The sequence below is a fragment of the Caretta caretta genome, chromosome 3 (genome assembly GCF_965140235.1).
Source record: "Caretta caretta isolate rCarCar2 chromosome 3, rCarCar1.hap1, whole genome shotgun sequence".
In the NCBI taxonomy this organism is placed as follows: Eukaryota; Metazoa; Chordata; order Testudines; family Cheloniidae; genus Caretta; species Caretta caretta.
In genome coordinates this window covers 143,539,228-143,611,316 of record NC_134208.1, presented here as the reverse complement: position 1 = coordinate 143,611,316, position 72,089 = coordinate 143,539,228, and the positions used below count along the sequence as shown (strand labels likewise).

Genomic DNA, 72,089 nt, shown 5'->3' with positions numbered 1-72,089 from the left:
TTAGGTGTGAGGTTTTTTGCAGGAGTGGTGGGTGAAATTCTGTGGCCTGCGTTGTGCAGGAGGTCAGACTAGATGATCATAATGGTCCCTTCTGACCTAAATATCTATGAATCTATGAGAGAAGGATAGGGATCATTTTGAGAAGCTGACAAGGCAGCTATGGAGTGAATGGGCAAGGAAAAGGACAAACACAAAAAGGATACCAGACATGATGCAGAAGCAAACAAATATGCTAGAGAATACTGTACCCCTCTGCTATTGCTCAGCCCCTCAACATAACTGTGCTGCCCTCCAAATAGAGGCTTTTGTATTACTCAGAGACAGTTTTGTCTCTCCCATCTGGAGCTGTCAGGTACAAATAAAATTTAAAAAGTTTTAAATATTTTAAATCTGTTTTTACACAAGGTCTCTGATCTCCAAATTCCTCATTCAAGCAGCTGACTTACAGGGTGGTCTGCAAGCTCTGCAGTTTCTTTCCCAAGTGGTTTCTAAGCTCCTTAAGTCTTGTTGCAACTCTTCTCTGTTAGCAAGTTCCATGTTAGCCAAAGCTTCCTTTTCTATTTCCCGGAAAACTTTATGGTGTAAGGTGGTCAAGCAGTTGGCCACCTCTTCAGCCCATTTTACCAGACTAAATGGTGTTTCATTTGCAAAGAGTGAGGCTGAATGCTGGTAAACGTGAACAAGTAGAACTTTATTAAATCCTGTGCACTGTTTTGTCTACATAGCTGTTTTGCTCGTTGCTTCCACGCTCCAGCCCAACTTCTCACATTTCCTGTTTTCCTGGTGTCCCACCAATAACATTCCCTGCAGGGTACTTAGGCCGTCTGACTCCAGTTCCACTGATCATGATACATATTCCCTATTTTACAAATATTTTAATATAAACATTGAAAACAAATAATTGATGCCATATCATTTATAATACCTGTGATGGAGTATTCCTATGTGCCAAAAATGCTAACAAAAGGTCTGAACCAGAAGAAACAGCCTTGTGTAACAGTCTCTTCGCTGTTTTCACAGCTGATTCTACCTTACCATTACTCTGTGACTATGCTAGGGAGGAGGTGTGATAATCAAACTCCCATTTGTGTGGAAATTCCTTGAATTCTTCTGAGGCAAACTGGGGTCTGTTGTTGGTGAACACAGTGTCTGGAATGCCATATCTCACAAAGTGGAACTTCAATTTGCCAATCACTGACTTGAGTCTTGTATAAGGCCAGGCACTAACCTCCCAAAAATTTGAACAACAGTCCATTGTAATCATGTATTGATTTTCATTAAAGGTAAATAAGACTGCTTCCACCTTTTCCCATAGTTGGGTGGGCAGCTTATGTGGTCACAGAGTCTTTCTGCTGGTGATTAACACACAACCAGAAGCCATCACACCCTTCTATCAAGGAGTGGAATTGTATATTCATTTCTGGCCTGTGAAGACACGCTCAAGCCTGTCGAAAACTACTGTCAATGTCCAGGTGTGAGGCATGTGTTTTTTGCCTGACATCATTAGGTAATGAGTTGGGGACAATAGGTCTTTAAATATCATTCCAACCTGCACACTCAGCTCACCTTTAATTTGAAAACATAGTTCTTCCCCATACCGGTACTTGGCTTTTATCTTCTAGCTACCCTGCTAGTATCATTCTCCTGAGTTCCTTTAGTCAGATGTCCTTTTCTGTAACCTTGTTGATTTCCATCAGCTTCTCTGTTGAAACTGGGAGGGAGTGCAGCACGTTAAAATAATTCAATATCCTGATCCCCAGTTCACTGATGTTGGGTATATATGCCCTGCTCAGGGTGTCAACTAACACCACTAATTGTCCTGGATCTCCACCTAGCAGAATTATCTAGGATCTTTACCTAATGGAATTATCTGATCTCTACCTAGGAGCACTGAAGGTGCATCAACAGTCCCTGCAATCTCTTTGGAGCACTAAGATGGAGCTTTGCCATGACTGTCTTCAGGGGTTTGTGATCTGATTGCACTGTTACTGGGTGGCCCTATGTGTACTGATAGAATCGCTCCACTCCAAATACCATAATCAAAAGTTCCTTTTCTATCTGGGTGTGCCCGTCTCTGAAAGGGCTCTGCTGGCATGAGCAAACAGATGCTTCTACAAAAGAGCTATACCCTGTCCTTTCTCCGATGCATCACACTGGAGCATCAGTGGCTCTCCTGACTGGTAGTACTTCAGGACAGGGGCATCCATTAACCTTTGTTTCAGCATGTCAGATGCTTGTTGTCAGGGACTTGCCCAGTCTCCCTAGCATCCTCCCTTGTGAACTGACATGTGGGTTCCTCTACTCCAGGCAGGAATGGACAGAACTTGGACAGAAAATTTATAATTAATATGAAGAGCTGTACCCCTTTCACATCCACTGGAGTTGGCATGTCTCTGATTGCCTTGATCTTCTTGAGATCTACTTTCAGTGCTTCTATTGTGAGCAGATGTCCAATATATGTCACCTCACATCGTTTGAGTTGCATTTTTTCTGGGTTAAGTTTTATGCCCCTGCATTGTTGTAGAAAATCTTGTAATTTTTTGTCATGGTCTTGTTCAGCTTCTGTATCATTATGCCCTTCACCCCGGGCAGTCTTTCCAACACTTGGATGAGTCTTCTCTGGAACACTGTGGTGCTGGGCTTATGCCCATTGGCATGCACAGTCACCTGTAGTGGGCAAGTGGTGTTGCAAAGGTTGTCAGCATGCTGGACTCTATCTGGGTTTATGTGCCAAAACCTGTTACTCATATCACAGACCATAAAGATTCTGGGTTTAGAAAGTTCTGGCAAGATGTCATTAATTGTGGGCAGGTGATAGTGGTATCTTTTCAATGCTTGGTTCAGTGGCTTTGGGCTATGCAGATGTGTAATTTGCTTAATGACCTCTTTATGACCACCATCATTCTCCTTCCCCTGAGGCTGCATTGGCCTCTACATATGCTATGATACCCCTTCTTTACAGACATTTAGGCTCCTTCCATAGTGGATTAATTAGTGCCACTGGAATTTTCCTTTGTGTTCAGTAATAGACCCCACAGTGGAACCTACTTCCAGTCGTAGCTTTCCTTCGGGGCACCCGTTGCCTTTGAAAACATTCCCATATGCTTTTAAAATTGCCTCATTTGTCCAGGGGACTCCTTGTGCTTCTTGCACTGCAACTATAAAATTCTCATGCTGCATCCTGATCAGATCCATGGCTTGTATCGCTGTGTTCCCCAAGAGGGGTCGGTGGTGCTTATCATCCACCACCAGCACAAACATCAGAAAAATAAGGCTGTACTAACTGGTTAGCTCCTAGGAGATCACATTTTCCTATGGGCTGCATTATGCTCTCATTCTACATTAGATTGTGCCTACTCTTTGTAATGGGTGTGTTCAAGTCCAGTTCACCCCAAGGAGTCACATTACAGGAGGCCCCCACTACCCAGCTGAAATTGCAAAGGGCATTTCCCTATTACCATTGTTGCATGCACAGAGTTTAGTATTGTCCCTTGTTGCCTGAACCTGATAGCCTCTTGAACCCAAGGAGAGAGTCATGACGTCATCACTGCTGTCTGATGTGCCATTCCCCTCCTGGTAAGTTTAACTGAATCTGTCTGAGAGCTTCCTCTGCTCTTGCACACACTGCTAAAACAGTTCAACTTGACACATTCCTGGCAATCCTGTCTTTGTAGAGTGCTTCTCCTTTATCCACTTATGCTGTCTCCCACACAACATGCATCTCACTATGGATATGGAACCCTGGCCACTTGCTTTCCTTTGCTTTTGTCTCACTGCATGTTAGGGTGACCAGACGGCAAGTGTGAAAAATTGGGACAGGGGATGGGGGTTAATAGGAGCCTATATAAGAAAAAGACCCAAAAATCGGGACTGTCCCTATAAAATTGGGACATCTGGTCACCCTACTGCACGTACTTCTGGAGTTGCTGTGCCGCCTAAGGCTTTCATCCTTTCTCTTGAGGCTTCCGCTGCGTGCCCCATGTCTAAATATGTCTAACTTGAAATCACTTTCCTAGAGCAGCCACTCCCTCAGGTGGTGATCCCAAGTGCTGCAGACTATGCTGTCCCAAATTAGGGAATCTATCAATTCCCCAAAACTTTAAGTAGCAGTCAGTGTGCATAAGGCTGTAACACAGGGGTCTGTCCCCTCCCACTTTGGATTGGCCTCTAGCGAGAAACCTGTGCTGCTCCATAGTTTCTACTTTGGGAAGCAATAAGGGTATGTCTACACTACGGAATAAGGTCGAATTTATAGAAGTCGGTTTTTTAGAAATCGGTTTTATATATTCGAGTGTGTGTGTCCCCACAGAAAATGCTCTAAGTGCATTAAGTGCATTAACTCGGCGGAGCGCTTCCACAGTACCGAGGCTAGAGTCGACTTCCGGAGCATTGCACTGTGGGTAGCTATCCCATAGTTCCCGCAGTCTCCGCTGCCCATTGGAATTCTGGGTTGAGATCCCAATGCCTGATGGGGCTAAAACATTGTCGCGGGTGGTTCTGGGTACATATCATCAGGCCCCCGTTCCCTCCCTCACTCCGTGAAAGCAAGGGCAGACAATCATTTCGCGCCTTTTTTCCTGAGTTACCTGTGCAGACGCCATACCACGGCAAGCATGGAGCCCGCTCAGGTAACCGTCACCCTATGTCTCCTGGGTGCTGGCAGACGCGGTACGGCTTTGCTGCACAGTAGCAGCAACCCATTGCCTTCTGGCAGCAGACGGTGCAATACGACTGGTAGTCGTCCTCGTCGTGTCCCGAGGTGCTCCTGGCCACGTCGGCTGGGAGCGCCTGGGCAGACATGGGCGCAGGGACTAAATTTGGAGTGACTTGACCAGGTCATTCTCTTTAGTCCTGCAGTCAGTCCTATTGAACCGTCTTATGGTGAGCGGGCAGGCGATATGGACTGCTAGCAGTCGTACTGTACCATCTTCTGCCAGGCAGGCAAGAGATGAGGATTGCTAGCAGTCGTATTGCACCATCTTCTGCCATGCAGGCAAGAGATGGGGATGGCTAGCAGTCGTACTGCACCATCTTCTGCCGAGCAGCCATGAGATGTGGATGGCATGCAGTCCTTCTGCACCGTCTGCTGCCAGCCAAAGATGTAAAAGATAGATGGAGTGGGTCAAAACAAGAAATAGACCAGATTTGTTTTGTACTCATTTGCCTCCTCCCCTGTCTAGGGGACTCATTCCTCTAGGTCACACTGCAGTCACTCACAGAGAAGGTGCAGCGAGGTAAATCTAGCCATGTATCAATCAGAGGCCAGGCTAACCTCCTCGTTCCAATAAGAACAATAACTTAGGTGCACCATTTCTTATTGGAACCCTCCGTGAAGTCCTGCCTGAAATACTCCTTGATGTACAGGCACCCCCTTTGTTGATTTTAGCTCCCTGAAGCCAACCCTGTAAGCCGTGTTGTCAGTCGCCCCTCCCTCCGTCAGAGCAACGGCAGACAATCGTTCCGCGCCTTTTTTCTGTGCGGACGCCATACCAAGGCAAGCATGGAGGCCGCTCAGCTCACTTTGGCAATTAGGAGCACATTAAACACCACACGCATTATCCAGCAGTATATGCAGCACCAGAACCTGGCAAAGCGATACCAGGCGAGGAGGCGACGTCAGCGCGGTCACGTGAGTGATCAGGACATGGACACAGATTTCTCTGAAAGCATGGGCCCTGCCAATGCATGCATCATGGTGCTAATGGGGCAGGTTCATGCGGTGGAACGCCGATTCTGGGCTCGGGAAACAAGCACAGACTGGTGGGACCGCATAGTGTTGCAGGTCTGGGACGATTCCCAGTGGCTGCGAAACTTTCGCATGCGTAAGGGCACTTTCATGGAACTTTGTGACTTGCTTTCCCCTGCCCTGAGGCGCATGAATACCAAGATGAGAGCAGCCCTCACAGTTGAGAAGCGAGTGGCGATAGCCCTGTGGAAGCTTGCAACGCCAGACAGCTACCGGTCAGTTGGGAATCAATTTGGAGTGGGCAAATCTACTGTGGGGGCTGCTGTGATGCAAGTAGCCCACGCAATCAAAGATCTGCTGATATCAAGGGTAGTGACCCTGGGAAATGTGCAGGTCATAGTGGATGGCTTTGCTGCAATGGGATTCCCTAACTGTGGTGGGGCTATAGACGGAACCCATATCCCTATCTTGGCACCGGAGCACCAAGCCGCCGAGTACATAAACCGCAAGGGGTACTTTTCGATAGTGCTGCAAGCTCTGGTGGATCACAAGGGACGTTTCACCAACATCAACGTGGGATGGCCGGGAAAGGTGCATGATGCTCGCATCTTCAGGAACTCTGGTCTGTTTCAAAAGCTGCAGGAAGGGACTTTATTCCCAGACCAGAAAATAACTGTTGGGGATGTTGAAATGCCTATATGTATCCTTGGGGACCCAGCCTACCCCTTAATGCCATGGCTCATGAAGCCGTACACAGGCAGCCTGGACAGCAGTCAGGAGCTGTTCAACTACAGGCTGAGCAAGTGCAGAATGGTGGTAGAATGTGCATTTGGACGTTTAAAGGCGCGCTGGCGCAGTTTACTGACTCGCTTAGACCTCAGCGAAACCAATATTCCCACCGTTATTACTGCTTGCTGTGTGCTCCACAATATCTGTGAGAGTAAGGGGGAGACGTTTATGGCGGGGTGGGAGGTTGAGGCAAATCGCCTGGCTGCTGGTTACGCGCAGCCAGACACCAGGGCGGTTAGAAGAGCACAGGAGGGCGCGGTACGCATCAGAGAAGCTTTGAAAACCAGTTTCATGACTGGCCAGGCTACGGTGTGAAAGTTCTGTTTGTTTCTCCTTGATGAAACCCCCCGCCCCTTGGTTCACTCTACTTCCCTGTAAGCTAACCACCCGCCCCTCCTCCCTTCAATCACCGCTTGCAGAGGCAATAAAGTCATTGTTGCTTCACATTCATGCATTCTTTATTCATTCATCACACAAATAGGGGGATGACTACCAAGGTAGCCCAGGAGGGGTGGTGGAGGAGGGAAGGAAAATGCCACACAGCACTTTAAGCACAGCACTTTAAAAGTTTACAACTTTAAAATTTATTGAATGACAGCCTTCTTTTTTTGGGGCAATCCTCTGTGGTGGAGTGGCTGGTTGGCCGGAGGCCCCCCCACCGCGTTCTTGGGCGTCTGGGTGTGGAGGCTATGGAACTTGGGGAGGAGGGTGGTTGGTTACACAGGGGCTGCAGTGGCAGTCTGTGCTCCAGCTGACTTTGCTGCAGCTCAACCATACACTGGAGCATACTGGTTTGGTCCTGCAGCAGCCTCAGCATTGAATCCTGCCTCCTCTCATCACGCTGCCGCCACATTTGAGCTTCAGCCCTGTCTTCAGCCCGCCACTTACTCTCTTCAGCCCGCCACCTCTCCTCCCGGTCATTTTGTGCTTTCCTGCACTCTGACATTATTTGCCTCCACGCATTTGTCTGTGCTCTGTCAGTGTGGGAGGACAGCATGAGCTCGGAGAACATTTCATCGCGAGTGCGTTTTTTTTTCTTTCTAAGCTTCACTAGCCTCTGGGAAGGAGAAGATCCTGTGATCATTGAAACACATGCAGCTGGTGGAGAAAAAAAAAGGGACAGCAGTATTTAAAAAGACACATTTTATAAAACAGTGGCTACACTCTTTCAGGGTAAACCTTGCTGTTAACATTACATACATAGCACATGTGCTTTCGTTACAAGGTCGCATTTTGCCTCCTCCCACCGCGTGACTACCCCCTCAACCTTCCCCCCTCCCTGTGGCTAACAGCGGGGAACATTTCTGTTTAGCCACAGGCAAACAGCCCAGCAGGAATGGGCTCCTCTGAGTGTCCCCTGAAGAAAAGCACTCTATTTCAACCAGGTGACCATGAATTAGATCTCACTCTCCTGAGGATAACACAGAGAGATAAAGAACGGATGTTGTTTGAATGCCAGCAAACATACTGTCATAAATATAAAGGGAAGGGTAAACCCCTTTGAAATCCCTCCTGGCCAGGGGAAAGCTCCTCTCACCTGTAAAGGGTTAAGAAGCTAAAGGTAACCTCGCTGGCACCTGACCAAAATGACCAATGAGGAGACAAGATACTTTCAAAAGCTGGGAGGAGGGAGAGAAACAAAGGGTCTGTGTCTGTCTGTAGTCGTCTTGGCCAGGGACAGAACAGGAATGGAGGCTTAGAACTTTTAGTAAGTAATCTAGCTAGGTATGTGTTAGATTATGATTTCTTTAAATGGCTGAGAAAAGAATTGTGCTGAATAGAATAACTATTTCTGTCTGTGTATCTTTTTTGTAACTTAAGGTTTTGCCTAGAGGGGTTCTCTATGTTTTTGAATCTAATTACCCTGTAAGATATCTACCATCCTGATTTTACAGGGGGGATTTCTTTATTTCTATTTACTGCTATTTTTTATTAAAAGTCTTCTTGTAAAAAACTGAATGCTTTTTCATTGTTCTCAGATCCAAGGGTTTGGGTCTGTGGTCACCTATGCAAATTGGTGAGGCTTTTTATCCAACATTTCCCAGGAGGGGGGGGGTGCAAGTGTTGGGAGGATTGTTCATTGTTCTTAAGATCCAAGGGTCTGGGTCTGTAGTCACCTAGGCAAATTGGTGAGGCTTTTTACCAAACCTTGTCCAGGAAGTGGGGTGCAAGGTTTTGGGAAGTATTTTGGGGGGAAAGACGCGTCCAAACAGCTCTTCCCCAGTAACCAGTATTAGTTTGGTGGTGGTAGCGGCCATTCCAAGGATAACGGGTGTAATATTTTGTACCTTGGGGAAGTTTTGACCTAAGCTGGTAAAGATAAGCTTAGGAGGTTTTTCATGCAGGTCCCCACATCTGTACCCTAGAGTTCAGAGTGGGGGAGGAACCTTGACACATACACTACAATGCTTTGTTCTACAATGATTCCCGAGTACGTGTTACTGGCCTGGAGTGGTAAAGTGTCCTACCATGAAGGACGCAATAAGGCTGCCCTCCCCAGAAATCTTTTGCAAAGGCTTTAGGACTACATCTAGGAGAACCGCAAATGCCAGGGCAAAGTAATCCTTTCACATGCTTGCTTTTAAACCATGTATAGTATTTTAAAAGGTACACTCACCAGAGGTCCCTTCTCCGCCTGCTGGGTCCAGGAGGCAGCCTTGGGTGGGTTCGGGGGGTACTGGCTCCAGGTCTAGGGTGAGAAATAGTTCCTGGCTGTCGGGAAAACCGGTTTCTCCGCTTGCTTGCTGTGAGCTATCTACAACCTCCTCCTCATCATCATCTTCTTCATCCCCAAAACCTGCTTCCGTATTGCCTCCATCTCCATTGAAGGAGTCAAACAACACGGCTGGGGTAGTGGTGGCTGAACCCCCTAAAATGGCATGCAGCTCATCATAGAAGCGGCATGTTTGGGGCTCTGACCCAGAGCGGCTGTTCGCCTCTCTGGTTTTCTGGTAGGCTTGCCTCAGCTCCTTCAGTTTCACGCGGCACTGCTTCGGGTCCCTGTTATGGCCTCTGTCCTTCATGCCCTGGGAGATTTTGATAAAGGTTTTGGCATTTCAAAAACTGGAACGGAGTTCTGATAGCACGGATTCCTCTCCCCAAACAGCGATCAGATCCCGTACCTCCCGTTCGGTCCATGCTGGAGCTCTTTTGCGATTCTGGGACTCCATCATGGTCACCTGTGCTGATGAGCTCTGCATGGTCACCTGCAGCTTGCCACGCTGGCCAAACAGGAAATGAGATTCAAAAGTTCGCGGTTCTTTTCCTGTCTACCTGGCCAGTGCATCTGAGTTGAGAGTGCTGTCCAGAGCAGTCATAATGGAGCACTCTGGGATAGCTCCCGGAGGCCAATACCATCGAATTGTGTCCACAGTACCCCAAATTCGAGCCGGCAACATCGATTTAAGCGCTAATCCACTTGTCAGGGGTGGAGTAAGGAAATCGATTTTAAGAGCCCTTTAAGTCGAAATAAAGGGCTTCATTGTGTGGACGGGTGCAGGTTTACATCGATTTAACGCTGCTAAATTCGACCTAAAGTCGTAGTGTAGACCAGGGCCAAGTGCCTTGAAAAAAGGCTTAGCTGGGGCCAGGGACTATGGCAGGAGTCAGGAGCCTCAGTAGGGGACTCTTACATGGACTTTGTTTTCTGGGATTATGGGATTTTTCCTTTTGGGATCTGTGGAGGAGTGCGCCCAGGTGGAAAGGCCTAGAGGTAGGCTGTGGTAGGAAGTGGCTCAGGGAGGAAGCAGAGAGTCTGAATAGCTTCTTATTACAGGTCCCTGGGCCAGAACCCAGAGCAGAAGGGGTGTCTGGGTTCCCCTACTGACCCAGGGACAAAGGCGGCATGGAGACACTAGAGATAAAGGCTGGAAAGGATTTAAGTCTATAGTTGAGCTGAAGACCTGGTCTGAAGCCTCTGGGTGACAGGCAGATAGGACTTGGTTTACTCTGAAAGTGGTGGGACCACATGTGACCCAGCCGGTGGGCAGAGTCATGAGAAGAAGCAGAGCACTGCAGACCTGGAGCAGCTGTCATCAGAGGGAACCAAAGGAAGAGAGCCTGCTACAGTGCACCCAGGCATGAGGGGGTGTGCCACCACTGACTCTACTCTTTGACAGGCCCACAAGAAGGGGGCAGGCACGACTGGTTGATCTGGAGCGTCCCAGTGGGAGCGCATGGCAGTGGTGTAGTGGTAAAAAAAAGAAGAAGTGGGTAAACTAACCTTTTTTGTATTCCAGGTTGGGCAGTGGCATGGTAGGCACTAAAGGTGTGCAGTATCAGTAAAATAACAGTTATACTTACAAATTAATAATAATTAATAAATGAAGGCAAGCTACAATGTGTATAGGAACAGTTCGATTTCAGAAACCAAACTCAAATTTGTTGAGGAAACATTTTGTTTCTTCCCCAAAAATAAAAGAGGGTTTGATTGCTGATGCTTCCTTTTCTACAAATTAAAAGTAAATTCTGTAAAGTTGTAAAAAATAAATGTCATACTTTTTAATGGTTGGCAGATGTATTCTGTCAATTCACACATGCAGTAGAACTGGCTTGTTGCAGATTTTTACAGGCCAGCATTTCTGTGACTGATCAGTTGCTGAGCATAACCAGCGGTAGATAACTTGCACATCAGTTGTGTTGGTTGTGCAGCCAGGATTTGTTTATCATAGGAGAGTAGGATGAGGTAAAGCTTTATTTCTTACATAAGAATTGGGTAAATGCCTTATTCCCCAAATGAGAAGTGGGTAAACTCCAGTTATCTGTGTTTACCCTCAGTTACACTTACTGGCACATGGCACAGAAATGGATGCCCTATTTTAGAGCACGGTTCCGCTCTGTGCAGGGAGCCAACCATCACCACATGTAAGGAGGATTTGCAGGAGAGAGAGGGCAGGACGAACTCTGCCCAGCCTGTAACTCTGACAAACCACAGAAACTACAGAAGTGTTGAGCTCAGACTTGGGGAAGGTGTGTTTCATGACTTGTTCTGTCATTTTCAAAAATTAATAGTTCTTGAGGGCTTTAAGAATAAACTGCCTGTGGCTAAGAAACTCCTTGGCTAAGGCTATGTGCCTTACTTTCCTACCATGTTGTCCCCAAAGAGTGAAACTAGAATCTCAGTGCGACCACAGCCCAGGTGGAGTTCTGGGGGAGCATGTGTAAGTGACTAGAGGGCTCAGATTCAAACAGTTCTGAAAGTGGTATGAATCAAAAGTCATCTAGATTTGCAGAGATTTTGTAACAGGCTCCTCCATCTTTGCATAGCTGCTGCAGCTTCATACTCCTGGTTGATTTTTTTTTTTTTTCTGTACTAAGGTGCGTGACGAACCCAAATCACATGTCCTCTTACAACAGCTCCTACATGTCAAGTATTTGATAAACACAGCCTTGGTTGATGTCCTTGTTAACCAACATATATTTCTAGAAGGTTCTGTACTTATGCTAAATTGTATAACTATGAACTCTACATCCAGAATGCCTTGTACTCGTGCTGCACTTTATAGTGGAATTTACTAGTGGGTAAACTTTGTATACAACCTCTGTTCTTTGTATATGTAGAATCTGTCAGAAACAAGATGTATGTTCAGTTGAGGCTTCCCAAATATGAATAGTGGGCTAGCTACAGCTGGTACAGAGTGCTACGGACAGTTGGCACAGATGTCTTTGTACTCAGAAAAATAGGTATGAAACTAGATAAGTAAAGGTGAGTAAGGTCTGTAATAATACAGTGGAATTTTCTATCTGTTTTAAACAAGGGGAATATAAATATGAGCAGAATTGAACCCACACTTTAGAACAGATTGAAACTGCTGCAGGACTGTTCTCCAAATTGGTAATGTATGAACCTCTCTGTTTGCACTGATTTATCGATGTTTATTAAACTGATTGAGCCAAGTTATCTGATGTCTCATGAATTGATCATTTAAAGTGAACAACTAACATCATGTTCTAATTGATAAAATCATGGCTCCTTCCAAGTTTCTCTGCCTTCATAAGCTTACCATCCCTTGTAGTCTTTATCTGAGGATTGGACAATCAGATACTACTAGGACAAGCACTGGTAGATTAGTACCAGATTTACAAAGGTATTTTAGGTTTGGGAGCATATCAAAGAGCAACCACCCATCCTTCTCAAAAAGAAAAGGAGTACTAGTGGCATCTTAGAGACTAACCAATTTATTTGAGCATAAGCTTTCGTGAGCTACAGCTCACTTCATCGGATGCATTCAGCGGAAAATACAGTGAGATTTATATACACACAGAACATGAAAAATGGGTGTTATCATACACATTGTAAGGAGAGTGATCACTTAAGATGAGCTATTACCAGCAGGAGAGCGGGGGTGGGGGGGAAGAAAACCTTTTGTAGTGATAATCAAGGTGGGCCATTGCCAGCAGTTAAAAGAAACGTCTGAGGAGCAGTGGGAGGTAGGGGTGGGGGGAAATAAACATGGGGAAATAGTTTTACTTTGTGTAATGACACAGCCACTCCCAGTCTCTATTCAAGCCTAAGTTAATTGTATCCAGTTTGCAAATTAATTCCAATTCAGCAGTCTCTCGTTGGAGTCTGTTTTTGAAGTCTTTTTGTTGTAATATTGTGACTTTTAGGTCAGAGATCGAGTGACCAGAGAGACTGAAGTGTTCTCCAACTGGTTTATGAATGTTATAATTCTTGACATCTGATTTGTGTCCATTTATTCTTTTATGTAGAGACTGTCCAGTCTGACCAATGTACATGGCAGAGGGGCATCGCTGGCACATTTTGTCCCATATCTGCACTACAGCAGGGGTCTCAAACATGGGGCCGCAGGGTTCTTCCCTGGGACCTGACAAGCTCCCCGCGGCCCCCCGTCCCCTCCACAGCGTGCCATGTCCCCAGCCTACATCCAGGACAGGGGTAGGCAATCTACCGCCCAGAGCTGGATCCAGCCCCTCAGGGCTTTGGAGCCGGTTTGCAGATTTGCCAACCCCGTGGTGCTGAGGACGCCGCACTGCTTCCCTGCGGCCCCGGGCGGAGGGGGAGCAGAGAACTCCTGTGAGCTGTTCTTGCCTGTGATTACCTCCTCCAAAGCTCCCATTGGCTGGGAAAGGAGAAGCGCGTCCAATGGGAGCTTCAGGGGAGATACCCACAGGCAAGAACTGCTCACAGGAGTTCTCTGCTGCCCCTCCCTCTGGGGCTGCAGGGACAGGGTGCCCACCGCTTCCTGGAGCGGAGTGGAGCGGCACGGGGCTGGGGCCGGGGCCGGGGCCAGGGCCAGGGCAGGCAGGGAGCCTACCCTGGCCCCGGTGCACGCCCCTGCCACCCTGGAGCCGCTCTAGGTAAACAGCGCCGGGCTGGAACCCAACCGCTCCTGCACCCCAACTCCCTGCCCTGAGCCCCCTGCTGCACCCTGCACCCCAACACCCTGCCACACCCTGCACTCCCTCCTGCACCCCAACCCATGTCCTGAGCCCCCTGCTGCACCCTGCACTCCCTTCCACACCCCAAACCCCTGTCCTGAGCCTCCTGCCACACCCCACACCCATCCTGCACCCCAACTACCTGCTCTGAGCCCCCTGTTGCACCCCAACCCCCTGCTGCACCCTGCACTCCCTCCTGCACCCCAAACCCCTGTCCTGAGCCCCCTGCCACACCCCACTCCCGTCCTGCACCCCAACCCCCTGCCCTGAGCCCCCTGCTGCACCCCGCAGGCAGGGGCGGGGGTGGAGTGGGGGATGGGGCCCTCGGGCCAACGAACAAGTCCTCATGTGGCCCTCCTGGCGATTCCAGTTTCAGACCCCTGCACTACAGCATCTTTCACCTAAAGATCTGCAAATGGTTTACAAATATTAATGAATTAATCCTTACAACAGCCCCATGAGCCAGGGAATAAAGAATCATTATCCCATTGTAGAGACGGAGCAACTCTTGTACAGTGGATAAGTGCCTTGCTCACGGTTACTTGGGTAATGTGTGGAAGAGCCAGCCAGGACTACAGACCTCCTGTCATGAGCGCTGTTCCCCGAATCATAGAATATCCCCAATTTATGCCACAAATCCCTAAATGGCCCCCTCAAGGATTGAACTCACAACCCTCGGTTTAGCAGGCCAATGCTCAAACCACTGAGCTATCCTTCCCCCCCATCCTTCCTCCTGTCACGTCTTCTGCTTAGGTCCAGTATGTGCCTTTCAACTGGTGGATGAGCTTTTGTGTTTCCTTAGCCTCCTCTCGCTCAGTTCATTTTCCAAAACCACCATCCTGTTGAAGCGCAGGTTGGTCCTGTGCTGCGAGGGTGCTCTGGGTGGCTCCCTGGGGCGGGGCTCGCTGTGCAGTCATGTTTTTCTGTTTGACATTTCTATTTCTCGGCCCTTTATTGCTATAGCCGAACAGACGTTTTAGTATTAACCCTTGCATGAAGCACAGCGCTAAATATTCCTACTGAGCTTCTGACACCTTTATATACTTTCCCATCTCCAGTGGTAACCGGGTTTTTGGTCCAAAGATTGTCTAGGGAAAGGGAAAGACGCTGACATAGGGAGCCTGGTCCAAAGCCCACTGAGATCAATGGGAATCTTCCCAGTGACTTCAGCGCGCTGCGCAGCAAGCCCTCTCCAGACGCCCACAGGAGGGGCAGATGGTCGGAGCGCAGGTGAGGGGCGCGGGATTCCCGGTCTGAGGGGCCAGTCTAGTCGGGCCGCCCCTCCCTGCCCCAGCTCCCCCTCCCTCGAGGAGGGGCTCCGCAGTCTAGTCAGCCCAAGTGGAGGCAGCCCGGCTGGGCGGGGTGACCGTTGCTCTATTAATGCAGGGGCTGGCGGTGGCTTGGGCTGCCCTGTCGCCACCCCTAGCATGCAGTGCTCCCCGAGCCTGGTGCTCGCCCTCAGCTCCCTCCTGGGCGCCCTGGGGTTCCTGCTGCTCTGCCTCAACCTCCGTGCCCCGTCCAGGTACGGGAAACACCAGGAGAAGCCGGGCAAGCCCTGGGCCAGGCTGCCTGCCCGCTGCGCCTGGTTCCTGCAGGAGCTGCCCTCCTTCTTGGTGCCCGCGCTGCTGCTGGCGCTGCGCAGCCCGCCGCGCCTGGAGCCCCTGGGCTGCCGGCTGCTCTGCGGCATGTTCTGCGCGCACTACTTCCACAGGTAACGCGAGCCCCCGCCGCCGCGGCGTGGCGGGCGGCAGGAGGGGGGTGGGGCGAGGGCTCGCTGCGGGGCTCGCTGGGTGGCGAAGGGTCTCTGGGTGGCTCCCGGGGGGGGTCTCGCTGGGTGGCGAAGGGTCTCTGGGTGGCTCCCGGGGGGGGGGGGCTCACTGGGTGGCGAAGGGTGTCTGGGAGGCTCCCTGGGGGGGAGGGGTGGGATCGCTGGGTGGAGAAGGGTCTCTGGGTGGCTCCCTGGGGGGGTCTCGCTGGGTGGAGAAGGGTCTCTGGGTGGCTCCCTGGGGGGGTCTCGCTGGGTGGCGAAGGGTCTCTGGGTGGCTCCCGGGGGGGGTCTCGCTGGGTGGAGAAGGGTCTCTGGGTGGCTCCCTGGGGGGGTCTCGCTGGGTGGCGAAGGGTCTCTGGGTGGCTCCCGGGGGGGTCTCGCTGGGTGGCGAAGGGTCTCTGGGTGGCTCCCTGGGGGGGGGGGGGGGCTCACTGGGTGGCGAAGGGTGTCTGGGAGGCTCCCTGGGGGGGAGGGGTGGGATCGCTGGGTGGAGAAGGGTCTCTGGGTGGCTCCCTGGGGGGGTCTCGCTGGGTGGAGAAGGGTCTCTGGGTGGCTCCCTGGGGGGGTCTCGCTGGGTGGAGAAGGGTCTCTGGGTGGCTCCCTGGGGAGGTCTCGCTGGGTGGCGAAGGGTGTCTGGGTGGCTCCCTGGGGGGGCAGGGGGAGCTCTCTGGGTGGCTCTCGGGGGGGGGGAGCTCACTGGGTGGCGAAGGGTCTCTGGATGGCTCACTGGGGGGGGCTTGCGGGAGCTCGCTGGGTGGTGAAGGGTCTCTGGGTGGCTCCTGCAGGGGGGCTCACTGGGTGGCGAAGGGTCTCTGGGTAGTTCCCTGGGGGGGCGGGGGAGGGCTCACTGGGTGGTGAAGGGTGTCTGGGTGGTTCCCTGGGGGGGCAGGGGGGCTCACTGGGTGGTGAAGGGTGTCTGGGAGGCTCCCTAGGGGGGGTAGGGGGGGCTCACTGGGTGGCGAAGGGTCTCTGGGTGGCTCCCGAGGGGGGGTGGGATCGCTGGATGGCGAAGGGTGTCTGGGTATTTCCCTGGGGGGGGGGGGGGGCTCACTGGGTAGCGAAGGGTGTCTGGGAGGCTCCCTGGGGGGGAGGGGTGGGATGGCTGGGTGGAGAAGGGTCTCTGGGTGGCTCTCGGGGGGGAGGAGCTCGCTGGGTGGAGAAGGGTCTCTGGGTGGCTCTCGGCGGGGGAGTTCGCTGGGTGGTGAAGGGTCTCTGGGTGGCTCTCGGGGTGGCGGAGCTCACTGGGTGGCCCCCCGGGGGGGTGGGCTCGCTGACTGGTGAAGTGTCTCTGGGTGGCTCTCTAGGGGGGCGGGCTCGCTGGGTGGCAAAGGGTGTCTGGTGGCTCTGTAGGGGAGAGGAGGCTTGCTGGGGTGTGTGTGTGTGCGGGCTCTCGCAGTGGGCTGGCGGTGCAGACGGTGGCTCTGACCCCAGTGGAAGGGGCTGGGTGCTGGATTTCTACCTTGGCTCCCTCCTGTGACTGGCGAGGTGATGCTCCTGGCCCTGTTCACTGCCGACTGGATCAGTCTGGACGACCGGATTCGGGTTAAGACGCTGAAGTTGGTTCTTTACTCCCGGTTCCTTGTTAAGTGCCTCCTTATTCAAAGGCCAAACTTATTTCAAATGGCCACGTCCCACTTTTAGAAATGTCATCCATGGAATGTGGTCAAAACTTTTAATTTCTAATCGCCTGTCAGTGTCTCAGTAATTATCCATGAATTTAAATAATCAAATCAGAGGATGGGTGGTGACCGGCTGGCTGTGACAAAATGAGGCTCAGGTCACCTGGCCCCCCTCAACATGTTCTGAAGGCTCTGGGAGTATCATTCACTTTGCTCCTGTGCAATGCGCTGTAAGATGTGAGGTCCCTACCACAGTTGCCAAATTTCAGTGGCAAATAAGCATCCTGACTTTCACAATAAGCCAAAAATCAAGCTAATCCCATTTCAAAACAAGGCCAAAACAAGCCAGTCCCTAAGAACCCCAACTCTCTATGTGACTAGATCCGCCGGCACACAATCTGGGGCTGTGCTGGGCCCACTGTGCACCCCTGATTCTCTCACCACCTTACCCCTGCTTGTCTCCCCTTGCCCCTGCTTGCTGGGAGCCGATCAAAAAAAAGAAGCTACAAGCAACAAGCTACAAGCCAAAGAAGCAACAAGCTACAAGCCAAAAACTAGCCAACAAGCAACTCACAAGCCAATTAAGCCAAAAACATGCCCAATTTCTGCGTTTTTTTCATGGGTTTGTAATGTCTGGTCCCAACCCCGCTTCCATATTGCAAATGGTGCATTAATAAGGAACTGCGTTTTGCCTGGCTGCATGTGACAAAAATGTCTTGGTCAGCTCAAGTGACATGTCCCTGTGACTGTCCTGTGGTTCCGAAGGAGCTGGGACATCCCACTCTCTGACCTGAAGCTTTGTTCTTGTGCAATATGCTGCCCCATGTCAGATCTCACACCTCTTCCATATTGTACAGGGCTTGAATAGGGATCTGGGGTTTCACTGACTCTAGGTGACAAATTGTGACTCGGGTCACTCCCCACAACTGTCAGACTGTTCTGAAGGAGCTGGGACATGTCACTTCCTGACCCACAGGTTTGTTCTTGAGCACTATGGTGTGAGATGTGATTCCATCCCCCCATTTCATTTTGTAGATGGAGTTTGAATAGGAGCTGGGTTTCGACTGGCTGTGCTTGACAAAATAGGTATTGGGTCAACCCTAGTGACACCTCCCTGTGACTGTTCTTTCATGATGCAGAGTTAAGCATATGCCACTCCCAGAAGTGAACCTTTATTTCCGGTCTGACAAATTTATTACCCCAATTTTAAATATGTGCTTTCTTTGTTAGTAAACATAAATTTTTTTTTGTATATTTTCTTTGTAAATATCAACAAAAAGCAGTATTTAGCCAATTTGTTGGAAATCCGGCTGTAAAGTTTTAACAAATTATATGATAATTACAAATGAAGAAGTCTATAGGAACTTTGTTTTGTTGTTAGATTAATTAAAAACAGGGAAAATGGCTAAAGTTACCAAAAATTGTTTGTTATAAATCTAGAAACATTTGTTATGTTTAGTGTTGTCTTTTCCCTGTTACACAACAAAAATAATAGGAAGACACTACCAGGGCGCAGGTGACTCTCAAATAATCTTGTTTATTAACTGTATGCAAATGTACAAGACCTAGCTTAATGCACACTTCTGTTCTGAGTGGTTTCTGATAGCTTCTAAAACATAGAAAACAGTGAGCACCACTACAGCACTCAAAAGCTACGTGAAGGAATACTATTCTATATCTTTCTTTGCTATATCTTTCTTTGAAGGAGCTAGCATCTGTAGTGTTGCTGTGAAATTCATATAATAGTAATGTGGCTTGGTACAGTTCAATGGAATCTGGAGAACTCTTTAGGCTGGAATATCTCCACCTCGATTCCTTTTTAATTCCAAAATTCCATCATGAAGTCCTCAGTTTTACCAAGTTTCTGGATCCATACAAAATGGTTCCCAGTGTTATATGTTATCCCAACAACTTTGTACCTATAATGACAACACCTTTTCTTTAATAAATTTTACTGTTAATACAAATAACTTTGATGACTTTTATTGAACTAATCAATATTTGAAAAATTATTTTAAATAGTAATGCTATTTTCAAGTTACATGGAAAAGAGCTATAGAGAGGACAGATGAAGGATTTTTCTGGGGTGGGAACATTTCATTTTTGTCTGAATAGTCAGTGAATGGTATTTGAAAATATGCAGGCCAGTACTTTGAGATGCATCCACAAAATACATCTTGTTTTCTTTTAACTTACATGCTGTCATGCACAGAAATCTCTGATGGAAATAGCAGAATGTCAAATTTTTGAATCTTTCTGTGATCAGACTTAACTGTCAGCGTAATGATAAGGTGCATGGTTCACCATTAATGAAATTATACATATTTAGTTGATGTAATCCGATTGCCCTTGTTCACTTTGACTCTGAAATTGTAAAAGAAGTAAAATGTTGTTATTTATTGTTATAAAAATATTTTAATTAATTGAGCAATTGTTGCTGTTGTTAGTGTTTATCACTGGTTACACCTATACAAACAACAAGGAGTCTGAAGGCACCTTAAAGACTGACAGATTTATTTGGGCATAAGCTTTCGTGGGTAAAACACCACTTCTTCAGATGCATGGAGTGAAAATTACAGATGCAGGCATTATATAATGACACATGAAGGGAAGGGAGTTACCTCACAAGTGGAGAACCAGTGTTGGCAAAGCCAATTCGATCAGGGTGGATGTAGTCCACTCCCTATAATAGATGAGGAGGTGTCAATTCCAGGAGAGGGAAAGCTGCTTTTGTAATGAGCCAGCCACTCCCAGTCCCTATTCAAGCTTGTTCAAAACTGCAGAAACAGACTTCAAAGAGAAACAGCAGAACTAAAATTCATTTGCAAATTTAACACCATTAATTTGGGCTTGAATAGCTCTTTTCCACCCAGACTTCTTGTTGTTTTTGTTTCAGAGTAACAGCCATGTTAGTCTGTATTCCCAAAAAGAAAAGGAGTACTTGTGGCACCTTAGAGACTAACCAATTTATTTGAGCATAAGCTTTCGTGAGCTACAGCTCACTTCATAGGATGCGTACTGTGGAAAGTACACAAGATCTTTTTATACACACAAAGCATGAAAAAATGGGTGTTTACCACTACAAACTGTTTTCTCTCTGCCCACCCCACTCTCCTGCTGGTAATAGCTTATCTAAAATGATCACTCTCCTTACCATGTGTATGATAATCAAGGTGGGCCATTGATTAAGGAGAGTGATCACTTTAGATAAGCTATTACTAGCAGGAGAGTGGGGTGGGGGGAGAGAAAACCTTTTTTAGTGGTAAACACCCATTTTTTCATGCTTTGTGTGTATAAAAATATCTTGTGTACTTTCCACAGTACGCATCCGATGAAGTGAGCTGTAGCTCACGAAAGCTTATGCTCAAATAAATTGGTTAGTCTCTAAGGTGCCACAAGTACTCCTTTTCTTTTTGTTGTTTTTGTGGATACAGACTACCACGGCTACCCCCAATACTTGGTTACACCTATATTTGAGCATTCCTGAGGATTTGTATTAAAAGGCCCCGTTTTGCATAAAGGGAATTTTCTTCGTGAATTTCTGCATAGAATTGCTGCATAACTTAGCGGTATCTGCCTCTCCCTAAGGAGGTATTTACAGTCTGTAATCCTGACACCACCATTGACTGCTCCAAACATCCACATGGAGGGGGAAACTGATAAAGGTGTGGGTGCAGAGGGGCTAGTAAAAGCGTTTAATAGATTGAGACATTTTCTGGCCAGAGGAGACCATTAGATCATTAGTCTGTGTCTGACCTCCTGTATATTACCATAGAATTTCATCCAGTTTCTCCTATATTGAGCCTGGTAACTATTCTTTTTATTATTAATAATAATTTTTTATTGATTTTCATAAAGAAGCAGGCAATGAAAAATATAAGAAGATAAATGACTTCCATTTTGATATTTTTTCCAAATATCAGGGTCGAGACTCACAGCTGAACCCTCATTGAGAGCTCATTGCTCTCAGATGACTCAGCTAATGAAACAGGCCTCCTGATTGGCTGAAGACTCCCTCAGCCACAGTCTTAAACCCCGCAGCAGGCCTGGGTTTCTGGCTCTCAACAGCATTCCATGCCTGCAGCTGCATTTCTATTCCTGCTCTCAGCTCCCATCATGTTCCCCGCACTTGCTCTGGAACCCACTTCTGTATCCTGCTCCCTGACCCTGGTTCCACTTCTGTTTTCCTACTACTGGTTTCCTGTTCCTGGCCCTCCCTTCTTGCTCCTGTCCTCACTCTGGCGGATAGTCTGGCTCCAACTCTTGGCTCCAGCTTGTTCCCCAGACTTGGCATTTGGTTTCTGGCCGTTGCTCTGACAGCTGATACCTGGTCTCTGGCTGTCAGCTCTGGCTCGCTCCCCACACTTGATAACTCAGCTCCTGACTTGGCCACTAGGCCTGACTACCTCTGTTCCAACCAGTAGGCAAGGCAGCCACAGCCCAGTTGTTATAGCAAATCACTATATTTAGTCATACATATAATCGCTATATGCTTCACTGGATCTACAATAGAAGTAAGCAATTATGCAGTTTTGTAACTCATTAAAGCTGCAAGACCAGACAATACAAAACCAGACAACACTACATAGACATAACATGTTAAGGGGGATTAACAGTAATAATATAGAAAACATATATGAATAGGGAGAAGAAACAAACAGGAGATAGGGGAGGGGAAAGAAAAAGGAGGGGTTAGGTAGACTGGAGGTTTGGCATTCTTTGAGTCATCTCAATATTTTTATCCAAATGTATCTAGAAAGAGGATCCAAATTTCTTCAAAAATCATATAATTGATCTATATGGCAATACCAATAATCTGTGTTTGACTAACATGTATCTTCTAGAATGGCATCCACTCTTGATTTGAAGACATCAAGAGATGGAGAATCAACCACTTCCCTTGGTAGTTTATTCCATTGGTTGATTGCCCTCACTTTTAAAAGTTTGAACATAAATTTCTAATTTGATTTTGTCTGCCGTTAACTTCCAGTCATTGGTTCTTGTTCTGCATTCCTCAGATAGATTAAAAAACCCTTTATTACCCATGTGTACTTGTATACCATAATCTAGACATGTCACAGTCTTCTTTTTGATAAACTAAACAAATTGATCTCTTTAAGTCTCTCACTGTATGGCATTTTCTCCAGCTTTTGAATAATTTTTTTGGCTCTTTTCTGTGCCTTTTCCAAGTTTTTCAACATCCTTTTTAAAATGTGGACAGCAGAATTGGGTACAGTATTCTAATATGAGTCTCACAATACCATAAACAGAGGTAAAATCAGTTTCCTACTCATATATCCAAGGATCACATTTGCTCTTTTTATCACAGCAGTGGGAACACATGTTCAGTTGCTTGTCCATTTCATTCATGACTTGGATAATGGAGAGGAGACTATGCTTGTAAAATTTGTGGATGATGCAAAGCTTGGAGGGATTGCAAGGATTTTGGATGACAGAGTTAGCATTCAAAATGACCTTGGACAAGTCTGAAATTAACAAAATGCCATTCCATAAAGACAAGTGCAAAGAAATACATCCAGGAAGGAAAAATCAAACAGACAACTAGAAAATGGGCAATAGCTGGCTATGCAATAATACTTCAGAAAAGATTCTGGGGGTTATACTGGATCACAAATTGAATATGAGCCAACAACGTGATGCTGTGACAAAAAAGGAGTATTAACAGGCATGTTGCGTGTAAGACACAGGAGGTAATTGTTCCTCTCTACGTGGCACTGGTGAGGCCTCAACTGGAGTATTGTCCAATTCTGGGCACCACACTTTAGGAAAGATGTGGACAAACTGAAGAGTGCCTAGAAGACAGCTACAAAAATCATAAAGGGCTTAGAAAACCTGACAAATGAGGAAAGTTTTTAAAAAACTGGGCATGTTTAATCTGGAGAAAGAAGACTGAGTGGGGACTTGATAACATTCTTAAAGTATGTTAAGAGCTATTAGAAAGAGGACGGTTAACAATTGTTCTCTGTGTCCACTGAGGGAGGACAAGAAGTAATGGGCTTAATCTGCAGCAAGGGAGACTTAGGTTAGGCATTAGGAAAAACTTTCTAATTGTATGGATAGTTAAACTCTGGAACAGACAGCCAAGGGAGGTTGTGAAATCCCCATCACTGGATGTTTTTCAGAACAGGTTGGACAAATACCTGTCAAGGATGGTCTGGGCATACTTCATCCTGGCTCTGTATGGGGAGACAGACTTTATGGATCTTGAGGTCCCTTCCAGCCTTACAGCTCTATGAAGTTATGATCCCTAAATCCTTTTCAGAATCACTGCTTTCAAGAACACAATCCTCCCGTCGCCTCTGCTTGGTACTTACGGCCTGCATTCCTTGTTCCTAGATGTATTAAAACATATTTTGTTTGAATCCGACTGCTCTGTCCTCTTCATTATTTACCAGTCTGCTAATCTTTGTATCATCTACCAAACTTCAACAGCAGTGATTTTATATTTACTTCCAGTTGTTAATGAAAATGTTGAATAGTGTTGCGCCTAGTATTGATCTCTCCAAAACCCCACTAGAAACACCCACATTCTGTGATGATTATCTACCATCAACTACTTTTTGAGTCCTGCCAATTAGCTATTTTGTAATCCATTTAAAATGTGCTTTATGGGTATTGGATAGTGCTAACTTTTTAACCAGAATGTTGTGCAGTTCTAAGTATATTGTATCTATTCTATGGAGGCCCTTATTCTGCAGTGATGAGCATGGCATCTGAGCACCTTCCAGCAGTGCATAAAGCAATGTGACTACACAACTCTTGTATGGTGTTTTTTCTCTCATCCGATCCCAGGGATAGGAACATGTGAAGGGGAGTATATTGTTTTGGCAGGGTTTTAGCTTTTTTGTTTGTTTGTTTTTGTTATTTAAATATATGTGTTGCTTTGTGTTTGTTAGAGAAGGCAAGATCAAAGAAATGTGCCTTGCGGTTGGAGCAGAAGGTGGTGAGGTTTGTGATGGTTCCTGAGGGAGTTCATTCCACAGTTTAAAATTGACCGCAGAGAAAGTTCTTATCTACTACACAGACAAGCTTTACCCTACTGCAGAGAGTTCCGTTGTGGCTGAGGAGTGGAGTTGTTGACCATAGTCTCTGTTCCTGGAGCTTAGGAAATCTTTTGGATATCCTGGGCCCACGCCATTGTGCACCTTAAAGATAAGGAACGGGACCTTGAACTTGATTCAAAATCCTATAGGAAGCCACTGTAAGGAGGAAGGACAGGTATGTGATGTATGCATGATAGCCTCTGTTGCTGAGGAGGTGCCTTGCAGTGTTCTGTACTAGTTGGAGTTTCCTAAGTGCTGACAGCTTCATGCCCAAGTATATTGCATTGCTGTAGCCGAAAGGTGAAGAAGGCATGAATAACTGAGGCCAGGTCATTGTCTTCTAGGATGGGATGGAGTCTCCTAGCTGGTCGGAGATGGCAGTATATCTCGCGCTGCAGCATGGCTGCAAATTCTTTACCTTTGTTAACCAAACTAGAAATGCCATTAAAAAAAAGAAAAATCAAGTTTGTTTGACAAGACCTATTTTCCATGAAACCATGTTGACTGTAATTAATTGTATTCCTATTCTTTAATTCTTTAGCAATTGAATCCTATATCAGCTTTTCCATTGTTTTGCCCAAGACTGATGTCAAGCTAACCTGCCTACAGTTACCCAGGGCATACTGCTTGCACTTTTTGAATATTTCACAATATTAGTATTCTTTCAGTCTTCTGGAATTTCCCTGGTATTCTAAAATGTATTTAAAATTAAAATTGATGGGCCAGAGATCTTCCTAGCTCACTTTTTATAACTCTTGGGTACAAGTTATTAGGGAATTCTGATGGTCTGGAAAGTAGTTCATCAGTCTCATGTGATACAAATATATCATCCTGCTTCTTTTAAATACAGACAGAAATATTTATTGAACGCTTTCTGCGTCATTGCTAACAGTTCTACCAACTCTATCTAATAATGTGTCTATTCACCTATACCATTGCTGGGATTTCCTTAGTTACTAATATTCTTTAAAAACTCCTTCTTATTGTCAGGTTTCAGAGTAGCAGCCGTGTTAGTCTGTATTCGCAAAAAGAAAAGGAGTACTTGTGGCACCTTAGAGACTAACCAATTTATTTGAGCATAAGCTTTCGTGAGCTACAGCTCACTTCATCGGATGCAATATTGCGACTTTTAGGTCAGAGATCGAGTGACCAGAGAGATTGAAGTGTTCTCCGACTGGTTTATGAATGTTATAATTCTTGACATCTGATTTGTGTCCATTTATTCTTTTACGTACAGACTGTCCAGTTTGACCAATGTACATGGCAGAGGGGCATTGCTGGCACAGGATGGCATATATCACATTGGTAGATGTGCAGGTGAATGAGCCTCTGATAGTGTGGCTGGTGTGATTAGGCCCTATGATGGTGTCCCCTGAACAGATATGTGGACACAGTTGGCAACGGGCTTTGTTGCAAGGATAGGTTCCTGGGTTAGTGGTTCTGAGGTGTGGTGTGTGGTTGCTGGTGAGTATTTGCTTCAGGTTGGGGGGCTGTCTGTAGGCAAGGACTGGCCTGTCTCCCAAGATTTGTGAGAGTGATGGGTCATCCTTCAGGATAGGTTGTAGATCCTTGATGATGCGTTGGAGAGGTTTTAGTTGGGGGCTGTGGGTGATGGCTAGTGGCATTCTGTTACTTTCTTTGTTGGGCCTATCCTGTAGTAGGTGACTTCTGGGTACTCTTCTGGCTCTGTCAATCTGTTTCTTCACTTCAGCAGGTGGGTATTGTAGTTGTAAGAATGCTTGATGGAGATCTTGTATGTGTTTGTCTCTGTCTGAGGGGTTGGAGCAAATGCGGTTGTATCGTAGAGCTTGGCTGTAGACAATGGATCGTGCGGTGTGGTCTGGGTGAAAGCATGGCTTTTTGTTCATCTAATAAACTCTCCTTTAAGAATTCCCAATTTTCATGCATGTTTTCCTGTCTATCTTTTTCTTCCAATCAATTTCACTCATAATTTTCCTCATCTTTGAGAGAGTAATCCTCTTGCAGCACCAAGTTTATATATTACTTGTTCGGACTGTCCTCTGTTTGCCCATATTGAATATAATCAGGTTATGATCACACATCCCTAGGCAACCACCAACATCCAGTCCAGTGATTAATTCTTTATCTGTCCTATTGAGGACCAAAATAGAGCTACCTTGTATTGGGTGCAGCACCTTCTGTGCTCGAAAATTATGATCTGTAATTTTTAATTACTGGAATGATGTTTTATTACTGGCTGCATGAGTTCTCCAGAATATGTCTCCCAAATTGAACTCCCCATAACAACATTGTTTCTGGCAAAACATTAAGCACCTGTCTGTAAAGAGGAACTCATCCTGTTCTCTGGTTTGAGTCAGTGGCCTGTAACAGACCCCCACCAGATGCCAAATTGGGCTTTGTTAGTTAGCACATTGATCCATATACACTCAGAATTCTGTGGTTCTGAGTTACTGATAACTCTAAAACAAGTAAGATGTCTTTAATATCATGTGTCACCCCCATCCTCTTTTACCCATTCTCTTCTTCCTAAACACATTCTAGCCAGTCATGTGAATTGTCCCACCAAGTTTTAGTAATGCCAGTTATATAATTTTTTCCCTCATCAATGAGAATTGCTAATTAATTCTTAGTTGTTACCCAGACTCCTAGGTTTGGTATATAAGCAATTGAAAAATTTCTTCTCTTCACATTCTTTGCCACATCAGTGCCATTTGTTCATGACATCTTCAGTTTGAGTTTTGTACTGCATTTGCCTCCTTAGCACCCTACCCTGGTATTGGTAGTTTAATGCCCTCCTAGCTGCTCCAGCTAGTCTCCAACAAAGCTGTACCATTGTGACCCAAAATAATCATTAGTGAATTATTGAGTCTTTGTGTGAGTCAGAATCCCAGAAGAGATTTTAACAGGGAATCAATTTAACCTCCCGTATGATGTGGGAAGTCTGCAGCTTGTTGAAGATGAAGACCCTTTGGATATCTGCATACCACCCTCAGACTGATGAGCTGGTTGAGTGGTTTAATCAGACCTTGAAGAAAATGCTCCCAAAGTTATTCACTCAGGACCTTCGACATTGGGATCAGCTACTCACAGCATTACTGTTTGCTATTTGGGAAGTACTACAGACCTCAAAGGGGTCACCTGCAATGTGATTACACAATAATGACATTGTGGGGATCACCCAGATGGGTAAGAAATCCTGTTATCACCTGCCCTGTAATGCTGGGGGCCTTTGTGCTGTGCAGCATTGATTCAATTTCCTGACAAGTACAAGGGCTCCCCCTGGCTTCTATCAGCCTAGTTACTTTTTGCAGGATGACACCAACAGCCCTTCCAGTCCCGAGTCTCCCCAAATCCATTCTCCCCGAGATCTTAAGTACCAGGCACTCGGACTGTTCCCCCAATTATCAATTCCCTTTGACACACAAACAGCACAAGATTTGCACACCAGACACTATCTTGGGATCAAAATAAACAAAAGGTTTATTTAATAGAAAAACCACAGAGTCAAAGATGAAATAGTCCTAGTTCTTCTAAACCAATTAATTTTACATCCAAACAACTTCAGGGTGCTGGGCATGTTTTTGCTGAATTCAGGCTGATGTGGCACAGTTGATTTAAGAAAAAGAAATTATGTCTGCAAGGTGGACTATTTGGGCAAAATTCACCCCTGGCCTAATTGCATTGGACCAGATTCTGACCTCAGCTACACTGGCTTAAATCTGGAGTTACACCAGTGACTCCAAAAGGAGTTACTCAAAACTTAAACCAGTGTAGTTAAGATTATTGGGGGAAGGAGTCCCTTATGGTTAAAACATAGAACTGTGGACCAGTACATCTGGAGTCTATTCCCAGTTCCAAAATTTAAGCATGCAAAGATTGCTGGCTGTGGCTGCTGAGTTTGTACTCCACTGCGGAACAGAGAGCTGTAGCAGGAAGGAGTGCTGCTTCTGAAGAGGCCAAAGAAAGGTGGATGCTGAAGGCTGCCTTGTGAGTGTGACTGCTGCTTTTGAAAGATCATGGAGCCTAAAATAAACCCAGGAGGGCTACAGAGAAGCTCAGGAGAAAAGCAGAAGACTTGTTGGACTTTGATACCCCGGATAGGGTTTCCAGTTTTGGTTTGACGTGTTCCTGGAGATTTCATCACATGACATAATCTTTAATTAAAAATCAATCTTTAATTCTTGGAGACTCCAGGACAATCCTAGAGGATTAACAATCCTAATCCTGGAAGAGGTGGACTCATGGGGCTTAGGAAGAGAGCTAAGTCACCACAGTGATTGTCATCTGAATGCCTTGGGGCTGGTGAGTCCACGGGTTCACATTCAGCTAAAACGGTTCAGCCCCTTCTGAGAACAAGGTTATGAAAAAATACATTGTTTGGCCCACACTCAGAAAATTCTTATAACTGTTTTGTTGAGACATTCTAGCCTCCCGTGCACTGGAGCAGGGACTTTAAACTTTGCAGAGGGACCATTCTGAGTCAAGGACGTGCCTTTGATTATTCCTGTAAAAAGCTGTCCAAATCTGGCCAAGTCATAAGCCTCTGTTAGATTTGACTCCCTAAATTTTCTGAAGATTCTGTCCTCAATGAACATGCTCCATCCCTTCACAGTTCCTGCTTGTGACTGAACAGTGCATGTGCCATCCTCACAGAGCAACTGAGCATGCTCTAGCCCATGGTTGCAGAGGCTGAGCAGGACTTTATTTGCAATTGCTACTCTTGGCAGAGGCCCCAGGTACTGGAACTGAGAACAGTGACTGTCTCCCCTGTCCTTGGTGCCAGGTGATGTGGAATAGAATCATAGAATCATAGAATATCAGGATTGGAAGGGACCTCAGGAGGTCACCTAGTCCAACCCCCTGCTCAAAAGCAGGACCAATCCCCAATTAAATCTTCCCAGCCAGGGCTTTGTCAAGCCTGACCTTAAAAACTTCTAAGGAAGGAGATTCCACCACCTCCCTAGGCAACGCATTCCAGTGTTTCACCACCCTCCTAGTGAAAAAGTTTTTCCTAATATCCAACCTAAACCTCCCCCACTGCAACTTGAGACCATTACTCCTTGTCCTGCCCTCTTCTACCACTGAGAATAGTCTAGAACCATCCTCTCTGGAACCACCTCTCAGGTAGTTGAAAGCAGCTATCAAATCCCCCCTCATTCTTCTCTTCTGCAGACTAAACAATCCCAGTTCCCTCAGCCTCTCCTCATAAGTCATGTGTTCCAGACCCCTAATAATTTTTGTTTGAGGAGAAGAACAAGTAAGCAAACTGATCTGAATGCAGGGGGAGGAGGAAGAGCTGCAGAGCCAGCTGGAGAGGAAAGGGTACCCTTAAGTCTGGCATTTTGTAACTTTTGTGCTTGGCTTTAAAACCTTAATGTTAGCATATTTTTGATGTAAAGTTATATATAGACACACATTCTGGGGGTAAAGGAAGGTTAATATGAGCTATTAGAAATCAGCCCCAGGCAGCCCTCTTTATCTTCTTTAGAAAATAGATTTAAAAACTAATCTATTCTATTTTTAATGGAAGTACACACTTGGCATCTAAACTCATTATTTCAAATTATACTCTCCTTTACACTATGTAACCCCACCTGCATTTAAGTGCAGTTGGACTACTACTTTTCAAATGTAAGTCAGATGAGTTAGCGAAGATATAAAAAAATGGGTTCATAGGGATTTAGAAATCTAACTTAATTTTTGCACCTAATTATTTAGGAGCCTAACTTTATTCACCCATTTTTTAACAGACGTTTGAATTATTGAAGGAGAAGGACCCCTCAAATAAAGTTGGAGAGGCCAATTTTTGAATGGCAGCATTGTTAACTTTTTCCCTGATGATGGTTTTTATGGAACCATCTTGCTACTGTGCTTTTTGCAGAGTCCTAAACTGCTTCCCCCCCCTTTTTTTTAGGGAGGGGAGAGATACTTTACTGGTAGTATTATTCATTTTCATGTGTAATTAATAAAAACAATCAGAATTTTAAAAAGTTAAATGAAGGTACTGCAGAATTTCCAGTCAGCTGTATCAGAGTTCCACCAAATCCAGGAATGTTGCCACAAAATGTAGATCAAGCAAAATATACAGGGCCCTGATTATAGGCAGCCAAGGAGCAGTCCCAGTGTTGTGGGATCTGTATGAATAAGCAGCATCTGTGTGCAGGCACCAAACCAAGCCAGGGAAGAGAAGAGGCTTAAAATGCAATGATCCACTAAGGAAGGAAGAGAGACAGATGTTAAGATGGAAAGAACCATAGTGAAGAACTGTGAGGTAAGGAGAACCAAGAAGAGGAAGGGGGCAAAGAAACGCAGGCAAAGGAAAGGACAATTAATGAAGAGCAGAGGACAACAGGAGCAAGAATGGGAGGTTAGGGATGAAGGAGACCATGAGAGAGGGGAAGTAGGACAGAGTGGAAGAAGCAAGATGAGGGGATTTTAAGGACCATCATATCCCCTGTCAAGCACAGTTCCACCCTAACCCACTCCCTCCAGGGAGTTTCTCAATATTTGTAAGGTATAGCATAAGTCAACATGGGTAGAATCTGACTAAGGTTTGACATTGGGCAGGCAAGTTTAATATCTTTGCTCTCTCTGTGTCATTACATGGCCTCATGTGGGTCACATATTGAAAGTAATTGCACTTTCTCTGATAAATGGAGTTTTCAGAATAAATGTCTGCCTATCCTTGGAATTTGTACCACTTTTAAAGTAGAGGAGAGTGCTTTTGTGCTGTTCTCACTTTGATCCCTCATGAACTCTTTGAACTCTCTGCTCCAATGGAGCAACTAGTTTTTTGAAGTTCATAGCACTGTGTCTCACTAAGTTACTGACACACATTTTTCATGTTTTTGGCAGAAACACATTTTTAGCAATAGGAACAAAGTCATCTGTCGCCATAAATATCAAATGGTTATTTCTGGAGAAGAATAGCGTGGGATATATTGTTGAAATATACACTTGTGTTTCCCAGCTGACTATGCCTTTGATGTATTTGCTAGCGCGGCTGCACTTCAGATACAGCAAACAGGAAGTAGCAAGGGCAGGCATGAAACATTGTGGTATCAGTGGGTATGTCTTCACTGCAGAAGTAACTTGGGCTCTTGGGTAAAGGTCTCTAACCCCTTTCCCAGCCACATACAAAAATCTCTGACCCTAGTTTAGTGGTGCTTTCAACCCAGGGTTACTGGGCAATCCTGGAGTATAAGCTAAAGCCTGAGTGGGGCTTTCACACAGGCTGGTAACCCCCACCCTCCCATTTTGTGATGGGCACGTGGGCTAAACCGTTTGAATACTGATAGTCTTCTAATGTCATCCCACAATTCCCCCCTCCTCCCCTCATGTGCCAGAAGAACAGAAAAAGTTCTTCCACAATTCACTGGGAAACAATCATAGAGCAGCTCAGCTTACTGCAGCTATGGGTGAGTGTAGCACCAATGAGGCTCCAGAAACTCAGCTATGGCTTTGCAGTGTGGCTGTACACACTTGGGCTAGCCTAGCTCAGGTGCTCAGGCTTGCGTGCCAATCCCCTGAGTTAACCCTGGAGTGAAGACATACCCAGTGAAGCTCTGCAAGTTTGAGGGAAGATCAAAGAACACTCACCTCTTATTTGCAAAAGGCCGGAAGCCTGTGAGCACGTAAAAGAGAGATTAGAGAGAAAACTATGTCTAACCCTCCACAACAACAAAGGTTACTGGAGATAAGAAGGCAGCATTTCTCTCCCCTCACAAAACAAGGAACCTCCCTTACTCCCACTCAAAAATAAAAAAAACCACATTATTTATGAATTGATGAGTATTAGGTCAATAGATGGTAACTGTATAAAAATGGAAAGCTTGTTAGGCCTAAGACTGACCCCTTCGAGATCAGTGCTGTTTTTATCATTGACTTCATATGTAGGATTGGGTCATAATCAAATAGGTTACTCATGATGGAGGAATATATCCAGGCATATATCAATGTATTAAAAACAAAGACCCCTTCAAAATAATTTTGACTTCCACTTTGAAAAGACCATAATGTTTGCAAATTGTGATGGGGGTATATAAGTCCCACACTGGTCAACCATGGTTAACAGGAGCCTGAGCCCAATTAGGCTACCAGGTGGCACCTGGAGAGGTATTAGACATAACTGATGATCAAACCCAGCTGGGAAGGAGCTGGGTCTTCATAAAGGAGTAGTGGGGAAAAGGCCAGGGAGGAGACTGGTAGTCAGGTGTCTCTTCTCTTAGCTAAAGGCAGAGAGATGGCTAGGAGGCAGATGTAGAACTAGAACCAGAGAATCCTGAGCCAACAGGAAGCCTGGGGCAGAGGTGGGTGGTTCTGAATGAGGGGGGGAAACCTCAGATTGTATAGCCTAAGGGGAATCTGGACTGATGTTTGAGGGGCTCCAGAGAGAGAGTGAAGAACTCTGCAGTTTCTCTTATGATAGTAGAGGGTGGGTGGATCTGTGGGGAAACAGGCTCATGCAGAGAAAGGAGGAAGCCTGAAGAGGTCCAAAGTTTATTTAAGTTTGTACTTTTTGTTTGGGATTTTTGTTGAGGGATTCCATTGGACAGCCCTAGCTCTGGATGAAGGATGCATCTCAGGAGGTTGTGGAGAGAAGGCCTGTAGAAAAGTTGTAGTCGGAAGAAGTCCTTGGAGGCACTATCAAGGAGTCTGACAGAGCAGATGTTGGCTGCTGGTTATAGGGTCCCTGAGCTGTAAAACCGATTGTAATAGGAGGGCTCGGGTTCCCCTACTGGCCACGGGGGAAGATGGGGTAGAACTAAAATGTGACCCAGCTGGAGGCAGCCTGAGTCATGAGGAGGCAGACCACTGCTGGACTGAAGCAACCATCAACAGGGGCCACCAGACTGGAAAAACCTGCTCTGCCATATCCACCCACAAGGGTGTGTGTCTATAGTGAGTGCAAATCTACACAAGTAATACAAATATGTATTATAGTCTTTCATTACATGGTCATATACTTTTTTCCACAGATATTTGCTGACAGCAGAGGAATGATGAGATTTGAACCTTGGGATCCAGTCCAGGTTTTGAAGGGGAGGGTGCTCTAGGGGGACAGATTCCTCTACCCATTCCTTCAAAGTTTGACCCCAGCGGCTTCATCCTGTCTCTGTCAGTTCTGTCTTCCCCAGCCCTGGCTCCATATACAAATCTCCGCACCTAGTCTCCACTCGTCAGATATCTCCTCTCAGTTTCCTGGCCCAGCAAGTCCAAGAGTCACCCCTCTGGACTCCATGTTCCAGTCTTCTTGCCCACTCCCAGCGCTCACCTCCTAGGTCCTCAATTGATCTCTTTTTGCCACCCTGACCTCCAATTGCCTCTGTCCATGTTCCCTATCCTCACCGGCTGCCAGTCCCAGTCTTCCTCCTTGGGCTTCTTGTCCAGTCTCAGTGTTTGTCACTGTCTTCCACAGATCCTTGTCTCTCTCTCTCACACGCACACTCACACACCTCTCCCCCCCCCCCCCCCCGGGTCCATGTATCAATCTGCTTCCTGTCCCAGGTCCCGCTCTTTGGCCCTTATTCATTTGAATCTGGTATCTTCCTTCTCCATGTTGCCTGGGCCCAGCAAGGGGACATTGAGAGCATGGGAGGCACAGTCTCCCTGCTCTCAGTTCCACTGACCCAGCCTACAGCATCCCAGATCTGCAGTTGCAGGAAAAATCCTGCTTAGCCCTGGGCTGCATCATGCTCAGTATGGATGGAGTCTTCAGGGAATTTAGCTCCAAAGCTGTCTACTGAGCATATGTGAACTGTGATTTCTTCTCCCCCCTCCTCCATCCCCCAAGGCTTATAACTCGATCAAATTTGGGTGGATTTTCATAGGAACACAAAAAGGCACATGCCAAATTCTGAGTCCCCGGTCCAAAAGCATGGGGCACCCTAGGGCTTCTCAGAGAAAAGATCACATGGGCAAAACATATTTTTCCCTAGCCTTGTTCTTGGAAACAGCTGAACCAATTTGGCTTAATTTTTTTCAAAGGTTAAAGTTTGGCAAAGTTGTAAGCAACTGAAAACGGTAGTTTTATGGGAAGCCTCGGGTAGCCTTAGAAATAGGTGGTACTGCCAGTGTTGCCTGTAATGTGCATAATGTATGTAAATGCCTCCAGTAATCAAGCCTGTTTTACGATAAATATCACAAAGCTAAACATAGAAAAGACAGAGAGCCCATCCACCTGCAAGTGCAAGATATATTGCACTTGCAAAGGAGGAAGATGTAGTAAATATTAAAGGGGGGTTGGCCTTCCAGACAAAAGAAGCGTGATTGTGTCCCAGGGACATCTTGGTGACAACTGGCGGAAGGCACAAGGAGTGCTTAGAGTTCTATAGGAATCCCCGGGTCAGGAATATACATAATTCACTAAAAGGTAGCATGTGAAGTTGTAACGCACATACCTCCTCCTGAAGTCGGAGAACACTTCAATCTCTCTGGTCACGCAATTACAGACATGAAGGTCGCTATCTTAAAACAAAAAAACTTCAAATCCAGACTCCAGTGAGAAACTGCTGAATTGGAATTCATTTGCAAATTGGATACTATTAATTTAGGCTTAAATAGAGACTGGGAGTGGCTAAGTCATTATGCAAAGTAGCCTATTTCCCCTTCTTTTTTCCTACCCCTCCCCCCCACCCCAGACGTTCTGGTTAAACTTGGATTTATGCTGGAAATGGCCCACCTTGATTATCATACATATTGTAAGGAGAGTGGTCAGTTTGGATGAGCTATTGCCAGCAGGAGAGTGAGTTTGTGTGTGTATGGGGGTGGGGGGTGAGAGAACCTGGATTTGTGCTGGAAATGGCCCAACTTGATTATCATACACATTATAAGGAGAGTGATCACTTTGGATAAGCTATTACCAGCAGGAGAGTGAGTTTGTGTGTGTGTGGTTTTTGGAAAAAAAGGGGGGGAGGGGGTGAGAGAACCTGGATTTATGCTGGAAATGGCCCAACTTGATTATCATACACATTGTAAGGAGAGTGATCACTTTAGATAAGCTATTACCAGCAGGAGAGTGGGGTGGGAGGAGGTATTGTTTCATGGTCTCTGTGTATGTAATGTCTTCTGCAGTTTCCACAGTATGCATCTGATGAAGTGAGCTGTAGCTCACGAAAGCTTATGCTTAAATAAATTGGTTAATCTCTAAGGTGCCACAAGTACTCCTTTTTTTTAATTAAAGAGTATGTCATACGATGAAACCTCCAGGAATACGTCCAACCAAAACTGGCAATCCTATGTATATTGTTCACTTCGCAACAGAGGCCTATCTACAGAGGGACCCAAATGCTAATCAGGAAATTGTGAAATTGACAAGAAAGCAGCATTCAGGGGAAAAAACAACCAGCAGCGGATGTCCTGCTTACCAGTATAGAGAATGAATTGAGGGGCATAGCTGGGGGTGCAGGAGGACACCATGAATCTTTTCCACTGAGGAGGCAAGCTGACAGCATGACTTGTCTCATGCACAGAAGATCATCACCAAGCCTGGCTATAATACTCTAAAAGGATTGTGGGGAGTCTTTCCCTATAAGACATGAAAGTAACTAGTTAAGTAAACCCAGGTTTTAGAATGCATGTTATGTTTTTGTCTTATATGTATATTTGTTTCCAGTACTTCCACTTGCTATCATTTCAATCTATCCTCTTTGTTAATTAAACTTTTGCTTGTTTTCACTACAAACATATCTAAGTGCTGGACATCCACATCCACCAATGTGATATATGCCATCATGTGCCAGCAATGCCCCTCTGCCATGTACATTGGTCAAACTGGACAGTCTCTACGTAAAAGAATAAATGGACACAAATCAGATGTCAAGAATTATAACATTCATAAACCAGTCGGAGAACACTTCAATCTCTCTGGTCACGCAATCACAGACATGAAGGTCGCTATCTTAAAACAAAAAAACTTCAAATCCAGACTCCAGCGAGAAACTGCTGAATTGGAATTCATTTGCAAATTGGATACTATTAATTTAGGCTTAAATAGAGACTGGGAGTGGCTAAGTCATTATGCAAGGTAGCCTGTTTCCTCTTGTTTTTTCCTACCCCCCCACCCCCCAGATGTTCTGGTTTAACTTGGATTTAAACTTGGAGAGTGGTCAGTTTAGATGAGCTATTACCAGCAGGAGAGTGAGTTTGTGTGTGTATGGGGGTGGGGGGGATGTGAGAAAACCTGGATTTATGCAGGAAATAGCCCGACTTGATTATGTAAAGAGTTGTCACTTTGGATGGGCTAGCACCAGCAGGAGAGTGAATTTGTGTGGGGGGGTGGAGGGTGAGAAAACCTGGATTTGTGCTGGAAATGGCCCACCTGATGATCACTTTAGATAAGCTATTACCAGCAGGACAGTGGGGTGGGAGGAGGTATTGTTTCATATTCTCTGTGTATATATAAAGTCTGCTGCAGTTTCCACGGTATGCATCTGATGAAGTGAGCTGTAGCTCACGAAAGCTCATGCTCAAATAAATTGGTTAGTCTCTAAGGTGCTACAAGTACTCCTTTTCTTTTTATAAATAAAGTAGAGTCTTAATCATAGACTATCAAGGTTGGAAGGCACCTCAGGAGGTCATCTAGTTCAACCCCCTGCTCAAAGCGGGACCAATCCCCAACTAAATCATCCCAGCCAGGGCTTTGTCAAGCCTGACCTTAAAAACTTCTAAGGAAGGAGATTCCACCACTTCCGTAGGTAACGCATTCCAGTGCTTCACTACCCTCCTAGTGAAAAATTCTTTCCTAATATGCAACCTAAACCTGAGACCATTACTCCTCGTTCTGTCATCTGCTACCATTGAGAACAGTCTAGATCCATCCTCTTTGGAACCCCCTTTCAGGTAGTTGAAAGCAACTATCAAATCCCCCCTCATTTTTCTCTTCCGCAGACTAAATAATCCCAGGTCCCTCAGCCTCTCCTCATAAGTCATGTGCTCCAGCCCCTAGTCATTTTTGTTGCCTTTTGCTGGACTCTTTCCAATTTTTCCTTTTTGTAGTGTAGGGCCCAAAAGTGGACACAGTACTACAGTTGAGGCCTCACCAATGCCAAATAGAGGGGAATGATCACATCCCTTGATCTGCTGGCAATGCTCCTACTTATACAGCCCAAAATGCCGTTTGCCTTCTTGGCAACAACGGCACACTGTTGACGCATATCCAGCTTCTCATCCACTGTAACCCCTCGGTCCTTTGCTGCAGAACTGCTGCCTAGCCACTCAGTCCCTAGTCTGTAGCAGTGCATGGGATTCTTCCGTCCTAAGTGCAGGACTCTGCACTTGTCCCTGTTGAACCTCATCAGATTTCTTTTGGCCCAATCCTCTAATTTGTCTAGATCCCTCTGTATCCTATCCCTACCTTCCAGCGTATCTACCACTCCTTCCAGTTTAGTGTCATCTGCAAACTTGCTGAGGGTGCAAGTTAAGGGTAAGGGGATTTGAAACCTATATGGTGGTTGTGCCCTAACATGGTAAAATTTTGGAAACAAATATTCAGGTAGACTTATTACCAATCATAGTTTACTGATTGATTCTATTTTTGGTCTTCCTCTGGATAATCAATATTTGAAGTATAGAGCTTAATCCTGCACCCAGTGAAGTCGGTGGCAAAGCTCCCATTGCATTAGTAGTTCAGGATCAGGCCAATAAAGAGTTAATAGCACACTTACTTGTTGCAGCTGGGTGTCCTGCTGGAAGTCACTGGAAGACAACAGGGTTTCCAATGACTATTTGAGAAATACAGGAGTGGATGAGGGAATCACTGACACCACAATTTTGGAAAGTATTTTTAAATTTGGCTGTTTCTCTAATGAATTTCCAGGATCTAAAATAACTATCTAGCAACTGAGTCCAAACAGCTGTAGTAATCTTTTATATCGTGATTAATAACTATCCATTATTGGATCTTGTTGAGTCAACTTCTTTTATTGTTTTCAGTTGTTGTATTTGTTTTTATTGATACAGAAAAGGTAATTTTTTTATATCTAATCTATCTAAAAATCTATCCTCATTTTCATTGCAAAACTTTATTTGCCCTTCTTATTTTCCTAACAGCTTTTGTAAAAGTTGTAATCATCACATAAACAATAACAAGGGAAATCATGGCAGTTTTGGGGCTCCCCGATGCTAAGATAAGATAATAATTAGTACCTGCTTGCCAGAATGACTGATGCTGGATCTACATATAGTATTTGTATCCAGGATTATATAACCCAGAGTCTTTAAATTTCTCTTAGAAATACTCAGTTGATTGATATTAATGCATCTTGTATATCTGATTAGGAAAATTAGAAACAAGCTTTTGCAAAATATTTATAGATTTATTTTTTTTATTCACATACTCTATCGAGCTAATCTTTTCTAAGCCAGTGGCAAAAACAAAAAACATTTGTTTTATGTTCTGAAATCTGTGAGTCAGTAAACAAAGGTCAGGCACATTTGCTGATTCTTTTTGACTGGTGGTCTTGAATACTGTTGGTTGCTACAAGGTGCTGCTGTCCTGCCTTTAAAACCCACCTGGAATTCTCCATATTAGTCTGGTGTGACTCTGTCCTCCTTGACTGATCCCAAAGGATAGTGTTGGGCAATTGTTCGTCTGCTCTGTCCATTCTCCTCCTGTTCAGTTTGTATGTAAGGCAATTATGGGAGATGTGAGACTTTTGGAACAAAGGAGTTTCTAAACTGGATCAGACTAGAGGTCTGTCTAGTCCAGTATTCTGTCTCTGACAGTAGCTAGTACCAGATGTTTCAGAGGAAAGGGCAGTAAACCCTGAGATTACCACAGAAGTGGTTGCTTCCTAAATCCCTTTGTTAGAGGGACAGCTTATCCCCTGAAGTGTAAGGGTTTATGTACATTCGAAATTATTGGATATTCTTCATCTTTATGAATGTAACTCTGGATGTTCTCATTATTTATATAAATGTCTAATTCTTTTTTCAATCCTGCTAAACTCATGGCTGCAATGATATCTTGTAGAAATGAGTTCCATGGGCTTAACTGCATGTTGTGCTAAAAAGTGTTTTTTCTTCTTCGTATTAAGCTTGCTGCCTTCAAATGTTCTACCAATAAAATAAAAACCAGCAGGATCTTATTAAAGGGGAAAAGGCAAAATGCCACATTTATTGCGAATACAGAAAGAATCATAGTAAGCAGTTAGTTATAGCTATAACATTCCATTCAATTTCATATTTATTCACTCATTCATTCATACACACACATACACACAGAGGTTCTGCAAGGTTGTTATCATAGTTACCAGCTTAGAGTTGCTCATGCCAAGCCACTGGCCAGGTGGCCTGGACATGAGGAGGGAGCAGAGCCTTGTCAGATGCTCATCTGATGCTCCTGGAAGTTGGTTTGCAGAATCAGACCCCAAAGTTCTCACTTTCTAGAGTCCATTTTTATAGGAATTTCTTCCTATGCCAGTCTATGGGAACTGCTTCATTATGCTGTTGCTGAATCAATCAGCAGATGGCACATTCCTGACAGCTCCATGCTGCCAGATGTTATCTTGTTCTTTGGTTCTCCCATTCTTGAGGCTGTTGAGTGGATTCCAGTCTGCCCTCCGGGGGTCCTCTGGTTATTTCCACTTGACACCTTCTTCAGCCATTGGACACTGGATTCTTAGGCTGGCACCTCCCTGAACATTCAGTTATTATCCATACAAAGCATCCATCCACATCCATCCTCTATCTCTATTTTAATCACAATTGTTAACAAAGCGAGATGAATAGAACAAAAGGGCGGGGAGTCTCTGGGTGCTGTTTCTGTTGTTACAGAGTATTGCTTTGAGTCTCTCTCTGTGTGAGTGGTTGTTACAAATAATTGCTTTGAGAACAGACTCTGTCTTAGAATGTACTAACACAATTAGCAGCTTGCAAGTTTCACACATAGAGGGAGAGAAACGGTACCAAAAACCAAGAGACCTCTTAATTAGTAAAAAGAAAAGGAGTACTTGTGGCACCTTAGAGACTAACGAATTTATTTGAGCATGAGCTTTCGTGAGCTACAGCTCACTTCATCAGATGTTTACCGTGGAAACTGCAGCAGACTTTATATACACACAGAGAATATGAAACAATACCTCCTCCCACCCCACTGTCCTGCTGGTAATAGCTTATCTAAAGTGATCAACAGGTGGGCCATTTCCAGCACAAATCCAGGTTTTCTCACCCTCCACCCCCCACACAAATTCACTCTCCTGCTGGTGCTAGCCCATCCAAAGTGACAACTCTTTGCATAATCAAGTCGGGCTATTTCCTGCATAGATCAAGGTTTTCTCACATCCCCCCCACCCCCATACACACACAAACTCACTCTCCTGCTGGTAATAGCTCATCTAAACTGACCACTCTCCAAGTTTAAATCCAAGTTAAACCAGAACATCTGGGGGGGGGGGTAGGAAAAAACAAGAAGAAACAGGCTACCTTGCATAATGACTTAGCCACTCCCAGTCTCTATTTAAGCCTAAATTAATAGTATCCAATTTGCAAATGAATTCCAATTCAGCAGTTTCTCGCTGGAGTCTGGATTTGAAGTTTTTTTGTTTTAAGATAGCGACCTTCATGTCTGTGATTGCGTGACCAGAGAGATTGAAGTGTTCTCCGACTGGTTTATGAATGTTATAATTCTTGACATCTGATTTGTGTCCATTTATTCTTTTACGTAGAGACTGTCCAGTTTGACCGATGTACATGGCAGAGGGGCATTGCTGGCACATGATGGCATATATCACATTGGTGGATGTGCAGGTGAACGAGCCTCTGATAGTGTGGCTGATGTTATTAGGCCCTGTGATGGTGTCCCCTGAATAGATATGTGGGCACAATTGGCAACGGGCTTTGTTGCAAGGATAAGTTCCTGGGTTAGTGGTTCTGTTGTGTGGTATGTGGTTGTTGGTGAGTATTTGCTTCAGATTGCGGGGCTGTCTGTAGGCAAGGACTGGCCTGTCTCCCAAGACTTGTGAGAGTGTTGGGTCATCCTTTAGGATAGGTTGTAGATCCTTAATAATGCGTTGGAGGGGTTTTAGTTGGGGGCTGAACAGCCCCCAACTAAAACCCCTCCAACGCATTATTAAGGATCTACAACCTATCCTAAAGGATGACCCAACACTCTCACAAGTCTTGGGAGACAGGCCAGTCCTTGCCTACAGACAGCCCCGCAATCTGAAGCAAATACTCACCAACAACCACATACCACACAACAGAACCACTAACCCAGGAACTTATCCTTGCAACAAAGCCCGTTGCCAATTGTGCCCACATATCTATTCAGGGGACACCATCACAGGGCCTAATAACATCAGCCACACTATCAGAGGCTCGTTCACCTGCACATCCACCAATGTGATATATGCCATCATGTGCCAGCAATGCCCCTCTGCCATGTACATCGGTCAAACTGGACAGTCTCTACGTAAAAGAATAAATGGACACAAATCAGATGTCAAGAATTATAACATTCATAAACCAGTCGGAGAACACTTCAATCTCTCTGGTCACGCAATCACAGACATGAAGGTCGCTATCTTAAAACAAAAAAACTTCAAATCCAGACTCCAGCGAGAAACTGCTGAATTGGAATTCATTTGCAAATTGGATACTATTAATTTAGGCTTAAATAGAGACTGGGAGTGGCTAAGTCATTATGCAAGGTAGCCTGTTTCTTCTTGTTTTTTCCTACCCCCCCCCCCAGATGTTCTGGTTTAACTTGGATTTAAACTTGGAGAGTGGTCAGTTTAGATGAGCTATTACCAGCAGGAGAGTGAGTTTGTGTGTGTATGGGGGTGGAGGGGATGTGAGAAAACCTTGATCTATGCAGGAAATAGCCCGACTTGATTATGCAAAGAGTTGTCACTTTGGATGGGCTATCACCAGCAGGAGAGTGAATTTGTGTGGGGGGTGGAGGGTGAGAAAACCTGGATTTGTGCTGGAAATGGCCCACCTGTTGATCACTTTAGATAAGCTATTACCAGCAGGACAGTGGGGTGGGAGGAGGTATTGTTTCATATTCTCTGTGTGTATATAAAGTCTGCTGCAGTTTCCACGGTAAACATCTGATGAAGTGAGCTGTAGCTCACGAAAGCTCATGCTCAAATAAATTCGTTAGTCTCTAAGGTGCCACAAGTACTCCTTTTCTTTTTGCGAATACAGACTAACACGGCTGTTCCTCTGAAACCTTAATTAGTAATACCCTGGAATTTAAACTATGGGGAATCAAACTCATTTGTGATTTTAATACAGGACTTCTTTAATATGATCCAACACAGATTTATGGAGCATTCCCTCTTTGTGTTACAAGAAAGTGGTGAATAGCGGTGCCCAATATTTTCTCAATACCATTTATTTTCAATGCCTTTGTTACATCCCTTCTTCTTAGCCTCCTTTCTAAATTAAACAGTCCCAGCCTTTTCAATCTTTTTTTTTTTTTTCCCATATGGAAGTCTCTCCAGGCATCTGCTCATTTTGTCATCCATCTCTCAATCCCCTCTATTTCTTTCAGTCCAGAAATGACCTGAGTATTCCGGGTGTACCAGCGTTTTGTACAGCTGCTTTATAATTTCTTCAGTATTGTTTTCTTTCCCATGCATTAAATTACAGTGACCACAGGCTTATCCAAATGCATTTTGAGGAGTGCTGTAGGAGGGAGGTTTCCATGTAACTGAAAGGAGAGTGGATTCAAACTTTGTGTTAGGAATCCTTGATCTAGTTCTGGAGCTAATCAAATAATAAAGGACATGTTCCTGCTCCCATCAAAATCATTAGTCAAACTCCTATCTTACTTCAATAGGAGTTTACAAGATTGGGCACTAAAACAGCAAGTTACCACAGGCAATTCATAAGTTTACACAGTTCCACTGGTGTGGGTGTTCATTAAAATAGAAATGCAGGGTGGCATGCAATCTAGGAGGGTGAGGGGGACGACATGTTTTTTAAATCATACCTTAGAAATGTTAACTTGTCGTCCTATGAGCAGACACCACCACATGGTGCCCCAAACCTTCCTATTCCCTGTAGACCTTATGTTGCTTGCAGTTAAAGATCTGAACAGCATACGCACGCATCGCCCCCTCACCAGAAGTTACTGTACAACTGCAGCATTATAAGTAAGGCCCTACTTGAAGTGCTTGTCAAATAATTGCATCTGAGTCATGAATAAGAGATGGAAAATCATGGAAAAATAATAATGGAACTTTACTAATTGCAGTAATTTGGAAAAGCCGGAGAAGACCTATTTGTTCAAGAAAAATTTGCTGGAACAATATAAGCACTCAAGTATTATGTTATGCCTGCTAATTTTTTTTGATAACCAGACATTTTGCTGCAACTATATTACAGTCATTAATACATGGGGCTGCCAGCCAGGGCTCCTGCCGTCAGATCCCAATGGCTGACAAAATTGCAGTGGAAGCCTAATAATGCGTAATCCACAATATCACAAATTAAGTAGGGCATTTATTATAAGGTAATAAATGAAGTGATCTGCCTTCTGTTCTGGGTCTACTTTACACACATACATGACTAGCCCTATTGATTTCAGTCCTGCAAGCAGGACTGGGGCCTTGGTATTTTGTGTTTTGTTTGGACCACAATATTTATACAGCTCAATTTTTATTCCAAGCTTTTTGGGGCAGAGACTGTATGACTCTGTGTGTGTGTGTGTGTGTGTGTGTGTGGCATTAAAGGACGCTAGGCACTAACAGTGCAAACAGTTGTTAATAATGTACTTGCTACCCTTGTGGTTCAAAATACTCCCAGTTTGTTGATCTCATGGGTACACCACAAAGCCTGTTTGCTTGAACAGACATTTGGGGAAGGCAGAGGCACTTGGGGGTGGAAATTTGTAGGAAGGAGTAAAACGGGTGTAAAGATTCAAACTTGCTGTATGATATGTTCTTGCAGCCTGGTTGTTGGCAGCAGGGAATATGTTGCTGTTTTGCTTTTGAAATAACTTTTTGCATTTTTTAACTGATGGCGATAGCATTTAGAGCTTGGGATAGGCATGTTAAATGTTTACTTATAGCCATACATGTATTTCCAGTAGCAACCCTTAGACATTTAAATGACTTGTGTGCTCATAAATCTTAGGCACCAAGTTATGCCTACAGTTTTACACCTGCAGAATGTAAGTGCAGACATTTAGACCCAGGAATTGAGACACTGTCTGTATAACTTTTATCTAGAATCAACAAAATATAACTCAAGTATAATCAAAGTTAAAAGCATTAACTCTGGACCAGATCAATTCCTATCACAGAAATACCCAGTGGTTGGGGGGTGGCGAGAGAGGGAGAGGGGGAAGGAGTCTCCTGGGAGAGGATTCTTACCCAGATCCTCTTACAAAGTCTTCTGTTAATTGTTCCATCTGGAGTATGTGTTTTCAGTATCCCTAGCTCCCAGAGTAGGGAGAGGTGTTTTTTCCCCAAATATCACAGATTCCCTAGCAGCCAGTACTGCTGTTTTGGGTGCTCTATATCTTGAAATGAGCCAGAGGCAGCACAGATCCAGTGGAGTTGGAGGCATTTCCCAAGATGATAACCATTCTTTAAACTCGGGTTCGCGTCGGCTGAGGCTGCATTACTTTCCTGTCAGATTCCCTGTGGGACTTATGGGAGGAGTGAGATGATGTGTACTCTCCCCCTCTTTGATCACTGATCATCTTCCCTGTGGTGCCAGAGAGATCAAGTAAAATCCAACCCACTCAAGCCTAAATAGGTCCTTGCAGGTCTCACTGGACCTTTGGTTAGGGTAAAATATGATCCCACTGCACCTCTGGATCTAAAAGCAACAGCTTTGACTGCCCGAACTGAAGAACTCAGGGTCCATAGTGCAAAGGCTGTTGCAGACACACAAATCTCAATTTGTGAACAAGCCACTGGAGGACAGACAGCACCATTGTTAGTGGGTTATGTTAACATTATGAAAAGATTAGCAGCTTCTGTAAAAAAGTTAAGACACTTATTTTTTCTAGAATTGATTAGAAGTATATATACTCTTCAGGTGAACTGGACTAAACTATGAAAATTGACTGGCTTTTAACTTAATTTTCCCTTTAAAATATATTTTGTTGGAAAATAAGAGATGAAAAGCAAGACACATGATTTATTGTTCACTACTTCAAAAGGGAAAGTTGTTGCAGCTGACTAAATAAATTTCATCATAGCTTTGGCTGATAAAGATAATTAAGTGGTGACAGGTTAGTCATCCATACCACACAGAAAGGAAAACAGGTTAGGTCAAATCATCGCTGATATAACTCCATAAAGCCAAATTTTGCTGTTATTCTGAAGCAAAGTCTTAACTGGGTTGTTCAGACGTAGCGAGAGCAGAATTTGGCCTTGTGGAATTACACCCAGGATGAATTTGCAGCACACCATATAGAAAATCTTAATAAAACCACAATATGGATTTGAATTCACATCCCTCTAAATCTATAGGAAATGCTATGGGCAGATTCTGTTCTGTTACATCTACGCAACCTTGCTAGTTATTTTCATCCTCCACAACCTTACTACACAGGTATCCAGCAGACCACCTCAGAGAAGTAACTCCATAGGTAAGATACTTGGGTAAAATCCTGGTTCTATTCACATTAATGGCGAAATTCTCATTGACTTCAATCGAGCCAGGATTGCACCACTTGAACAGAACAAGACCTGCCTCTGGCTCAGTTCGGATAGAACCTGGGAGCAGAGTACAAACACATTCTGGCTGATCTCCATTGCCTGGAAGGGTATAAAGAGTAAGTTACAATGGCTTTATGTACTGTAGGCCTGCTTTCTCCCTCCTTTCCTTATAAGGACTCCTGGTAAGTCTATTTCAAGGGGCATGCAGCCTGGGTGCCCCACTGTTCTACAGCAGTGAATTCAGGAAGTGTTTTGGTTGCATTGTTGCTTAATTCTGGGTCCAGAGGAACTGCATTGCATTCTGGAGATAATGGGGAATCTGGGGAAGGGAAACCTCTGTTCACATGTGTGGCAAAAGGTTAGAAATGCTAGAACTCAATTTGTGTACTAGAAGGTTTAAGTCAATGTGGCTACCGTACGTGTTGTGCGAGTCCCCTTTGTAATAAACTTAACATCTGCTGGTTCTACACAGTTGGGCTTTTTCCCAGATTGCGTGGTGCAAGTTTCCCTAACCTGGGCAGGTTAGTTTGCCAGTGCAGATCTCCCCCAGTCATATCTCCAACACCACATTTCTGAGGTGGATAGGATTTTTTTTAAAAAACAGAGTAAGTGGCAATACAAATCCAAGCAGCACCACCTTCCACTGGATATTAAAAACGGTGATTTTTATGCCATTGTCTAGTAAAACTTTTCAACAGTTCTAAACTTTCACTCCTGTTTTTGGAAGTATTCAGCACTTTTTTTGTACTCTTAATCTCTGTCATAATTGCTGGAAACTTGGCTTTCATCACTGTGGTTCATAAAGGAATTAACACAATAACAAGGCTGGTTGTAGTCACTTTATTCACTGCTTGACATACAAGATAAGATTCAAGCTAAACTTATAGTTTTAGGACTGCATATACTTTTATGGCTTAACTTATTTTTGATCAAACTGGCTTCTTTAAGGGAGGTCATCTATTAGTAATGCTCATATACTACAGCAATAAATGTCATAGAGAGCCCCAACAACAGAGAATACTAGGAACAATTGCTAAGTGTTAAAGCCCATTTCCTTTTTCATTAAAGTTCACCTGCTGAATAGGAAAAGTAACTTGTAACACAACATGAAGTTGTCTGAACAGTGTCTCCACCACACTATTCCATTCATGATGTGGAGCTTGCAACTTCTGGGCACAGGAGACAACTCTGAGCATGCTATCCCAGCCGCTGTCCCAGCAGCCAAGCCTGGGCAGGAGGCAGCCCACTGCTGCTGCAGCCAGGCAGCATCCAGGAGTGGTTCTATTCCGCTCCCTGCCCGGCTCCGGCTGCCAGGAAGAGCAGCCGAACGTGCCAGAGAGGGAACCAGCGCAGCGGGCGGATAGAGCTCCCCTCCCCTTGGTAACATAGCATGGGGCTGGGGGAGAGAGCACGGGGACCCCAGGCTGGGGGTGGGGCAGGGAGGAGACATACGGGGAGATCACGTGTCCTCCCTTTAGCTGGTCTGGCATCTTCCATGCTCCAATGTGAGATTCTTATATACAGAGGCACCAGCTTTGTCAGTCACCACACTTTTTCTCCCACACCAGAGGGCTTCTGCTGCTCATCCTTCTTCCCCAGGAGACTCCTACCACTCTTGCTCTTTCATTTGTCCTCATTATAAAAAGCCCCACCTTGGTTTGCCATCGGTCCAGCCTCAGAAATCTGTCCACGAAGGCTATTCTACAGGTCAGAGGCACTGTGTGTAGCCACACTGCACCTGTGCCTAGGTCTAGTCCTGTCCCTGTAAGGATGATCTGGTGGTTAGGGCACTAGCCTGGCATTCAAGAGTCCTGGATTCAATTCTTTGCTCTACCAGACTTTATTTGTGACCATGGGCAAGTCATTTAGTCTCTTGGTGCCGCAGTTCCCCAGCTGTAAAATGGGGATAATAGTGTTTCCCTGCCCCACAGGATAATAGTAAGGACAAATACAAAAAGATTATGAGGCGTTCAGCTACTATGGTAATGGGGGCTATATAAGTACCATAGATAAATGCCATTTCTCTCCCCCTACACACACACACAATCTTTGTTCCTTCTGGTCATGTGAGTGGATGGAGACATCCATTTGTTAGTTAGGAAACAGCCTTATGTCAATTTGCTCCGGGCTTTATGTAGCAGAATACATCCACAGCGACCTGTGCCTCTCAGCCCTTTAAAAGTCATTGATGCTGACTCATCCCCCTGCTTTACACAATTGACAATATCCCACAGTACTGTCTAGTAGAGATTTTCAATCCATCAATGCACATCTTCTCCCTCCAGATGCTCTGACGATGGCCACACAAATCACCGGATTTACTAGGTCCCTAGGATTCAAGAAAACCCATTGTGCTATAGTGCAAAATGGTATCTAAGGTGTCCACCTTGGACCCTCCCCTACCTTCCACATCAATATGTTGGCTGGCTAACAAAGATAAAATCAATTAGGAGAGAATCAGAGAAAATAGCTAAGGGATGTGATACTCCCTGGGGGTATTTGGGGTTGTGAAGCACCTTGTTACTACCTGCCCTTATCATGAAGGAGCCTCATGTGTACATGCCTGGGATCAACTCCCTAATGCCACTGGCCATGGGCAACACAAGCATTTCCCTCCAGACCTACTCAGGCCTCGCTTTCTCTTTACTGGTTAGTGATAGGCACACTCCAACTCCCGAGTCCTCCAAACATCCCCTGTAATGTCCAGCCCATTTCATTGAACACTCACAGAATTGCCAGGCCCATGTTTCCCTTAGGAATAAAACATCACAGCTCACTAGTTACATCTCAGAGCACAGCTTTGCTTGACACACAACACTTAGATTTGTTTATAGAGAAAACAAGTCTAAGTTTATTTAACAAAGAGATTCATACCGTAGCAAACAAAAATATTGGATACCAAGCGTTACCTTGAAAAGAAAAACAAAAGCTTTCTATGGCCCAAACTTAACTAAAACTTTATTTTTCTGTCTTAAAAAGTTTATCTCATCCAAAGTTTCTTCCCAGGGTTTTCAGCCAAGTCTGGCTGAGGTCCATTTTTCATTATGCAAGCCCACTGCCACTTTACTTTCTCAGGAAAGGATAGCTGGGGATCCCTCTGCACCCTAGATATAGTTTCAAAAGTTCCTTGTCTGTACTTGTAAATAGGATACCCCAGCTGGTTTTGTTTTTGTCCTGCAGGACTCACAATCTATTGATTAGTATTTTGCTCGGAGTGTAAAGGGACATCCATTGTGAACTGCAGTAGTATTTGGCATCCTTCAGTCTCAAGAGACCATGGATATGTGCCTCTGAGAGGTAAGGAATTTAGAGGGGTGGCGAGTTGTATGGACCCATGGTGCCTGTGCTCCAGGAATATTCAGAACATGGGGGCCCGACTCCACCAATTTTCAGGGCCAGGTCTCTCCCCCCTCCCCTCCTGCTGCCCTGGGCAATTTAAAAGGGCCCGTGGGCCCCTGCCGCCACCACCAGCAGTGCATCGGGGCTAAAGTGGCTTCCTGCCCGCCCTCGCTCCACGTGCTGCTCCCACCCTGAGCGCCAACTCTGCCATTGGAACTGCGGCCAATGGGAGCTGCAGGGGCGGTGCCTGTGGCCCTCCTCTGGTCTACCTGCCTAGGAGCCACTGCCAGAGGGGTGTGTGGGTCACTTTCAGGAGACGCCCGAGGTAAGTGCCATACCCCTCACCCCCTCCTGCACCCCAACCCCCTGCCCCAGCTCAGAGCTCACACCCCACACCCAAACTCCCTCCCAGAGCCTGCCCCCCTGCACCTCCTCCTGCACCCCTGCCCCAGCCCTAAGCCTTCACCACATTCCCTCCCAGAGCCTGCACTCCTCCCGCACCGAAACTCCCTCCCAGAGCCTTAGGCAGGAGTGGGAGGAGGGGCAGGACTTAGACCCGTTCTGGGCACCACCAAAAATTATACAAACTTGTTGCCCCTGGAATTTACTCAGTTGGTTTTATGGCAGCCGCGAATATGGCTGAAGAGACCCACTTGAGAAAAGCAATCTCTGCCGCATCTGTCACGTTTAAAGGTGATGTTTCAACCTTTTGGGCTCTGCCTTCTGTGAGCTCTTTTCTCCTCTGTGAAGCTGGACTGCTTCCTCTCATAAGTCCAGAGATCTTTGTTAAGCTCTTGGTTCAAAAAGCTGCAGTTTTGAGTGTGATTTTTCCCATTTGTCCACATCCATGTCCATTTCTTCTCACTTGCACACATCCTTGAAACGCAATTTTGAGCTCCCTTTGGGTCTGTTTCCAGATGCCAATTGACTATACAGGATGTCCTGTAGGATGCACCCTTCATTCATTCGGCACCCATGCCCAAGCCAGCAGAGGCATCTCTGTTTGAGGAATGTTTGCATGCTGGGTAAGCTGGCCTGCTTGAGTACCTCAATGTTGGTGATTCTGTCCCTCCAGGAGATTCCAAAGATTCGATGAAGGCAATGCATATGAAGGCTGAGCATCTTTTCTTGGGGAGTATAAGGTCCACGTCTTCCTCCCATACAAACATGTGCTGATAACACACACACAATACACACAGATCTTTGTTTGTTCTATCAGTTTGTTGTTTTGCCATACCCTCTTGCTCAGTCTAGATGTTGTGGTGGCTTTTCCAATGCTGATGTTGAGTTCCGTTTCAAGTGAAAGGCTGCCTACAATAGTGGATGTGAACTCATTCATCACTTCATAATTGTTCATAATTGTTGATCTTGGTGAAGGGTGCTTCCTCAACTGCTTGGCACATTATGTTAGTCTTTTTTAGGCTTATACTAAGCCCAAAGTCTAGGCAGGCTTTGGAAAAACTGTCCATTAGGCTTTGAAGATGAGCTTCTATGTGGGTTGTCACTGTTGCGTCATCCGCAAAGAGGAGGTGTTGGATAAGGGCCTCCCGAGTCTTGGTTTTAGATTTGAGTCTTGCAAGATTGAACAGCTTTCCATCCAATCTTGTGTGCAAATAGATCTTGTTTCAGTAACAGGGAGAAGATACCAAGCAGAGTTGAGGCAAGTACATAACCTTGCTTAGCTCTGCTATGAAACTGGAAAGCCTCAGACACTGAGCCGTCATACTGGACTGTGATGTACATGTTTTCATGGAAGGATCAAATCATGCTTAAGAGCTGGGGGGGACATCCAATCTTTTCTAGAAGTGTGAAAAGTCTACTTCTACTGACAAAGTCAAAAGCCTTTGTGAGATCAATGAAGGCTATGTAGAGGGGCTTTTTTTGTTCTCTGCATTTCTCTTGTAGTTGTCTTAGCAAGAAGATCATGTCGATAATAGACCTTTCAGCTCTGAAGCTGCACTGTGATTCAGGACAGACTCTGTCTGCAAGGGTCTGAAGTATGTTCAGAACAACTCGGGCAAAGGCTTTTCCCATAATACTAAGAAGGGAAATGCCACGATAGTTGTTACAGTTGCTCCTATCACCCTTGTTTTTACAGGGAGTGATGATGTTGGTGTCTCTCATTTCTTGTGGTACTTCACCTTCTTTCCAGCACAGGAAGAGCAACTCATGAAGATGTTGCAGTAGAATAGGTTTTCTGCATTCTATGACCTCGGACGGTATGCAGTCTTTTCCGGGGGCCTTTCCATTGTGAACTGTATAATACCTAATTTGCACATGACCAGGCAAGGAGAGAGAAGCATCTCTTAGCCCCTGCTTGGCAGCACAGGTGCTGGAACGGGGGGGGCCAGGAGGCCAGGCCCGTCTACTTTTCACCATGGGTCCCACCCGTGCCCCTCCTCTTCCCCTGAAGCCCCACCCCCTGGAGCCCAGGCAGGTTAAGAGCCATGTAGGCAGCTGTGAGGAGCTGCGGACCATCCACCTGCTCTAGGCAGGAAGTTCAGGGGGTGCGGACAAGGGCCAGGGGTTGCTGTCATGCCCCCAAAACCTGGGCAGGTGGAGAGACCCGGGCTCCCTGGCCTTGCTTCGGCTTCAGGCTTGGCCAGGGATGGGGTCTTGGTGGGGGTGGGGTGGGAAGAAGGGGCAGGGGTGGGGCCACAGAGGAGGCAGGGGTCCCTGGCCCCCTCACTTTTGGGAAGGCTCCTCAGCCCCTGCCTGGCAGGTTTACATGGCCTGCCTTAACTCACAGACCTACAGAACATAATTTTCAGCATATATACATAACACCAACTATTTTCCATACATACTTCTTGCACTGATTACACTACTAGCATGATACAGGCTTTCATTAGAGACCTTACATGCGATTCTTTGTACGCATCATTGTTGTAGCCATATTGGTCCCAGGATATTAGAGGGACAAGGTTGGTGAGGTAATATCTTTTATTGGACCAACTTCTGTTGGTGAGAGAGACCAGCTTTTGAGTTTGCACAAAGAGGTATGAGAGAGCTGTATATAGTGTCAGTTACAATGACTTGTATTTTGTGCACACCTACCTATCTATCTTAGATTCTTACATGGAGCCCATTGCTATTGTATCTGTATCATTTCCACTTGTCCACTAGGAATTAGAAGGAGATGACTAATTTATTTCACAAAGGGCATCTATAGAGCCTGTAACAAAGTTAAAGTTACTACTGACTTGTGTCTGATAACATAGAGGTTAAATATTCTGTATCCAATTACCAATCTGCAGAGCCACCCAGATTTCTGCCCAGCAATTTCCTAAGGAACTAAGTATTCTAAGGCAGTTTACATGGAATCCTGTTAAAGGGAAACAGCAAGTTTCTTTTTCAGTGGTCTTTCATGTCTTTTATACTGCAAACAGATTTGTTCTGCCTCTCACAGTCCATCAGGTCACTGTTGTTCTGGCAGGATCCCTGGTCTCTTGGTCTGGGGACTGATTTATTTTGTCTTTGATGGACTGCCAAGTTGTTTTCCTTGCTGCATATGTTGTTTTCTCCTCTGCAGCGTAAGTTGTTAACTTGGCAGTATGCAGGACTGTGATACTGGCTTGGTGCCATCCTTCTCTTAATTAATTTGAAGCATCTATTGAGGCCACACTTTGAGTTTTTTGCTGGGTGTTGGCATATTGCTGACCCCCTTTTTGGTTCATAGGTTTTCCATTTTTTTAAAGATATCATTGCCAAAAAGCCCTGAGACCAGTTCATGTAAGTATAAACCCCTAAATGAAGTTTCTCTTGCTCCTGCTGATCCCACTGGAGGACTGAGGCCATAAACTGCTTGAATTTCCAGTTGTATAGATATTTACCCTACTGCTCACATGGGGTTTGATTACACGAGGTTGGTACAGTTGTATTTTCTGATCATTGCCAACCCCAAGCATTCAAAAACCATAAATCAAGCTCCCAAAATCATGAGATTGGCTTAAAACTCATGAGAATTAAAAAAAAAATTGGTTTCTTTTATCTGCCTTCTGGTTTTTGAGCTTTTAGCATTCACTTGATTCATGTTTTCAAGGTTTTTTCCACAACCATGAGGACTAGAAACTTTACTTTTTTATTGTTTGTATGGTGCCTAGCACAATAGGGTCCTGGTCTGTGACTGGGTCTCCTGGTAATAGTAGTACTAATTAAATAAATGAAAGTTGTCATTCTGGGGCCATGGGCTTCTGTGAGGAGCAGGGGCTTCAAGAAGAACATCAAATACGATGAGATTTGTAATAAAATTGTGAGAGTCGGCTCTTTACTGTGTTCAAATTATTTTGATTTAGAAATTGTTACCTGACTGAGGCACCCATTTCCCACTATATCTGTGCTGTACTCATGCTCTGGTTTGAACGCAGACTGTGGAGTGAAGTTTATTTTCTTGTGAGGTTTCCTCTACTATGCTTTGTCAAAAAACTACAGAAATATTAAATGGTTTTTGTTTCCCAAGAAGTGTGTTGGCTGGAGGAGGTGAGGGGGTAGAAAGAATATTCTCATGGTTAAACCATTGGATTGATAAGGATCAACCTCTCCCAATTCTTTCAGATTAGATTAACCTCAGTGTTGTTCCCTGCCGCCATTTAGGATCCTCCTTCCCACCTCAATCATGACCATCTGCATCTAAGCCTTGCATACTTTGCAAAATGTGCATGTCCTAACATGCTCTTTACAAAGTCTACAGCAAACTGATGTGTGTAATATATGAAACTGAAATCTGCATTAAATATACTTTAAAAGATACACAAGTATATTTAGGAATGTGTTGCATTGTGGTAGTACCATGAGGTCCCTTTGTATAAAGCACAGTACAAACACATGACAAAAAGATGCTCCCGGTCCCAAAGAGCTGTATAATACAGTTTAAAAAATGTTTATTATATTTTTATAAATTATGGTTTTTAAAAAGTGGTTATGTCTTTAGTTTTGGGTACTTATGATAACTTTTTAAATCCTCTCTGATTCTCACATATACCAATACTTATTAGGGACTCTTTGAGAAATGATGTTTGAAGCTCTTACAAGAGTCTATTTTGCAGATATGACAAACCAAGAAATTGTTAGCAATGTTTCTGAAAAGTTATCATGAAAGTTTCTATACTTTTTCTAGTGTATTTCAAGTACATTTCTACTTGTCCATTTCCCATATCTCAAACTTCTCGTGTAATATGGTCCAAACATTTCAGATAAATCCTGACTGGCTTGATTTATTTCTAGTGAAGCTGAAAGGCTGATGGGTTAGCTGAAAATTGGTCTTATTTCTAGTTAGCTTCACCTTTAACTGTGGAAGGATTGGATCTCTTAATAATATTAGCCTTCTCCTTTGCATAAATTTAATAATAGTGGAAGTCTTGTTACTTTCTTCTATTTTATTAAAAATATATATGGCTTAAACATTTGGGAAAACCCTGTTGAGGTCATTTTCGTTACAATGGTGCAGTGAAGACAGCATCTTAAAAATACTGATAAATTCTGGTAACTTCCATAAAAGCAAATAAGTGTGTTATAGCTAGGGTGACTATATTTCCCAAAAGGAAAACAGAATACCGCATGGAGCTAGCCCGAGCCACTCGCCCAAGCCCCCTTCCCCATGCGGGGCTAGTGTCACTGCTCACCCAAGCCCTGCCTGCCCCCTGGCATGGGGCTGGCATCATCACTTACCGCTCCGCCCCCCGCATGTTCTTTCACACCCCACTTTTTTTTTTTTTTTTACAAATGTGGGCATTTGTCCTATTTGCTCTTGCCAACTGATGAAGTTGGCAAGAGCAAATGGGACAAATTACCACTTTTGCCAAAAAAAGTCAGGACGGCCAGGACAGGGCTTAAAAAAGGGACATACAGTCACCCTAATTAAATTGTAACAAGTGGTTTGTGAGTGTGTGGCTTATCAAAGTGAATTGGTTAGCAGTTCTCAAATTTCATTGCACTGCGCCTTCCTTCTGACAAAAAAAATTACTACACAACCCTGAGAAGAGGGACCACAGCCTGAGCCCAAGCCCAAGCCCCACTGCTCTGGGCAGAGGGGGCCAAAGCCTGAGGGCTTCAGCCCCAGATGTGAGCAGGCCGAAGTCTGAGCCCTGCCCCCCAGGGCTGAAGCCTTCAGTCTTTGGCTTCAGTCCCGGGTGGTGGGGCTCAGGCTTCAGCTTCAGCTTCAGCCCAGTACCTGAGCAAGTCTAACGCCCTGGCGACTGCATTAAAATGGGGTTGCAACCCACTTTGGGGTCCTGACCCACGGTGTAAGAACCGCTTAACCTAATCCCTCAAGTAAAGTTTTCAAACAAATGGTAAAGTGGCATTAATCACTCCAACCCCTATATACAATGTATAGTTTAAAGAAAAAAAATAAGCAAAGGGGTGAGGACAAGTGAATACACAGAGAATAAACTTCCCCCTTCACTGATGCAGTTTCTCTGCAAACCATAGCAGCACAAGTAAATTGTCCTTAGTGAACAAATCGGTCTAAGGCATGAGTGAAAGGTTTTAATTACATGAATTTTGCAAAAAAAACAATCAGACCAGGAGTCTTTCCAGGGCTCTAAATATTATTTGGATCCTAGTATAAAGATTTGTCCCCACAAATAAATAGTTCTGCACGAGAATTATGTCAAGGCACAAATACCACATTTTTAAGGTAGTCTTGAAGCTCAGAACAAGGGTACCATCACAACAATGATTGGAATAAAACTATTTCCTATGCAGATGTTTCTGTGGGTGTTTAAAAGAAAGCTTTCTGTTGTAGGTAGAAGACCTTGGGAAGTGGCTTTGAGGCATTTTTTAGCAGTACTTTGATGTACTGTATGTATGTAGTTTCAGAGTAACAGCCGTGTTAGTCTGTATTCGCAAAAAGAAAAGGAGTACTTGTGGCACCTTAGAGACTAACCAATTTATTTGAGCATAAGCATCTGAGGAAGTGAGCTGTAGCTCACGAAAGCTTATGCTCAAATAAATTGGTTAGTCTCTAAGGTGCCACAAGTACTCCTTTTCTTTTTGTATGTATGTAGATGCTTGGCTTTTGAGGAATACCCTACAGATATGGCTAGATCAGACCTCAGAGGGTGCCATCCAGACGGGCAATAATGAGGACATAAAACTATCATAAACTGATCCTTTTAGTGAAAGAAGATAATACTGCTGTGGCAGGCATCCATCAGATGCTGCTGTTACAGTCTCCCATGTAATTTTTCATAGTTTGTGAGTACGTTTTTGGTCTTGGAAGAAATGTTTATGGTAGTTTTTTAGTTTTACAGGGTTCTGTGTAGATTAGAAAGTGCTGTGTGAACAACAGGGGAGTTTGGTCTCTGCCTTGGTTTCTGATTAGAGTCAACTCTTGAGGCAGAGTTGTTCCTTGTGTGCTGTTTAACCATCTTGTTTCAGGACTTTGTAAATTAAGCAAGTTATACGTAGAATATGCCCAGATTCTGTTTCACTCATTTTTTTATCCAATGAGGAGCCAACTTGCAAGGCCCTGGAATTCTGCTTCCACTTGGGAGAGCGGGACACTGGTGTCAGAATGGCACACTAGTGTCAGAAGTCAACAATATTTAGCATTCATATAGTGCACTATAAACACCAATCAATTTTCACAACACTTCTATGAGGGTGGATAGAAAATGTGATCTCCATTTTATAAAGAGGGAAACCAAGGCAGAGAGGTCAATTGACTTTCTCAAGAATAACAGGAGTACTTGTGGCACCTTAGAGACTAACAAATTAATTTGAGCATAAGCTTTCATGGGCTACAGCCCACTTCATCGGATGCATGCAGTGGAAAATACAGTAGGACGATTTTATATACACAGAGAACATGAAACAATGGGTGTTACCATACACACTATAACGAGAGTGATCAGTTAAGGTGAGCTATTACCAGCAGGAGAGGGGAAGAAAAACCAAAAAACACCTTTTGTAGTGATAATCAAGATGGGCCATTTCCAGCAGTTGACAAGAACGTGTGAGGAGCAGTGGGTGGGTGCGGAATAAACATTGGGAAATAGTTTTACTTTGTGTAATGACACATCCACTCCCAGTCTTTATTCAAGCCTAATTTAATAGTGTCCCAGTTTGCAAATTAATTCCAATTCAGCAGTCTCTTGTTGCAGTCTGTTTTTGAAGTTTTTTTGTTGTAATATTGCGACTTTTAGGTCTGTAATCGAGTGACCAGAGAGATTGAAATGTTCTCCAACTGGTTTTTGAATGTTATCATTCTTGACGTCTGATTTGTGTCCCTTTATTCTTTTACGTAGAGACTGTCCAGTTTGACCAATGTACATGGCAAAGGGGCATTACTGGCACATGATGGCATATATCACATTGGTAGATGTGCAGGTGAACAAGCCTCTGATAGTGTGGCTGATGTGATTAGGCCCTATGATGGTGTCCCCTGAATAGATATGTGGACACAGTTGGCAATGGGCTTTGTTGCAAGGATAGGTTCCTGGGTTAGTGGTTCTGTGGTGTGGTGTGTGGTTGTTGGTGAGTATTTGCTTCAGGTTGGGGGGCTGTCTGTAAGCAAGGACTGGCCTGTCTCCCAAGATCTGTGAGTGTGATCGGTCGTCCTTCAGGATAGGTTGTAGATCCTTGATGATGTCTAAATGAGGCACTCCTAGCTCCGAGTCCTCTGCTCAGACAACTAGGGAATGTTGCATTTTATAGATGAGTATACATTTCTGTAATGCTACTTGTTCTCATTGGTAGTTATTTGTATTACTTATGCTAATGTAGTCTTACTTAGTTTGATCATCCAGTACATTTAGTAAGGTTTGTTTCTCTACAATACAGAAACTATTAGTAGACATATCATGAGTAGTGTAAAGATGCTCACACTGTAACATGGTAACATCCCATTAAATAGAGAGATCCATTGATTATATCACTGTATAATGTTTCTCTAAACAAAAGCTCACTGTTGTAATGATCACTGTATTGTCACTAATATTTACACGGTTAGGATTTGTAAACCTGTTATAAACTTCCTAATAAAGACACAGTGGGAAAAAAAATAGTAAAAGAATTATGTTAGGGTAGTGTTAGCACACATAAGCTGAAAATGTTATTTTTTTTAAACCCAGCATTTTACCAAGATCTATTTATGTATGTGTTGATATGTGGTGTTTACTTCTGGTTTGATTGTGTTTTTTATCTACCTTAGGACGTTTATTTACTCATTCTTCACGAGAGGCAGACCTTTCCCACTGCAGATACTTCTCTTTGGCATACTATTCTGTATCTATAATGGTTTCCTTCAAGGGTACTACATGATTTACTGCGCTCAATACCCAAAAGATTGGTTCACTGACTTCAGATTTACATCAGGTAATTACAGACTACAGGATTTCCAGTATCTACTCTCCAAGCAGTTTGTAAGCATTTTGAACTGTGTTCTAAACTTTATTGCACTTGTGAGTCAAAGTCAGTGGTGACAGGAATCAGCACAAAACCTGCCTGCTGGCCCAGATGTAAAGACTAAAAAGAACCATTTTCACAATGAAAATAGAGGAGTTAAATGTAGTAGCTTTTTGCCAAGCAGCCACCTTTGAAAACACCAGCTATTAAAGCACAGACTCAGATCATTAGCCTTGCTATATCCTTCTTGGCACCACATTAGACTTTTGTTAAGGCCTGAGGAGTTGCAAATTCCAAATGAACTTCTCAGGCCTTGTCTACACTAGGGATTCTCCCTAATTCCATCAATTGGCCATTGGAGTTGCACTGCTGCGGACAAAACAAAGTCACAAGCTCCGCTGATGCAATTTGTGGCTTTCCTTGCCCATATGAGGGGCTTGCACTGATGCAGCTACACCGATGGCTGGTCACTGGTGGATGAAGTCAGGGCAAATCCCCTATGTAAACACGGCCTCAGAGACTAACCTCCTTCTCCACCTGAGGCACATGGAAAGTCTAAAGAACAAATTTGGTCCTGGTGTAAGTAGGTTCAACTCCACTGACTTCAGCAATGTAGTATGCAGGCTGAATTTGACCCTGGAAATTCACTGAGAGTGAGTTATTTAGCAGAGGAAGCCAGTTGATGTTGTTACTCATGTTGTGCTCAGCTCAAGGGAAGATTTTTAAAAATGTGAATACAAGAAATGATGATAAATGGGGGGCGGGGCGGGCGGTTGAGCAAACCTTCTTTTGGTTTATATAAGGCAAACCTTGCCTTATATAAAATGCCTTACTTATAACTAGGGCCCTATATATTCTGCAACATGCTGGGGATCTATGTTCTGCAGAAAGATCTCGTGGCTTACTATTTGAATTGCAGTAATGCCTGGAGGCTTCAACTGAGGTCAGAGTCCCATTGTGCTAGACACTCAGAACAAACCTAGCAAAAGTTTCCCCCTGTTTACAGTCAAAATAGACAAAACAGAGTGGGGAGGCCAGAGAGGTGAAGAAACTTGCCCAGGGTCACACCACAAGTCAGCAGCAGAGCCAGCATAGGGCGAGGTGGGGGTGAGTTATATACAGTTAGTATTATACTCCCCTTTCTTGCACCTCAGCTTAACCCCTTCCTGAAAGCAAAGCCAGAGTTGTCTTTTCAGAAAGCATTACACAGTATAAAAACCCTGAATTTTGGTGTAACAGCTTCCAGTCACTTTCAGAAAAAGAAAGTACCACACAATTTGCCCAATAAACAAATATTTATATTTAATGCAAACAAAGAAAAACAGTGTAGTTGAAGTATTTAAGTATTAAATATAAATGTATTGAAGTATTAAATAACTTGTAAACAAAAAGCTATTGGCTAGTAAATCTACATAAGTATCCTTTCATACAGACTTTCACAAACTTGCTGCTATTAAAAATGTAAGGCTTTAGCATAACACCTACACTCTATTTTCACACACAAATAAACAGTCTTGTTTTCCTCCTGATCATCGTCAGAGATGATTCTCTCAGGCTATAGTGTGGTCCAAAAGGTAGCACATGTCACCTGAATTTGTTGGACCTGGAATGAAGCTTCAGAGGCTCTCCATCCCCAGATCAAATACTTCCAGCTTGTCAGCCAAACAGATATGGTCAATGGATTCTTCTAGCTAGCAGTTCTCAGTACTCTGTTAATAGAAGATTGGCTTTCCTAAGCTTGTGCGTCAGACAGGAAGATTGTGTTTGTAGCCAAGATGTTACAGGTGCTCATGACCTAGCCCTGACAACCAACACTGACCTGCTAACTATAATGTATCTCACATGACAGTCATGCACTTAGCAGCCCAGTACACTTTCCCGCAGGCCTGCTTAGATGTGGCTAATTCAGCTGAGTGGCAGTAATGTCTGTAATTGTGTCCAGCAGCCAGCAGGAGTCGCTGTGATACACAATCTGCCACATACTCTGTTCCTCCTGATGAATTACAGTGGGAGAAGCAGCTGCGAGAGAAGGACCAGACAGCAGACTTCAGGGAGAAGATGCCAGTTCTGGGAGTGCCAGGCTCCCCTAGCTTCTCACAGACAGATAACACTCTCTAGCCTCCAGCTAACCCTTCCAGATGCCCAGCCCTGCCAGACTCTCGGTGGTCCCGTTTCCCCCCAAATATACCCCCTCAATTTTCCACCCAGTTATCCTCAGGCACCTGTCAGCAATTCCAGACACACCAGCGCCCATCCAGTGTCTCCAAACACCTTCCAACATTCATTAACCACCTTCCCCCAGACTTCTAGCATTGCCCAGCACCCACCTCTCCACATCCTAGATGCCCTCCAGCACTCACCCACCCATATACCCTAGCCGCCATCCTTCTGTGACCTATCCCAACTACAGCAGCCAAGTTCTGCACAACCCCATATCCGGCCCCTGTCACTGCTCAGGGCAGGGTCTGTTGATCATAAGATGAATTTTATAATCATATACAAATGATTGTCTACTATAAAAAAAAAATACCTATTTTGCTTCAGTTTTCACTAAGAAGCTAAATGGTGACCAGATACTCAACACAATTAATATTAACAAAGGAGAAGGGAATGCAAGCCAAAATAGGGAAAGAAAAGGTGAAAGAATATTTAGATAAGTTAGATGTGTTCAAGTCATAGCGTTTGAGGCCAAAAGGGACAACTAGATCATCTAGTCTGACTTCCAGTATACCACGGGCCACCAACCCCACCCAGCACCCCCACACTAAGCACAACGACTGAAATTAGACCAAAGAATTACAGCCCACAGGAGACTGGACTGTTATGTGCCACAAGCAGAGAATAGGAGGAATCAAGGTGCACCAGGGCCTGAGGCTCCCGCAATCACAGGGATATGGTTAAGTAAGATACTCAGATAAGCTTGGCAAGTGACCCACACACACATGCTACAGAGGAAGGTGAAAAAACCCCACGGTCCCTGCTAATCTGACCTGGGGGGAAATTCCTTTCCGATCCCACTTATAGCAATCAAGGTACCTGCACCATAAGCTTCCTGAAACTTTGTGAGCAGCATCTATTGGGTCTACTCACCTCTGTAGGGCCTGATGAAATTCACCCTAGGTTACTTAAGGAACGAGCTGAAGCAATCTCAGAACAGTTAGCAGTTATCTTTGAGAACTCCTGAAGGAGGGCAAGGTCCCAGAGGACTGGAGCAGGGCAAACATAATACCTATCTTAAAAAAGGGAACAAGGAGAACCTAGGGAATTATAGACTAATCATCCTAACTCGGATACCTGGAGAGATACTGAAACAAATTGTTAAACAATTAATTTGTATGCACCTAGAGGATAATAGGGTTATAAAGAATAGCCAGCATGGATTTGTCAAGAATAAATCATGCCAAACTAACCTAATTTTCTTCTTTGACAGGGTTACTGGCCTAGTGGAGAGGGGGAAGATGTGATATACCTTGATTTTAGTAAAGCTTTTGACACAGTTCCACATGACATTCTCACAAGTAAATTAGGGAAGTGTGGTCTAGATGAAATTATATTGGGTGCACAAATGGTTGAAAAACCATATGCAAAGAGTAGTTATCAATAGTTCACTGTCAAACTGGGAAGACATATCTAGTGGGGTCCCACAGAGGTCAGTCCTGGGTCCGGTACTATTCAATATTTTCATTAGTGACTTTGATAATGGAGTGGAGAGTGTGCTTATAAATTGGGCAGATGACATCAAGCTAGGAGGGGTTGTATGCACTTGGAGGACAAGATTAGAATTCAAAATTGGAGAATTTGGTCTGAAATTGCAAATTGGAGAAATTGGTCTGAAAGATAAGTGCAGAGTAGTGCACTTAGGAAGGAAAAATTAAATGCACAACTACAAAATGGGGAATAACTGGGTAGGCAGTAGTACTGTAGAAGAGAATCTGGGGGTTATAGAGGAGCACAAATTGGATATGATGCAGCTCTGAAAAAGGCTAATATTCTGGGGTATATTAACAGGAGTGTCCTATGTAAGCCTGGGAGGTAATTGTCTTGCTCTACTTGGCACTGGTGAGACCTCAGTTAGAGTACTCTTTAGGAAAGATGTGGGTAAATTGCAGAGTCCAGCAGAGAGCACAAAAATGATAAACAGTTTAGATAACCTATGAGGAAAGGTTTAAAAACTGGGCATGTTTAATCTTCAGAAAAGAAAACTGAGGGAGGACTTGATAACAGATTTCCAATATGTTAAAGGCTGTTTTAAAGAGGATGGCGATCAATTGTTCTCCACATCAACTGAAGGTAGGACAAGAAGTAATGGGCTTAATCTGCAGCAAGGGAGATTTAGGTTAGATAGTAGGAAAAACTTTCTAAGGGTATTTAAGGCCAGGAATAGTCTTCCAAGGGAGGTTGTGGAATCCTCATCACTGAAGGATTTTAAAAAAGATTGGACAAACACCTGTCAGGGTGGTCTAGGTCTACTTAGTGTGATGAAGATTTGAGCCTGATGAGTCATCTGAAGTAATTTCCTGCAAATAGTAAGGTTCCAGCCAATCCACAACCAAGGGTCTAACCAAGTGACCCCAAAGCAGATATATAGACTCCTAATGAAAGCACGCTGCTCAATGTCACTATCTTGTCAGGGTTACTTCCAGCGGCATAGTGGTTCTGACAGACTGTTCCTATTCCAGCCTGTCCCTGCTCTTGCCCCAGCCTGTTCCTGCTCCAACAAGGCTAGTTGCCCAGCTGACCTGACACTTGGTCCAGCCTCAGTATAGAGGGCTGGACTTGATGACCCTCTGAGGTCCCTTTCAGCCATACATTTCTATGATTCTGTAATTAGCCAGACCAGGAGCTATCATGCCAATCAATATCTCATTTTCATTCTGTAGGTGTTCTGTTGTTTTTGTTTGGCATGGGAATCAATATTCACAGTGACATCCTGCTACGCCAGCTAAGGAAACCTGGAGACCATACTTACAAGATTCCACAAGGTACATTCTCCCTATGCCCCTCACCCAAAAAGAGAAGCACAACTGGATAAATAGTAGGGGGGTGAGGTGGGCTGGCAAAAGTAAAATATACATCAAAACACAAAGCTCTTAAAATTATTTGGAGCCATTAGTTCCACATGGATACTTGACTCAGATGTACCCCCCTACAGCATGAATTAATTGCAGAGGAATGGTAATCATACATCTTTGGCCTAAATTTTGCCGGGGAGAAGTGATGACGGGGAGAGAGTTCAGCAGGCCACTCCTACCCTCTGAGTCCTGAAGAACACTTTCTATGTGAACTTTGCACAGCTTGGGTTTTGGAGGGATGCCCAGCTGTGGGTTTGGAAGTGTCCTAGGCTATACCTCTCTAGCGCCCCCTTGGGGCAGGGCAGGTGCTGCTCCTGTCTTGGAGTTCAGGACATCTGCCCCCTGGCAGGGGAGTTAAAGTAGTTAAAACAAAAATTCAGTCTGCTTTCACAGCCCATAAAAAAGCAGAGTCCTAGGCCTTCAAGAAGCCAAAGAGGAAAGTACCAGCCCTCCTTCTTTCTGAGAGGGCCTGAGCAGCCAAGACTTTCAAGCCTTGGTCAGTAACCTCCTATTCCGGGGGGCCAGGAGTTCTGAGTTACAGTCCTGCTCCTTCAGCGTGCTGCCGTGCATTGAGCAGGGATCCTCCCTTTTAAGAACTTGCCCATTTCCAGGCTTGCCAAGTCTCACAAGGTGCACTGTGTCAAGTCTGACTGTGCCCAGAGGATCTGCCCCAGCACATACCCTCCCCCCTTATGATGGAGGTCAGAATCCCATCATCCAAGCGTGACTCCCCCACTTCCCACAAAAGAAGTCTTCATTGCTGTGTTTCTTTCCTGCATGATGTTGTACTCTAAAAATATAGGGTTGGAGAGACAAGTATCATAGCATATACTCCTGGGGGAATTCTGCACTACCGTGCGCATGCGGAATTCATGTCACTCTGCAGAATTTCTATGCTTCCCTGCAGAAAATGATGGGGAAGCTATGGGAAACTGTATGGGGGTGGATGCCGGGCTGGGGATGCCCATGGGTGTAGTGCCACTGTCCCCCACCATTTCAGCAAGCGTAGATCTGTCCAGCTGAATGAGGGTGCTGCTTGGCTCCGCTGACTCTGCAGCTGGATGCTGCCTCTTGGGCCCTAGCGCTGGTCATGCTCCCTTTCTGTGTGCTAGAGCCATCCTGTTTTCTGTACAACGAGTGCCTGCAGTGCTAATGGCAATCCCCCAGTTACCTCTTCTGTCTGCAACCTGGATGGCAGTCACATGGATCTTGAGCCAGGTGCCAGGATTAGGTCAGAGGTCACAGTCTCCAGTTTTCCTACTTTGTGAATAATTTCCCAGAAATATTCCCAGTCCTGACCAGTAATGACAGGGTAGTGCCAATATTTGAGGAAGGAGCTACCAGGTGGGCATCCATATGCTGACCAACAGTTAACTATAGTCATCAGCTGGGGAAGGCCATCACATCTCCATGAATGCATTGGAGGAAGATTATCTCACTTGCGATCCCTTCTACAGCAGCCAGGGGAGATTGGATCAAGGTCTGACTACATCTGGAGTCCAACAGACCACGCACTTTTGTCCCATTAATCAATCCAAGTACTGTTATTCTGGCGGGCTCTTTCTTCCTTGCTCTGCTTTCTGTTGTCCACATCTGGGTATACTCGCACTCCATCATGGGACATTCTGTTCAGATGTGTCCCAGTCGCCTACATGAGAAAAATATCACCATGTTGTGGTCTGAGCCCATCTTCTTGTTCAGCGATGACCCTGCTTGTTGTAGGGGTTTGGCATCTAAGTCCGTAGTAACCCCTACTCATTAGCAGGGCTGGGAATCAACTGTCCTGGTTAGATTTTATCTGGGCCCTTTCTGGCCTGTTGCTGGGACTCACTGAGAGACTGAAGACAAGGGTATTTGTCCCTGACCAGCATGGGGTGCCTTTCACCTGTCCAGGCTTCACATCAGGCTGGGTCAGCGTCTAAGCCCTAGGTTGTCCCCTTCCATCTGTTCTCTGGGGGTTCCATAGCAGCAAAAAAGTTTTCCATCATTTGTATCACCGTTGTTAATGACCTTGGCGGATGCCTCAGTACCCACTCCCATACCTGAGTGAGGAATATTTGTATGAACCGCTGGACAAGTACTCCAGTTCTCTCCTCCGACCGTAACCACTACCAGCAATGGTCCTTCAGTTTTTGGGCCATCACCTGTGGCTGGACTCCTTTGGGACATGTTTGCGTACAGAAGTGGTCGAGGAGCATTTCTTTGCTGATACAGAGAAAGTCCAGAATGGCAGTCTTAATCAGTGTGTAATCCCAAACCAGAGCCGTCCCTTGGGTATGGTGAATTGGGGCAACAACCTCAGGCCCCGTGCTTTGGGAAGCTCCGCAGGTGGGCGGGCGGGGAGGTGAGGTGGGAGGCAGGTGGCGAGCAGGGTGAGGAGGTGAACAGGAGATGGGCAGGCAGGTGGGGGGGGGCAAGGAGGAGTCACGCTATGAGAACCTCCCCCCCCCCCCCCCAGTGCCTCCTGCCCACCGGCGGACCCCGCTGATCAGCACCTCCCCCTCCCTCTCAGCACCTACCGTGGATCAGATGTTTCACTGCATCAGGAAGTGCTGGCAGGGAGAGGAGAGAAGTGACGGTGTAGCACGCTCACGGGAGGGGGCAGAACTGGGCGGGGAAGGGACAGGGGCGGGAAGAGGCAGGGCAGGGGTGGGAAGAGGCAGGGCAGGGGTGGGGTTTTGGGGGAGGGGTGGAGTGGGCGTGGGGCCTGGGCGGAGTCAGGGGGAGCACCCCCTGGCATATTAGAAACTTGGTGCCTATGTCCCAGGCCCTGCACCCCACTAGGGACGGCCCTGTCCTAAGCAGCCACGGGGTCAAGCCCTCAGCAGGCTGTGTCAGTCAGGTAGGGGGCGAATACAAGGGCCAAGTGCTCTGGAGGCCTGTTCCTGGTCCTGCTTGAAAGTGGTCAAGAAAACCCCAGGGTCATATTTTAAAACACAAATCAGAAAAAGAATTCAGATTTAAGTCATAACTCTAACATTATAATAAGCTTTTACATTAAATCAGGGGTAGGCAACCTACGGCACGTGTGCCAAAGGCGGCCCATGAGCTGATTTTCAGTGGCACTCACACTGCCCGGGTCCTGGCCACCGGTCGGGGGGGCTCTGCATTTTAATTTAATTTTAAATGAACCTTCTTAAACATTTTAAAAACCTTATTTACTTTACATATAGCAATAGTTTAGTTATATATTATAGACTTATAGAAAGAGACCTTCTAAAAACGTTAAAATGTATTACTGGCACACAAAACCTTAAATTAGAATAAATAAATGAAGACTCGGCACACCACTTCTGAAAGGTTGCCGACCCCTGCATTAAATGTTACTTTAGTGTAAATCTTTTAAAACACGAATCAGGCCCCATCTTAGTCAGCTTCACTGGCCGCTGGATCCCTGGCTGCCCGGGCCACCTGTTGCCCCACAAGTAACTGTTGTACCAGGTTTTGTTGCAGGTCTTTCTGCTGGGTCGCCATCTCGGATAGCAGCTGCTGTTGTTGGGTTGTCTGGAGCTGTTGTTGCGTGGCCCGTTGCAACAGTTGCTGCTGAAACTCCCGTTGCTGGGTTGACGGCTCTGGCTGGCTCCATGTCAGCCACTTGCACTTGCTCTGGATCCATGCTACGTGGGTTCTTTGTCTCTCATGTGCACAGGCTTCAAATCTCCCTCTAATTTACCCTTATGTCAGGGTTGGGACATAAGCATTCTCCACTGCTATACCTCTGTCACTACACCTAGGCCTTCAGGAAAACAAAGAGGGGGAAAAAAAGAAAGAAGTACTAACACTCCTCCTTTCTGAGGGGCCCTCAATAGCCTAGACTCTCAAGCTGTATTCTTGGTCAGCAGCCCCCTGCTTCCAAGGCTCAGGGAAACTCTGAGTTGCAGTCCTGCTCTTTCAGAGCGCCATCCTGCACTGAGCAGCAATCAAGCCGCACAGGTGTGCTGGGTTGATGCTGATTGTGCCCAGAGGAGTGCTTTAACTCCTTTCTGACTGGCATGTGGAAATGACCCACCACAGGGCAAAAGAGCTGAAGACTTCTGTGTCATGCTCCCCTGCCTATGGCATGTTCCCCTGATGAATCTGTGGCATGTCGTGTAAAAATTGCCCTGACCAATATTCTGGATCTATGTTTTGCCATTGCCAAACCTGGTCATCAACCCCTCTCCTGCTCCATCTTCTGTCCTCTTTAGAGAGAAGTGATTTGGGAGTGTCTTGTCCTTGAGAGAGAAGTGGTCTGAGCTCAATATGGGGATCTAGGATCTTTCTGGTTCTAATTCTGATCTTGACTCTGACTCCTTCTGTTGGCTTGTTGCCTCTGGTAACCTCTTTCTGCCTCAGTTACTAATTTACCCTAACATGGGTTTGGTGAGTAGCAATGGACTCTAGCTCCAAAATATATCCAGAATTTGAGCTCCCCGAAGTTTATAGATTCATAGATTTTTAAGGCCAGAAGAGACCATTCAATCGTTTAGATTGACCATCTGAATAACACAGGCCCTATTCCACCAAGTTTGATCTGTGAAATAGGTTCAGCCCTGTCTCTAGCTGTGAGAATTGATGATTGTAAAGTGGTTTGAAGTCTGTGGACTTATTTCTCCTCTCACTTGTGCCAGTTTTACTTTAGTATAATTCTACTGGCTTTGGAATTATTCATTGATTTACATGGGTTCAGTGGGAGGAAAATCAAGCCTTCTAAATGTGAAAAGTGTGACTTACAGTCCCCACCCTGCAATGTTTTGTTGTTGACTTGAAATGAGGGTAATTAGTTTTCACTCTTCTTATATGCACTTGTGACTTTTTTTGAATGCAGGGGGACTGTTCACATATGTATCTGGAGCTAATTTCTTTGGTGAGATAGTGGAATGGTTTGGCTATGCCACAGCAACCTGGTCCTTACCAGCCTTTGCATTTGCACTTTTTACACTGTGCTTCATTGGGCCACGTGCTTATCACCATCACAGGTATCAAAACCAAGATTGCTTCATGCTCACCTACAGTTGCATAATCCCTGGGATGGGGGCGGATTCAAGATAAAATTGAAATGCTCAGTACTGTATATGGAAGCAGAAATGCCTCATTATTCAATGAAAAGAACATTTAATGTGGGGACATCAGGAAAAAGCTTGATGTGGTGGTGTTTAGCAAGTGGAGTTTTCAGTTGATTCCCTATTACATTTTCTAGAGCAGGGGTGGGCAAACTACGGCCCGCGGGACTGTCCTGCCCGGCCCTTGAGCTCCCAGCCCCTCCCCTGCTGTTCCCCCTTCTCTGCAGTGATGCAGCAGCGCAGGCAGCGTGGCTTGCGCCCACCCACCTCCAAGGCTTTCAAATAAGCCTGTCCCGCCGCTCTGAGCGGCCTGGTAAAGGTAAGGGGACGGAGGGAGGGCAGGAGGCCCCAGGGGGCAGTCAGGGGACAGGGGGCGGTTGGATGGGGCAGAGGTTCGGGGGCGGCAGTCAGGAGACAGGGAGCGGGGTGGCAGTTGGATAGGGGATGGGGTCCGGGAGGGAAGCAGTTAGGGATGGGGGTCCTGGAAGGGGGTGGTCAGGGGACAAGGAGTGGGGAAGGGATGGATGGGTCAGGGGTCCCAGAGGGCCTGTCAGGGGGTGGGGGGGTGGATAGGGGTCGGGGCAGTCAGGGGACAGGGAGCAGGGGGGGTTGGATAGGGTGTGGGTCCCCGGGGAGGCAGTTAGGGGCAGGGGGTCCCAGGAGGGGGGGTCAGGAGACAAGGAGCAGGGGGGGTTGGATGAGTCGGGGGTTCTGAGGGGGGCAGTCAGGGGGCGGAAAGGGGGAGGGGGAGGATAGGGGGCGGGGGCCAAGCTGTTTGGGGAGGCACAGCCTTCCCTACCCAGCCCTCCATACCGTTTCACAACCCCGATGTGGCCCTCGGGCCAAAAAGTTTGTCCACCCTATTCTAGAACCTCCATTTTTAAAAGTTACTTATGGTTTGGGGTACACTGATTTTTGGGGGCCCAACTTGAAGCACCTTAATGGGGCCTGATTTTTAGAAAGTATTGACCATCCATCCTCTGAAAATCAGACCTCATTAATGTGGCTTATGTAGCCAACACTGAAATGGAAGAAAGTGTTCCATCAACAAAGGTAACAGCCTCTATTGCTGAGCATTCCTACAAGCCTCTTGAGCTTCCATGAGGCAGCAGTCAAGGAAAGTGCTTTAGTCCAGGAGCAGTTCTTAGCTACCATAGTGATCCATACCTGGACATTTTAGGGTGAAATAAGGACAGCAGTAAACTGTAACTCCAAAATAGTCAATGGGCCTGACTGTCATTTACATTAAACCCCTTACACAGCTCTGGCAATGTAAAGGAGCTTAAAATGACTGTAAGCTACATTACATCTCCCACTCACATTAAAGGCCCCTTTTGGCTGCCACAACAGTGTAAAGGGGCTATAGTGTAAATGTGAATCAGATCCTAGCAATTTACTTTGGATTGACACGGGTGTGAATAAGAGTGGGATTTTGCCCTTAGAGCTACAAAAGATATTCAAGAAGAATTCAGATTTAAGTCATAACTTTAACGTTATATTAAGTTTTGATATTTAATGTTACTTTTGTGTAAATCTTTTAAAACGTCTCTTTTGTGCAGTTACTGAAATTGGTTACAAAGTGAGGCATTTTTGAAGGGGATTTCAGGATGGAAGAAGATTAAGCTTTATTAAAGCAATAAGTGAAGTTTTCTGGGCATACATGCAGGTTCACTCTCATTTATTGTCTTTCAGGTACTATCTCAGGATGTTTACAGACTATCCAAAGTCCAGGAAAGCCCTGATTCCTTTCATTTTTTAAAGTCTGAAAATAAGGACTCCTTTGGTTTTTAGGGGTTTTTTACACAGCCTAATTTTAAACTGGGGTTTCACTGTAAAAAACTTGTGTAACATGATATTGTTGGTTTAAATGATCAATAATGTAATTCCGAACTAACACTCTTGTGTTTAACTACAGTATGTACCACAGATAACTTTATTTGGCGACACTGACATAGCTGAATGTGCAAAGGGAGCCCTGCCAAACAATGGGCATGATTGTCAATGGAGTTACACCAATGTAAAACTGATGTAACCCTACTGATGTCAATGGAGTTACACTGGTTTAACACTGATGTATGAGAGTAGAAAATCAGGCCCAATATCTGAGTTACCTCTTTAAACAATAACTTTTCTATGGCTAGACTACTAATATTTCACCATCAGGGATCATTATGTTGTTTATTAAAGCATTCACAGCTACCTCAGGATTTTTGACTTGAAAATCCAGATTCTCTTCAGACATGTAAATTGCTATTCTTACAAAGACCAGAGGTGCTGAAAGTAGGACAAAAATAAAAACCACATAAGACATCTTCTAGTGAATGAAGATGTTCTCTGATGCCAGTAGTTAATTTTGTCCGAGGAGAACATTGTCAGATATTCTCCATCTTCTGAACTGACGCAGGAACATTTTTGAATTTCCACAGAAGCCCAGCGTGTCTCCTGCTAATTTCAGAAGGTGGTAAGGAATTTTTCCAAAGGTTTCACCAGTTCCAATAGGAACACAATTCCCAAAAGACCCTGATATTGTTAGTTACTTATTAGACCATAACATAGATCACAATAATTATCCCAGTAGATGGGGAAGACAAAGGTCAGACTCCCACAGACTACACACATTATGTGCCTCTGAAACTTGCCTTTGGATTGATTGTATTCAATTTTATACACAGTACAATAAAGTCTATGTAAAACAGTGAGCTGTCACAGTCTGTAACTGCTTTTTATAGGAATAGTGTTGGGGGTGCCACCAGAGCCAGTGCAGGATATTTTGCGCCCCCGGCGAAACTTCCACCTTGCGCCCCGGAGAGCTGCAGTAGCAAAGGGAGTGCTCAGAACCGCGCAGCGCAGCCTCCCCGGAGAACTTTGCTCCGCCAGGGAGCTGGGAGGTGAAGCGGGAGAGAGGTCGCGGGGAGAGGCAGTGGTGGCTAGTGCTTGTGCTGTTGATGACACATAAATCACCAAATTCAAATGTCACCATGGTGAGGAGCCCAGGCAGGCAATCTCTCTCTCTCACACACCTCTCTCTCCCAGGAAGATTGCAGCCACAGCAGCAGCAAGGCCGGTCTGGATGCGAAGCGGGATCGGATGAAGCACAGCGCCCTGGCAGAGAGAGGGGAAGCCCGTGGCGAGGCGCAGGGACCTCAGCAACTCGCTCGCTTTGAAGAGGCTCTTCCCCGCACGTTGGAGAGCTCCAGGCTGGGGGTGGACAGAAGCGCCACCGGAATGGAGAGAAGCAGAGCGCCAGGGAGAGGGGAGGCGGGGGGACGGATGGACAGAGGCGCACCCTGGAGGGTCAGCCTTGCGCGTTCCACCTCTCCCCTTCCAACCCTGTGTTCCCTGTCCCCTCTGTCATCTCC

General features: G+C 45.2%; 1 protein-coding gene across 1 annotated transcript; it reads left to right on the top strand.

Annotated features, from left to right (window-relative positions):
• Positions 1 to 15,303: 15,303 nt before the first annotated feature.
• SRD5A2 (steroid 5 alpha-reductase 2) lies at positions 15,304 to 71,400 on the top strand. The gene is made up of 5 exons (XM_048843660.2): positions 15,304 to 15,587; positions 58,423 to 58,586; positions 63,497 to 63,598; positions 68,496 to 68,646; positions 70,423 to 71,400. Exons 1-5 carry the CDS (start codon positions 15,304 to 15,306, stop codon positions 70,487 to 70,489), a joined length of 768 nt encoding a protein of 255 aa, XP_048699617.1. The 3' UTR covers positions 70,490 to 71,400.
• The last annotated feature ends 689 nt before the right edge of the window (positions 71,401 to 72,089 follow it).

Excerpts from the sequence above, each read along its gene's own strand:
- SRD5A2 (XM_048843660.2), top strand. The coding sequence starts at position 15,304 with ATGCAGTGCTCCCCGAGCCTGGTGCTCGCCCTCAGCTCCCTCCTGGGC. Across the intron at positions 63,599-68,495 it reads TACTTACAAGATTCCACAAG|GGGGACTGTTCACATATGTA; the intron begins GTACATTCTCCC and ends TTTTGAATGCAG. Across the intron at positions 68,647-70,422 it reads CGTGCTTATCACCATCACAG|GTACTATCTCAGGATGTTTA; the intron begins GTATCAAAACCA and ends ATTGTCTTTCAG.